At 40.6% G+C, this 72,089-nt stretch overlaps 1 protein-coding gene and 1 long non-coding RNA gene across 2 annotated transcripts; one reads left to right on the forward strand and one right to left on the reverse strand.

Moving 5' to 3' along the window:
* Window positions 1–14,951: 14,951 nt before the first annotated feature.
* On the forward strand, window positions 14,952–46,515 carry STMND1 (stathmin domain containing 1). The gene is made up of 6 exons (XM_077143326.1): window positions 14,952–15,114; window positions 30,059–30,239; window positions 33,942–33,944; window positions 34,730–34,881; window positions 42,318–42,449; window positions 43,040–46,515. Exons 1-6 carry the CDS (start codon window positions 15,034–15,036, stop codon window positions 43,319–43,321), a joined length of 831 nt encoding a protein of 276 aa, XP_076999441.1. The 5' UTR covers window positions 14,952–15,033; the 3' UTR covers window positions 43,322–46,515.
* On the reverse strand, window positions 15,117–43,532 carry LOC143668793 (uncharacterized). The gene is made up of 3 exons (XR_013168552.1): window positions 41,985–43,532; window positions 40,865–40,992; window positions 15,117–15,876 (listed from the first exon to the last, which is right to left on the reverse strand). It is a non-coding gene; the product is annotated as an uncharacterized LOC143668793 (long non-coding RNA).
* Window positions 46,516–72,089: the final 25,574 nt, after the last annotated feature.

Consider the following 72,089-nt stretch of genomic DNA (forward strand, 5'->3'; position numbering starts at 1 on the left):
TTTAAACAAGCAGTTATCTTGTAAAGATATTTAATACTAAAAAATACTTACATATTTACCCACGTAATTACCACTTCTAATACAGATCTCTACTTCCATCTGCTATCATTGCCCGTCTGCCTAAAGGACTTCCTTTAACAAAGTATGGGTCTGCTGGGGATAAATCCTCTCAGGTTTTGTATGTCTTCAAATGTCTTGACTTTGCTTTTGTTTCTTGAAAGATATTTTCACCGGGTATAAAATCCACATGGTCACTTTTTTCTTTCAATATTTTTCAGATGAGCGGTTCCGTATTTTAACATTCCTCTGCATATACCATGCTTTCTTTCTCCATCTGCTTCTACTATTTTCTCCTTATCACTGATTTTGAGCAATTTGATTCTGATGTTCCTTGGTTCTTTATGTTTCTTGGCCCTGGGGTTCTCTGAGCATCTTGGATCTATACATTTATAGTTTTTTATCAAATTTTGAAAATTTTCAGCCCTTATATCTTCAGATATTTTCCTTGTCCCCCTCTTCTTCCCCTCGTCTTTGGGGACTCCCATTATAGGTATATTAAGTTGTCCCTCAGTTCCCTGATACTCTGTTCGTTTTTTTCTTTAATGTTTTTTCTCTGTATGTTTCATTCTGGATAGCATCTATTGCTTTGTCTCCACACCTAATAATCTCTTCTTCTGCTGTGTATAATTGGTCACTAATCCCATATAGTGCTTTTTTTCATCTCAGATCTTGTACTTTTCACCCCAAAAGCTCAATTTGGATCTTTTAAATATCTTCCATGTTTCTAGTTAATATGTTCAATCTTTCCTCTATCGCTGTAAACACAGAATATAACAATGACAATAGTTATAATGCCCTTGTTTGCTAATTCTAACATCTGGGTCAGTTCTGATTGTTTTTTTTTTTCCTCATTGTTGATCATATTTTCCTGATTCTTTGCATGCCTGATAAATTTTTTATTGGATGCCCGGCATTGTCAATTTTACCTTGTTGGATGCTAGATTTTTTTTTTATTTCTAAAAATATTCTTGAGTTTTGTTTGGCGATGCAATTAAGTTACTGAACACAGTTTCAGGGATTGCTTTTAAGAATTGTTAGGAGGAACCAAAACACTGTTTAGTGTACAGCTAATTTTTCCCTACTACAAAGGCCAAGTCCTTCTGAGTGTTCAAACCTATGCCCCATTAATTACAGGGGTTTCTGGCTTAGTTGGTGGGAACAGGCACCATGGGTGCCCCGGGTATCATTCGCTTTCCTCCTTTTGTGTGATTCCTGTCCTCAGATAGCTTCCTCACATGCATGTGCTGATCACAACTCTGCTGAGTTCTCAAGGGGACCCTCGACAGAGCTCCAGGGTTTTCTGTTTCCTCTCTGGTACTCTGCCTTACAAACTCTAACCATCATGTTCTCCCTGGACTCTCAGCAACTTCTCTTCAATTCAGGGCATCCACCAAGCTCTACTGGACTTCCCCCACCCTATGCTGTGGCATGGAAACTTGCTTCAGGCGGTGACCCGAGGATTCGTAGGCCTCACACTAGAGATAACTGCCTTTCATTGCCTGAAAGCCAGTGTCTTGCAAACCATTGTTTCACTGGCTTTTCTTTGTGTTTTTTAATTGTTTCCAGGGAGAAGGTAATTCTGGTTCTTGTTACTCCATCTTGACCAGAAGCAGAAGTCTATATGGACCACATGGCTTCAGGGAAAAGAGCAGAAGGTAGGAGGCATTATGCTACTGAATTTTTTGAATGTGTCTAGATATCTGGCATCTGTCTATCTATCTCCCTGCCTGAATATACGGCAATCATACATTCAAGGTAGCTTTACTGCTTCTGTTCACTGTATGTTTCTTTTCATATAACTAAGGAGAGAGGACAGGCCAGAGGCTTCTCTTTTTTTCTGTCCCTCGTGGCAAATTGTAGGCATTTTAAACTTTTTTTTTCCCTGATGGGAGATACAAAGAATTTTTAAATTTTTGCTGACTTTAAGTCAACCCAAACTAAAAGTATAAGAGGATATAACAAGCTGAATATTTCCCTCTAGCAGTGTGTGGTGATACCACATCTGCTCTGCACAATTGAAAGAACATATTACTATATTTTATAGTATCCTTTGAAATTAAGATTCACCCTGCTAGGCGAATATCACTGCTAATATCTATTCCTAATATCTATTGCCCTTTTGGTGCTTAGGTGGGAAGCAGTCAGTCTAATAAATCGTCAGTTGAGATTAACTGTAGAGGGGAGCAAGAATAAACAGCAGGAAAGTTTTAGGCCTGCCCACTATGGATATTTCTTCAATTACTCCTTTTAAGTCTTCAGTCTCTGCTCTGAAAGGGACTGATGGTGCTGTGAGCTATAAAATCTGTCAAGGGAAAATAACGTGCTCCGCTGCAGTGCTTGCTGGAGTACATCACCGTCTGAGACATATCCCTCATTCCCCATCACTAATACCACCTGTTTGCAAAGCAAAGGAAAAAGATGGAGGAATTATGCCACAGATACAGTATTACCCTCTGCTGAGTGATAAAGAACCTTCTCTGTGAAGGGAATGAGAAAGAGCAGGATCAAGGAATGCCTGTGCCTTGATAAATTCTCCCCTTCTTGACCCTCAGGCATCTTGTACAATGAACATCTTAATGCTCGACCTCCTTTAAGAACAAGAATGGATAACACTATTTTCCCTGGGATCCCATCTAGTGCCAAGAGCAATGATGCTGACAGTGGCTGTCAGTCTTAGTTTGCCAGAACTGCTAGGACAGATACCACAACGTGGGGGGGCTTAAGCAACGAGTACTGATTAGCTCACAATTATGAGGCTAGAAGAAGTCCAGAATCAAGTGTTGACAAACCAAGCTTTCTCCCCCAAAACTAGTTTTCTGGTGCTGGCTCGCCTCACATCTGTGCCTCCCATGACAAGGCTCTCTCTCGCTCTTGCTCCCCTTCTCTCCCCTTCTTCCAGCGTCTGCTCTTCTGGTTTCTGCTGACTTCTGGATGCCCCCTCTGGCCTCCTCTACCTTCTGGCTTCTGGTTTCTTCTCTTTATAAGGCCTCAAGTGATATGGATTAAGACTCATCCTCATTCACTAGGACCACACCTTAACTAAAAAGAACATCTTGAAGAGGACCTATGGGCAATGGGTTCCCACCCACAGGAATGGGATTGAGTTTATGAACATGTCTAAATTGGGGTATATAATTCAGTCTGCCACATTGCCTCTCTGACCGCATCCCTACCCCTCTCCTTGCTCGCTCTTGTGCAGCCACACTGGCCTCCATGCTATCCTCCAATGTGCCAAGCGTGCTTCCACCACAGGGCATTTTCACTCACTGCTCCCCCAGCTCTGCCCACTTACATTATTAAGGGTCATTTTCTCACAGTTCTCCTGATTCCCCAATCTAAAACTACAGTCCCTCAGTCACTTTCTATCCCTTTACAAGCTTTATTTTTTTGCACAGCTGTTATCACCACGTTACACGGTATAGGTCTATGTATTTGTTTATTCTTTTCTCCTCTAGAATATAAACTCCATTAAGGCAGGGACTTTGTGCTGAGCTCTTCCATATCCCCAGCACCTAAGATATTGTCTGGTATACAATAAGGGCTCAAAAAAACATTTGTTGAATGAATATATAAGCAAGTATATAGAACACATAGAGGGAAGGATAAATGTGTGTGGATCATAAGAAGACTGGCTTGGTTTAGTGAGGTGAACAAGTGATGTTTGGCCATAAAAGTTACAACTTAATACACCAGGTTATTGTGGAACTATCAGGGTTTGTAGATACGGGGTCACCTGGGATGCTAGAAAGGCGATGAAGAGGACTCATGAGAAAAATGAAGCAGTGTGGGGCTGACACAATTCCCTATGTGAGAATTAGTAAAAAGGATCTACTTGGAAGGTCAGAAACTTCCATCATGGGTCCTATAGAACATTCCATAGTAGGCTGGTACAAGTCTGGTGAAGTAAGAAGAAAGCATGGCTTTTTCTCACCCACACAATTACTTAATATTAGCACCCAATCACATATAAAAACTAATAATCAGTGGCCACATAGCGCCATTTACAAAACTGAGCTGGAGTTTTGCATTAGCATGTTCCCCTCCCAAGCTGGCATTTCTAACACAGTCTTTGGTTTTGTTTTATTTCATTTTGTTTTCTTCAGAAGGAACAACAATCTTCTCATTCTAGATCCATCAGCATCCACCTGGCTCTTCCACCCCTTTTGTGGTTGGCACTGTGTGAATTTCACCCACAGACACTCAACTGAAGGGAGGATCCAAAGGAGCCATTACTGTGGACCAAATATGGGGTCCAGCAGGGCCACTGGTACCTAGCAGGTACCTGTTTTAGTTTGCTGATGCTGCCAGAATACAATATGGCAGAAATGGAATGGCTTTAATAAAGGGGATTTATTAAGTTATACATTTATAGTTCTAAGGCCACAAAAATGTCCAAACTAAGTGTACTGGTTTGAAAGGATTTATGCACCGTAGAATAGCAATGTTTTAGTCCTAATTCCATCTTGTAAAGATAGCCATTTCTTCTAATCCCTAGTCAGGACTGTATGTGGAAACTTGAATCAGAATATCTCCATGGAGATGTGACTCAATCAAGTGTGGGTATTAAACTTGATTAGACATGTCACCACCCATTCCAGGTGGGTCTTAATTAGTTTACTGGAATCCTATAAAAGAAGAAGTATTTTGGAGAAAGCTTTAGAATAATGCAGAACCAGGAAGTACAGAGTGCCTTTTGAAAATGACAAGAAAGGCAAAGCAGAGCTGAGCAGAGCCACAAGGCTGAGAGACCCATAGAGTCTGCCAGCCAGTGACCTTTGGAGATTCTGAGAGAGCAGAGAAGGACAACAGAACACTACAGAACCACAGAGAGTCCAACAGCCAGCAACTTTTGGAGATGAAGAAGGAAAATGCCTCCCTCAGAGATCCATGAAGCAGGAAGTCTGGAAAGAAAGCTAACAGACTGTCACCATGTTCACCACATGCTTTTCCAGCTGAGAGAGAAACCCTGAATCTCATTGGCCTTCTTAAACCAAGGTATCTTTCTCTGGATGCCTTAGATTGGGCATTTCTATAGACTTGTTTTAATTGGGATATTTCTACGGCCTAAAAACTGTAAACTTGCAACTTATTAAATCTCCCCTTTTAAAAGCCATTCCATTTCTGGTATATTGCATTCCAGCAGCTGGCAAACTAGAACACTAAGGCATACAGAGAAAGATATCTTGACTCGGAAGAAAGGTGGATGTCTGTCACATGGGAAGGCATGTGCCTGGTATGTGCATTTTCTTCCGGCTTCCGGTTTCAAGCTACTCTCTCAGCCCCTGTGGATCCTTGTGACTTCTGACTTGTTTATTATCTCATAGGAAGGCACCGGTGACATCTCCAAATGACCGTGTCTAGACATCTGCTTTCTCTGTCAGCCCTCCAAGCATCTCCTTTGGCACTCCAAGCATCTCCAAGTGTCTGTGTCTATGTCACATCTGAGCTTTCTCCAAATGTCTCCCCATTTAAAGAACACAGATAACCAAGACCCACTTTTAATGGGCAGAGTCACATCTCCATCTAATCAAAGGGCCAGACCCACAATTGATAGGATTACATCTCCATGGAAACTGTCTGATCAAAGGTCTCACCCACCATTGGGTGTCACATCTCCATGGAAATAATCCAATCAAACTTTCTGCCCTAAACAATAGGTCTGCCCCACCCCACACATACACAGAGGATTGGATTAGGAGAAAGAACAAGGCTTTTCTGGGGTATATAACAGTTTCAAACTAGCACATTACCCAATGTAATTCTGAGGAACTAAATGGAAATGAGCCATTTCTGTAAGCAATGATGCTGGTGCCACCTGCTGTGTGGATAAAGCCCATTCAGGCACAGGGAAAACTGAAGATCTAAATTCCTCTTTCCCAGTGGAGGTTGGCCCAGATATACTTATGCTGCTTATGCTCATGTCCCCCTTTCCCCATCAGAAACAATCTCTCTCTCCCTCTACCACCTCCAAAATAGTACCTATGTGCCTAAATTTCATACTCTTCAGAGACACAGAAATTGGTAGCAGCCTCCCTATGAAGATTCTTCTAGTAAAATCCAACAGAGTTCCTAAGGGAAGGGCTATAATTTCCCTCCAGAGTAATTTTAACTATCAGGCCCTCACTGCAGCTTGCTCTGAAAGAGAACAGAGAAGAGGCAGCTCGCTAGAGCTGCTATAATTGTAGGGCCTGATGAAAGAGAAGACAGAGAGAAGAGAAGGAGCAGGAAAAGCAATTGATGGACTTGTACAAACCCTGTCCTGGCTCAGGAGGGTGCTTCTCCAGAGAAAAAGAACATTGGCCACAAGCTCTGCGAAAGGAGCAATGCTTGCTTCCAGTCGGGGGTGTACGACACACACAGCTCACACCCTTTTGTAATTTTCCTGGAGCTGTTTGGCCTGATGCATCAGGTTAGAATGTCGTTCAACTATGTTGGTTTAAAAAAAATAATAAAGATGTAATCAACTTTATGGTTTAAAAAAACAAACACTTAAATCTTGTTCAAAAAATTGACCATTTGGCTGGAGGAAACTGCCTGAAAATGTAGAGCTGTGTTCCACGAGCCATGTTTCTTGATGATGATTGTATAATGACATAGCTTTCACAATGTGACTGTGTGACTGTGAAAACCTTGTGTCTGGTGCTCCTTTTATCTACCTTGTCAACAGATGAGTAGAATATATGGAATAAAAATAAATAATAGGGGGAACAAATGTTAAAATAGATTTAGTTTGAAATGCTAGTGATCAATGGAAGCGAGGGGTAAGGGGTATGGTATGTAAAAAATTTTTTTTCCTGTTTTTGTTTTATTTTTCTGTTGTCTTTTTATGTCTTTTTCTGATCATGATCTGATAATGATCATGATGATGAATATGCAACTATGTGATGATATTGTGAATTGCTGAGTGTATGTGTTGGGAATGTTTGTGTTTCTTGTAATTTTTTTTTTAATTAATAAAAATTTTTTTTTTAAATTGACCATTTGAAAAAATTATTTTCTTTCTCCACTTCCAGTCAGGTTAATTTGATAAATATGTGGATTTTAAGACAGAACTTAGAACTTCATCTACTTTACAATAAAGTAGATTGACCCCTAACCATCAAAACATCATCTAAATTATAGTAGCGGCCATGTCTTGAACAACTGCTGCAGGTGAAGCACTTTCCATGCCTTTCCACTCCCCACCATCTTCTATTTTAAGGATGAGACTTTCCGTGAAATAACTTCCCGAGATGAAACCAGGGAAAGGTGAAACCAGGTCAGCCTCACTCCAGAGCCCAAGCTCTTCCCTGCTCTCTGCGACATGTCAGTTATTCCCGAGCATAAGAATAACCTGAGATGCCTGTTTAAAAAAATGCAGATTCTGGAGCCCCAATCTCTGTGATTCTGATTGAGTTAGTTTCTGCGTGTTCCTGGGAATCTGCATTTGTGGCAAGCAACAGAGGTTAGTCTAAAACAGATGCTGCTGCGGAACCTTACTTTGAGAATCACAAGTGGGGGCTATTAAATATCCAGCACCTCTCAGCAACCTCCTCTTTTGACAAGTGAGAAACTAACACCCAGGGGTTAAATGATGATTCCCTCCAGGTCAGCCGAGGCTGGGATCAGAATCCCACCAGCTGGCCCAGCATTCTTTCCACCACATTCCAGTGGAGGAAAACAAAACTCAAGCCTCCTAAAGCGCTTTATTCTCCCTCTAATCTTTCCGTTTCTTAAGCAGCCAAACTCCCCTGGAGCGTCAGACAATATGTTCAAGGCCAGCATGGAAAAAAATCACAGCAACTAATTCAAAAAGTCTCAGTGCTTTGTGCCCACGTACTGCCAAAATTGGAAGCAGTGAAAATCGTTTAAATATTACTTTTCTTTAATTGTGAGACTATCAGTGTGTGAAAATTGCCATGTGTGACCTTAAGAGTTGTTTCGGCTTTCTAAAAAGCAAACTTGCCTTTCCATCTGCCATCCAGTAAGTATTGTTTACGTCCTCCTGAAGCCCTGGGAACAATATCAGATCTTATCGAGCATCTAGGCGCGGTTCTTAATGGTAGATGTAAATGGAAGCCTTATAATTCTACAGGATGATTATGGCTAAATTTACTGTAAAGCTGCCAGCTGCCGTTCTCTGAGTTATTACCCTGAGATTGGTGTTTTCTCTCAGTATTTACCCAGTTTGTGTTGAATGAGCAAACATCAAGACTGTTGGCATAATGCCAAGGTTCAGCAAACAATTGTTCCCCCGCTTGTGGGCTTATTTATTTATTTCTGGCTGTTCTCTGCACGGGTCTGTCACATACCAAGTCCTTCAAAGGGACATTATATACGTTCGCACCCTGCATTTGGATGCAACTCTATTAATTCACTGCCAGTGCTACAGCTAGTGTTAGCAAGGGGATTGCAAAAATCTTGATTATGTGCATTTTGTTGTTTTTCTTTTTGAAAATGACAACATCTGGTGCATTTTTCTACAGTCATAGTAGTTTTCTTTATCACACAACTGTTCAAAGGCAGATTGGTGAGCTTTCTGAAGGCACTTGGTGCTGTTACTGAGGCAACCTGCCCCAGTGGATTCCCGAGATAGAAACTTCAGAAGCGCGGCACATCAGAGTAACACAACGTGTGTGTGAAGGAGAGGGCTGTTTTTCCACATGCCCAATGTTTGGGTTGAAATGTCTGACAAAGGGGCATGAAAAACTGAAACGGTGTGGGATTTTTTTTTTTTAATTATGTCTTTAAATGCAAGATGAAACTCAAAATGCCAAGCCGTTCCTTACAATCTGGTGCTCTCTTTTCTCTTTCCCAAAGCTTCAGCACTCTCTGCTTTACATCTCAGGATGCAAAGTGGCAGAACAGCTCAGTGATGTTCCACCCTCTACAGCTGTCCTGTTAGGGTGCTCCAGCAAAGGGTTTTACCAGCCGAGTGAAGCCACTTAAAATGTTTTACAGGCCCCGGGAGTTCTGTTACTTAATGAGACAAATTTCCTTCTTTGTTTGGAAGTTATTCCCTTGGAATCTTTGGAACTTCTGGAAAAGGCACAAACTTCATTAGGGCTCCACATAGTTTTTAATGCCCTTATAGGAATTACTTTACCATTTTAAGTCAGGGATTAGCAAAATTTTTCACCTAAAAGGCCAGATAATATTTTTTTGTTATGGTCTTTTTTGCAACCCATTCAACTTTGCCCTTGCAGATTCAAAGGAGCCAGGAATAATATATAAACAAATGGGCATGGTAGTATTCCATTAACACTCTGTTTATGGACACTGAGATACGAATCGCATATAATTTTCAAAGGCTACCTTCTTCTTCTGTTGATTTTTCCCAAACTTTTAAAAATGTCATAAACATTGTCAGCTCGTGTGTGTAGTCACACAAAAACAGGCAGTAGCCTGTATTTGGCCCTTGGGCCACAGTTTTCCAACCTGTGCCTTAAACCAATGATTGATTAATAAAAATAGAAATACCAATCTAGCCATCAGCTTCCCTCACATACTCAATCCTTTACAGAGAGATGGTGCTGATATGCTCTACCAAATTATTTAAGAGAAATGGGGCTATTCTTCACACTGATGGCTTTCTGGCTTCGTAGTCTACATTTTGGCCCAAGATACCCTCTGACATAGGAATAACTCATGTAAGGAAACTGGGATCAGAGAAGCTCAGTCAGAAAGCTGGGGTAATGGTTAATTTCATTTGTTAGCTTGGCTAGTTTATGATGTCCAGTTGTTTGGTCAAGTGAGCACTGGCCTGAGTTACTATGAGGATATTTTGTAGATAGATTGCATCTATAATCAGTTGATTGCATCTACAGTCGACAAAAACCATAATCCTCAGCAACTGGATCCTCAAGCAATCAGTTGGGGGTCTTAAAAGTCAGAACTGAAGATTTTAGACATCAGAAAGAAGAATTTCAGCCTCAACTTCAGCCAGCCAGACTTCAGAATCACCTTTATTGGAGTTATCAGCCTGTGATCTTCTCTACAGAGCTCAGTAAATATATATAGTCAGTTCTATTTCTCTTGAGAACCCGAATGCAGCTGGTAAATAGCAACACATATCTGAACCCCAAATTCCATATCTTTCTCATTTTAAAGTACCTCTCTGAATTCCTGATTCCCATGGAAGCCTCTAGGTTCCTTATTACAAATTATGAAGATGCCGTGGTGTTTGGTGAGCCAGTTTTCCTCAAAGCCTGAGTAGCCCTGGGGGAGTTGGTCTTTGAGATCAAGTTATTGGAAGGACAATAGTAAGGTACAAAGTTGGGAGATCTAACTCTGGATTATAGAGAAGCAGGGGCAGAAGCTTCTCTTATTATAATTTGACCTAGAGCCCTACAAGGCTGAGCTGTACAGACGCCTAGTTTGAAAGCTGTGTGTCTTTGCAGTAGTTTTCTCAAAGCTCTCTCCATCGCAAACTGGTCCTAGGGTCAGTACCTGCTGCTCATAAACACACGTGCGTGTGTGTGTGTGTTTGTGTATGCGTGCATGCACACATGGGCAGGAATGGAGAAGCATATAATAAGGAGCTAATGTGTCCACCTGGCCATGCTGCAGGGCTAATAAGACAATCTCTTCTGATAATCGGGTAAAGACAATCATGAAATGTACATTGTAGAGGAAGGAAGAGAATGGAAGAGGTTCCATCCTTTCTTTCTGGGAGACAGTGGGCAAGACATCTGTTGAGACTGTAGGGTCAGCAGCAGCTCAGAGAGAGGAGAGAGGATTTGATACAAACCCATGGGGAGGGCTACAGAAAGCTGGCGGGACACATCCTTGGCCTAGAAAAGAACATGAACCTTGCAGACTGATGTATGCCCTGGTGCTTACCAGACCAACACTGCAAACTAGAACCCATCAAGAGCTAGTTGGTCTGGAGAAAATTTTTAAAAAACTAACAGTCATTTTCATGACCAGATTTGACCAATTGAGTCCTTGCAAAATGAACCTTGTAAGACAAGTCACAAGTTGGAATCAAGTAAGAGCAAGCTGATGCCTTAAAAATTCCAGTCCCCCGCTAGCAAAACAACTCAAGGTCCTGCCTCATAGACAGTGAAGACCATGGGCTCTGAAGCCAGGACACCAGGGCTCAATGCCCAGCACTGAGACAACCTTGGACATGATACTGAATCTCAGTTTACTCACCTGTAAACAGGGCTAATGATAATTGTACCTATCTCATGAAGTTGCTGGGAATATTAAACAAATAAAGGCAAGGCAATGAGAACACAATCTGGAACATGGCAAGCACTAGAATCTGTTAGCTATTCCTGTAATAATGAGTCAGTTGGGACATGTCTGTGAGTGAAGGTCAATACATAATTTTTCTATTCATAGACAAATTGCTATTCATGCCGCAGGCAGGCATGTGTGCTTTCTGCTTTACCCTCTGTCTTAGTTTTGCCTGAGCAGCTATGACAAATACTACACAATGCGCTGGCTTCAATTTTTTGGCTCATAGTTTCAGAGGCCACAAAGCTTGTGTTCCTCAGGGGCTGGTACAGTGCTGGCTGGCTGGGAATCCTCAGTTCCTTGGCTTTCCCATCGCAGGGTGATATATCTCCTTCTCTTCTAGGTTCCAATGACGTGTGGCTTCCAGCTCCTCCTTGTGGCTTTCTCTCACAATATTTAAATTTCTTCTGCTTATAAAGGACTCCAGTAATCCAAATTAAGGCCCAATCTCACTCCTTAACTACTAAGAGGTCCTATTTACAATGGTTTCACACCTAAGAAATGTGGCTCAAAACCAAGAACGTACCTAAATTGTGGAACATCATTCAACCCACCACACCGTCCATCCCAGGAAGGCGAACTTTCCAGCAGAGCAGAGAGAAGAGCCTGCATGAGGGCAAGGAAGGATTTTCTTTCCTCCTTCACCCTGACCCACCAACTTACAAAATCCCTTCTCTACCAGGGAAGAAGTGTAAGAAGTTGGTTTGGCACTGGGGCTCCCAGTTGTAATTTTATGCACAAAGGTACTTACTAACTTGGGAATATCATGATGAAAAGATGTCCTACTTTACTGTCTAGCCTACTTACCTTAATTCTTCCCTATCATCTTCAGCCTCATGTCTTTCTCCTTCCTCCCATTTTCCTTTGAACTTTCTGTCTTTTGAAGCAATGATTTAATGTCCACAGGTGTTCTATACCCTTGTTGGTCCTCAACCAACAGTGTTGGTATCACTGGGGAGCTTGAGGGAAATGTGGCATTTGGGGCCCCACCCCAAACCCACTGAATCAGAAGCTGCGTTCTAACCAGATCCCCAGCGGTCCGAACGCCCATTAACATTTGAGACATACTGTTCCCTACAATATCCTCGGCACTGCAGAGAGCAAAGGCCAAGACACACCTCAGGTTTAAATAAATATTGGAGGGAAGTGTAAAATAGATCTAGTGAGACCCAGCTTTCTTCACCCCTGACTTCCCACGAACTTCAAAACTGAAGAGACAACTCAAGGATAGTAGCCAAACTTTAAAATTGAACAAGCGAATGGCCTTGCTTTGTTGAGAATCAAGGGACTTTTCTTTCTACCAGACTTCAGAGTGGAAACAGGTGATCTAAGACCAAACAGAACCTTCAGATAGTCTCAGCTGCAGTATAGAGGGAGATATGAAAATTATACACATTCCATGACTATGGCGTGGGGTGGCTGAGGATGCTTTACTGCACGTGCACACACACACACAGAGAGAGAGAGAGAGAGAGAGAGAGAGAGAGAGGAGGGTGAAGAGAGAAGAGCCATTCTTTGGCATTCCTGAATATAAGAGGAAAGACTGGTAGATATTTCATAATCAACTCTCTGGAATAAAACGAAAAGCCCTGATTAGCAGCATTTGCCAATTTTCATGGTGAACATGTTCCTTTACTGGCTGATTTCAAACCATCCGATGTGACATCACTGAATGTGGAGTCGGGAAGAGAGGCACATGAACAGCGTTACATGGTATTTCCCCCATACAGATACGGCATACATCATTGTAAAATGCAATAAAGTAATTAGGAAGTGATAAGTTTTGAGTATTTATGACCTTTATTTCAAATATAATTACTTAACTTTAAGTTTGGAGAGTTTAATTTTTTAATAATGAATGTATTTAATAACTGGGTCCAAATATGTCTGAAAAATTAACAATCAGTTCACATGAGCCAGCATGTGCTGGTGTTAGTACATCCCAAGCAGAAAGAGCATTTGCACAACATTTAGACTGCAAATATGGGACATCCCAAAAGATACCTAATCACATGTAGGTAGCACCTCATTCATTCATATTGAAGTCCTAGCAAACACCTACTCACAGACTGCCTTAAAAGAAAAAAAAAGTTGTCTACAGTATTCTTATCCTAAAAGTTCATTCTACATACATTTCATTAAGCTTCCTAAAGAACATTTTATAGGTGTTCTTTCTGTTGAATTGGAGTTGAGAATTTTCCAGTTTCTAGTTAGAACATTTCATTCAAATTATTACACCCATGAATGAAGACTTTCCAAGATGTTCCCAAAACATCATTTTAGTCTCGTTTCAAGACTTCATTCATAAATCTTTAATGCATGTTGCTTGACAATTATAATGCTCTGACTTGCATTATATCCTCTCTTCTTTCCCCTTCCTCAATTTTAGTAAAGGAAAAATTGACAAGCAATATCATTCAGGCAGTAAAAGGAAAGGCAAGCAAAATGTGTTTAAATGATATAAAGTTAATAATCAGTGTCATAACAGAACTGAGCCTTAGTTTCCTTGGAAGGATCTAGAGTTTTTTCATTTCCAAGTATCCTTAGTTGTGTTTTCCTAGCATTGTGGATCCATGGAGGGACTGCAAGTCAGGCCAGTGCCAAATGGGCCACACAAATCATTTTTATAGAAGGTGCATTTTATGGGCTTTATGCAGTAAGGAAAGAGATGAATGTGTATCTTTTTCTTAGAGAATTAAACACAGTGTAATCCATAAAAGTAGGCAGACTGGACACATCCCTCAAACGAGCAACTGCAAGTCAGGCCACCTGGTTCCTGGGCCCAAAGCCTCACTAAGATGCTCCATGATCTTGGAAAAGTCACTCAGCCTCTCTTAAGTTTGCAGCTTGTAAAATGAAGGGTCGGTAGATGACCTCTAAGATCACTTTTAGCTTTAAAAAAAAAATTTCCCAAAATAAGAAGTAGTAATTAAACATAGAATAATAGCGGAAAATTCCAGGAAGACAAACTTGTTGCTCATTTGAGGGATATGTCCAGTCTGCCTACTTTTATGGATTACACTGTATTTAATTCTCTAAGAAAAAGATACACATTCATCTCTTTCCTTACCGCATAAAGCCCATGAAATGCACCTTTGATAAAAATGATTTGTATGGCCCATTTGGCACCGGGTGAGCTGTTGTGTATGATCCTAAACGGCTGGCTTTCCTGACTGTGGGGGTCTCTGTTTACGTGACTGTACTTTCCGAGGTCCCCCTGTCACACTGCCTTGTGGCAAGGTCCCGGCCACCTCCACCGCCCACCTGCCCTCAGGGGCGGTCTCTGCAGATGCGGGGTCCCCACACGATCACCTGCCGCACAGTCCCACAGAGCCTGAAGGACAAAAGCGTATACTAGAGTGCGAGCGAGGGGTCCAGGCGCCGGAGGTGGGGGCGTGCCCTCACAGTGCCTTAGCAAGGAAAAAATAAGAGGTCCCTGCAGGATGCATGCGAATACTGCACTTTGAAGACTAACTCTGCCAGGCAGGGGCTCTCTCCACTCACTTCTGGAGAGGGCTGGGATTTGCATCAGAGGTGTGATTTAGACGCCTCGGCTCTTTTGGTTCCAACGACAAAAGTCCCATCGCTTCCCAGGTCCCAGCTCCATGTGACGCGGTTTATTGTGGCAACAGTCGCCTGCAGCGGCGCAAACGCCCGAGCGCCTCCTGCCGAGCCTGTAAGGGCGCGAGGTGCCGGCGGCGGGGGTGCTGGGTCTCTGCGCACAGGGGCGCCCGAGAAGCCCGCCAGAGCATGGGCTGTGCACCTTCCCAGCCAACTGAAGAGCCGAGAGGCGTCCATGTGCCCAAAAAGGGCTGGGAAGAGGGATCCAAGGTAAAAAAAAAAAAATTAAGTAAAGAAAAAATTCAAACAGGCATAAAGTCTTTTACTAGCCATTTGCCTGGGAGGAACCTTGCAATTCTCACGTTTAGCGGCTGCTGGAAGCAGCTGCAGCAGGATCCGCGGGGCCTCCCAGCAAGTCTAGGGGTGGGTTGTTGGGAGGGCTTGGGAGGGGTGGGGCCAGTTTCACTCTGCCGGCCTTTAGTTGCTCTCTTCATCAGGACTTCGTGCAGCTGTCTGACTAGCTTTGACAGCCTGTTGTGTTTAAGGAGCCTGCGAAGGCGGTCGCTCCCCAGAGCAGAGGCAGGCACAGCGGGATGAGCGGCGTGTTCTGCGAAGGGTAGGTTGCCTGGGATTCTCAGGAGAAGGTGGGAGTTCCTGGAAACGTCCATGTAGCATTGGCTTCCGGTAAGTGTGTCCGTTGGGAGTTATTTAGAGCTGGGAGAGATTTTAGAAGCCATCTGGCTGAGTCCCCTCCCTTTACAGAGAGGTGGTGACTTGCCTGAAGCTGCACAGCTTGTTTGGAGGCAAAGCTAGAGATAAAATCTAGATTTCAATGGCCTCATTCCAATGCTCTTTCCATTCTACCTCAAGGTTGCATCCCCTGGTAATTGTTCTGCAGGCAGGTTGTGGGATCTTTTGGGGGATGGAGATTGGAAGGATGGGTTGGTCACGACAGAAATGAGGTCCACAATTTCTTCCCATCCTCCTCTCCATCAAGATTCCACAGTGAGAATTAAGAACTGACAGGGATCCCTTGGAGAGAGAGAGAGAGAGTTACCCAAAGATAGGGTTACCATTCAATTTGTCATCAAAATCGAGATACTTCTGAGAATGAAAGGAAACATTACAAATATATTTGCAAGGACAGCAAACCAGAATGCATGGCCACTTTACCTACAGAGCACTTACTTTCTCTGAGTCAACACTGGGCAAGACGCTGTTGAGTGCTAGTTAGAGCAGCTGCTGGGTGCAGGGCATATTCCCTGGGCTCCTGGAGTACTTGAAATACATTTCTCCTCTCTAATGTCATCTTCTCCTCTGCTACCTTCCCTCTACTCATGCACTCTCAGGCCTGCCGATTAAATGACCTTCAGAGCTTGTTCTCCCAGGTTGACTTCACACTTCCATGCCATTCCCCTCTCCCTGGAATGCCCTCTCTTGCCCCATCCGGTTTGCCTGGTGAATTCCTACCTAACTTTCAGTACTGAGCTCAGACACAATGCTGTGATGCTCCCTTACCAGGTGATACATATCTGGTTTAAGGGCTTCCTCCCACAGATTTATAGATTCCTTGAGAACAGTTTGGGCAGTCATTTTTGTAGTTATTCATTATTGCTTTGGAGAAATATGTAGGAATAAGGTTTTTCTCTCTTTTCCCAGAAGTCCATCAAGGTAACTTAAAAGTATTCATCCACTACTCTTTTCCCTTGTTTGTAAAAAAATCTTTATTTTTTATTTATGTTACTGGCATGATATTTATAAGATATTCAATAGAATCAGTTTTTCACTATTTGTGTTTCTTTTTCCGGCCATTACCATTGTTTGTTCCATTTTGTGATTACTAATGAAGATAATTTTGTTGGATAGAACAGGAGGGGGTCCTAAAAGCAATCCTTTTTGAGTGTTAAATATACAAGATCCCTCCGGGCCAAGCCTCCTAAGGCCTGGGAGGATTCCTATGTTCCCTCCTGAATTGCCTGATTAAGAGCCTCATCACCTCTTATTTGGGCTTTGACACATGTCTCCTGACTGGTTAGGACTGTATCTTTTCTCCTCTACCCACCCCCACCTGTCTTCAAGCTGCAATTCTCCATCCCACTTTTTAAAATCAAATTTGATGTCTTCTGCGAAAAGAAAATCCTGACCCATTGGTGAGGCACATAAGCCAGTGGTCAAGGGTAGAGTTCCTAGGTTTGATTCCTGAATTCACTACTTGTTAGTGCCGTGACCTTGGTCAAGTTATTTAACCTCTCTGTGCCTCAGTTTCCTTATCTGTAAAATGTGGATAATAATATTTATTTCATAGATGGATTGTGAAACTCGAATGAATTCAGTTCATAAAAAAAGTACTTATAATTCCTGGCACAAAATAAGGACTTATTATCAGTTGTTACTATTATTAGTTTAAGATAAAATCCTAAATCCTCAGCACACCATACTAGTAGCAACTTGAGCCGGCTCCTGTCAATTTCTCCGGTTTCCTCTCTCTCCAACCTCATATTCTAAACATACTTTATCGCTTGTTCTTCCCTAAACCCATTCTCTTTCTATTTCCATGCCACTGCATCTGCTGTTTTCTCTCCATTCAGACCTCCCACCCACGCCTTCCTGGTCCACACATGCCAAAGTTGTACCCATTTTTCAAGACTGCTCAAGGCCACTGCTCCCTAAGCTCCTGCCGACACCCCCTCCCTGTCCCTGCCACCATGCTGGAACAGCTGATCTTATAAATACATTCTCTTATATTTTTAAGACCTGTTACTGTATATATTTATTTACATGTTTGCCTCTCATTCTGAGCTGTTATCTCCTTGAGGACAGGAACTAGGTTGTTGTTTTTTTTTTTGGTTTTGGTTTTGGTTCTGTTTTCTAATCTTTGTATCTTCAGTGTTTCCTACAATGCCTGGTGCAGACCAAGCACTGATGAATATTTCTGGACTGACTGCAGGTCCCTTCCAGTTCTCCAGATTCCGTGGTGTCCTCTTGTCTTATGAGGCATAACTAGACCAATAGCAGTCAGCAGGAAAGAAGTTCAATGTTAAAATATCCTGAAAATAGACTCAGAGCCAATTGAGGCAGAGACTCTCTGTGTATCCCCACTCCTCCCCACGCACTTGACTTTGGAAACCTGATCTGGGCAAGGTTTGATTATTATTAATTAAACACTCCATAGCTATCAGAATAATGCTTTAGCTATTTGCATAAATGCATAGGGATTCCAAATAAGTGTACTTTTCAGAGTTCAGTAACTCAGCAGTGCCTTGAAAGTGAGATAGACATGTTTGCTTGCAGGAAATATTTTTCTTACCGGCATAGCATTAAAAATATTCTAAATGAAACTTCCTAAGACCTGTCTACAGACTTTCTCTTCACTTCTATTTTAGTCTAAAGAGATAAGAAGGCATTGTAATAAAAGAATACATAATATTAGGGTGCACGGGTGGTTCAGTGGTAGAATGCTCACCTTTCACGCAGGAGATCTGGGTTCGATTCCCAGGCCATACACCCCGAAAAAAAAAAAAATACATAATATTAAGCATGGAAAACTTCTCTTAGTTGGAAAACATGCTCTTTTTCTATATGAATAACTCAAAATTCCTGCCTGTTGTAAAAGGGGAAGGAGAGACTAGATTGGGATTGATGATCTTCAAAAATCCTCCATAGTTTTTCTTGTATTTTATAAGAAATTTCTTGTTTATTGTCAGTAGAAGGGACTAAATGACTTCTTAAAGTTCAAATTTTTAAAAGATTGTATTTCTGAGTGGTTTGGGAGGGTTGCTATTTATCAGAACTAAACTAGGAAATATCTAAGTTTGAGGAACAATTTCATTATATATATCTACAAATATATTTATACAATGCCTCTGCCAATAATTTGATTTAAGAAGTTTTTAACCCCAGGGAGCCTCAACAAATTACTTCCTCCAAGCTGTTTGGCAGATTTGTTTTCCCAAAAGCTTTAGAACACTTATATAATACCTCCAGACCTAAAAAAAAAAATCTGTCTATAGCTAAAAGCAAGACCTATTTTGGAATGTTGATGATTTCCATGCATAGCTGTTAGTTTGGAATTCACAACTTTTCATTTCTGTCGAAAAGTGATAAAATTTTATCCCCAAGATACTGAAGTATAAAATAAAACTGATACAAAATGTAGACACAGATTGAATCTGCACCTCTACTACAGTTTCATCTCAAGGAAAAAATAAAATCTTCCCCCTGCACCCTCCTCCTATCATTTCTTATGTAATGCAGATAGAGTTCTTATTGGTGTGAAAATATCAACTCTGGATGTACAGATAGAAAAAAGAAAACAGTTTTACCATATCTCCAAGAGGCATAGCTCTAATTAATTTATAAGTATTTCTGGTCTTTCTACGATGTCTCTTCTGGAGTCTAGATTACAAAATTCGATTAAAATATCTAGAATGTATTACACGTAGGTAAGATATTTGAAAGACATGCTTAGTTTTCAAAGGAGAAAAACCTTATATTTCTGCTCTGAAAACTGAAGGCTGGTGCACGTTATTTGACACTAGAAGGCTGTTTCATCTGGTAAAGTTTGGGTTGCTAATAGTGCTCAAAGGCAGACTGTATCTAAATAAGCACAAATCCTTGCCAAGGCCTGGGTTCCAAATCCGACTAGCTGTAGTAGCTTTGATAAAACAATTATGAAGTCATTCTGGGTTGCGGCACTTAAGTCTGTTCCAAGTTGTAGATCATAGACTATTATGAAGACAGCCTTTTAGACTGAAAGTATTCAAATTTGCCCTCAATTCCAAGGCGGGCCTTCCAAGACAGTACCCGGTAGAAGATGTTAATGTTCTTATCTCAGTGGTATGTGCGTCTTGGAGGATGGACTAGCTGGTGTCATCTACTGTACATCTTGGCTTCCACTGACATGAGAAGTGGAGAACTGTCAACCCAAGTGATGGAAAGAAAGGCCAGCACAGGTAGAGAGGAGACACAGTTGTTGTTAAACCGGTTAAATTTTTCAGTACCTCTATTTGGGAATGTTAACTGTCAAAATTAGTTCCTATTAGTGTAACTCAGTGCTCCACTAGGTTTTTAAAAGGATGGAGCAGCAAAACAAAATGAACTTCTGAAAACCTTTCTATCACTGCCAATCCTGGCTTTTAATAGTTTATTTGGGAAGAGGGGAAAGAATGCTCAACATGATTTGCATCTTTATTTTCAGCATGAACTTTGAGCCCTTGAAAAGAAAAAATCTCAGACAGGATCGCTCTTCAATTTGTTATCTGTGAAGACAAAAGAACTCTTTTTCTGGGTCTTCTTACTACACAGGGGCTGAATAGGCATCTCCTATGAGCACAGATGACGAGGGTGAAAGAGCAAAGCACTTAGTTACTCTCAGGCTTTCTCCTTGCACAAATTTCTTTTTAGACCCATTGAGTTTTTGTTTGCTTGCTTGTTTGGTTGGTTTTAATATTTTCCCCTGTAGTTCAGAGCCACAGAAACAATGACTTCAACACAGTCAACCAATGTTGGTTCCCTTGATGCCATCATTTTATATAAACAAAATGCAATAAGGCGTTATGTGTGTCTCTCTATGAACATGCAAGAATCCCTAATTGAATGATGAGAACCTAAATTTTGTGGTTTCTACTTAGCCTCTAGGAACTTCAAACTTTGTGTGCTTCCAGAAAATGGTCAAACATGTACTCGCATTTTAAAGATTTCTATGATTTTTATTGTAAAAGTACTAAGAAATTCATGCCAATGATTACTTTTTATCCAGTTTCCCTAAAGGAAATGTTTTTTGCATAAAGAAGGGACCTCCCTCCCTCCCTCCAACTGACTCCGAGAGGTCCATTTATCTACCTTTCTAGCATCTCTGAGAACCACCTTTCCCCCATCTTCACTGTCACTGCCCTGGTTCATGCTTTAATCAAATGTCCCCCGTACAGCTGTGATCATGGTAACTGGTCCACCTGTTCTTTCCTATCCTGACTTCAACTCCTGAGTGACTGTTTTAAAAAACACACCTGATCATTTTATTTTACTTCCATTTACAAAACTTCTACCGAGGTTTCCTGGTGCATTCAAGATAAAATCCAACTCCTTTATTTATCACAAAAGGCTTCCTGTTTCCACCCCTGGTCCTACCACTTTCTGCCTCACACAATCTGATCCTACTATGGTAGAATAATTCAAGTCTCAGGACACATTCTTCCATACCCCTGCTTTGCATAGCTCTGTTCTTTGCTCTTTGAAACTCATGTATCAAGACCCAAGCCAAGCATCCACTCCTCTTAAATACTTTTACAACCCCAATGAGATATGAGATTGTATCACTATATAGCAGGGCTGTGCTGCAGGTAGTGGGAGTTGGAGACTCCCTTGGAAGACACAAGGGAGAAGAAAGCTAACAAGGTAAAGTCAATAGACTCAAGAAGAATAATTTAGAAGACAGTACCCAGTAGAAGATGTTAATGTTCTTATCTCAGTGGTATGTGTGTCCTGGAGGGTGGACTAGCTGGTGTCATCTACTGTACATCTTGGCTTCCACTGACATGAGAAGTGGAGAACTGTCAACCCAAGTGATGGAAAGAAAGGCCAGCACGGGTAGAGAGGAGACACAGTAGTTACAAGAGATCTGAGAAAACACTTCTAGGACATAGTAACATTTTTAAAATACTCTCTAAATAAATGACAGTTCTTTAAATAAAATTAATTTAGCCTTTTAAAAATTGCATTACACTTTTCTTATTTTTCTTCTTTTGCTGTGAAACTGGAAAGTTTGACATAGACCAGCATTTTGGAGCCTGTGGTTTACTGTCACAGACAGGCCCCTTTTATGCTTTGTTTTTACCAATTTCCAAGCAATGGAACTTGGTATAAAGAAATAGACCCCTCGTAAAGAGAAGATGGGATTGTAAATTAGTGCAGCACTTTAGGAGGGCCATCTGGAAACACATGTTAACATAAGATGTGCAAATCATTTGAGCCTGTGATTCCACATCTAGGAATTTATCCTCATGGACTGCCTGTTCACCTTGAGGGAAATGCACAGATATTGCAACACTGTTTATCATAGTGAAAAGCTGGAAACTACCTAGGTGTCCTCCAGTCAACACAGCTTAAATAAATGGGGGTATAGTTATAAAATGGACCACAATGCAGTCATCACATAAAAACTACTTCAGACTTCCGGAGAAGATGGCAGCTTAGTAAGACGCGCGGGTCTTAGTTCCTCCTCCAGAACAGCTACTAGGAAAGTAGAAATGATACAGAACAGCTCCCGGAGCCATGACAGAGACCAAGAAGACAGCGTACCCCATTCTGGAATGGCTGACTGGCTGGGAGAACCCGCTCCGGTGAGATCGCAAAGGGGCGCGGGCTTCCCCGGGCCGAGGCGGCAGGCGGCCGGAGTCCCTCCCTCCCTCCTTCCTGGGCCGGCTGGGAGAATTGGACAGGCGGGCCCCTCAAGCCGCAACGGCTGGTGCCCCCCGCCCCCACGCAGCCCCCCGGACCAGCTGGGAGAATTGGATCGGAGATCCCCAAGCCGTGGAGAACGGCGACCGGGGTCCCTTCCAAATACGTGGCTTCCCAGTCCGGCTGGGAACAGTGGATAGGCACTCCCCAAAGCCGCGGAGGCTGGCGCCCCCCCCGCCATGCTTGGCGCCCCGGGCCGGCTGGGAAATTTGGACAGGCGCTCCCCCAAGCCGCGGAGGCCGGCGCCCCCACACCATGCTTGGTGCCCCGGGCCGGCTGGGAAATTTGGACAGGCGCTCCCCCAAGCCGCGGAGGACAGCGACCCTCCCCGCGCGCGGATCCCCGGGCTGGCTGGGAGATTCAGATTGGCACTCCCCCAAGCTGCTTCAGCTGGCAACCCCCCACTACAGCGAGAGTTTTCCAAAGTTAAAGGAGCCACAGCATCTTTTACTGGTGGGACCCGCAGACAGATGAGCGCCACGAGCGCCACCTACTGGCCAGGATAAGAAAAACAGAGCCCAGAGATTTCACAGAAAAATCTTTCAACCTGCTGGGTCTCAACATCCAGGGAAATCTGATTAAATGCCCAGACGCCAGCAGAAGATAACGGATCACGCTCAGAAAATCGAAGATATGGCCCAGTTAAAGGAACAAACCAACAGTTCAAATGAGATACAGGAGCTGAGACAACTAATGCTGAATATACGAACAGAAATGGAAAACCTCTTCAAAAACCAAATCGATAAATTGAGGGAGGACATGAAGAAGACATGGGCTGAACAAAAAGAAGAAATAGAAAAACTGAAAAAACAAATCACAGAACTTATGGAAGTGAAGGATAAAGCAGAAAAGATGGAAAAAAACAATGGATACCTACAATGATAGATTTAAAGAGACAGAAGATAGAATTAGTGAATTGGAGGATGGAACATCTGAATTCCAAAAAGAAATAGAAACTATAGGGAAAAGAATGGAAAAATTTGAATAGGGGATCAGGGAACTGAATGACAATATGAAGCACACAAACATACATGTTGCGGGTGTCCCAGAAGGAGAAGAGAAGGGAAAAGGAGGAGAAAAACTAATGGAAGACATTATCACTGAAAATTTCCCAACTCTTATGAAAGACCTAAAATTACAGCTCCAAGAAGTGCAGCATACCCCAAAGAGAATAGACCCAAATAGGCGTTCTCCAAGACACTTACTAGTTAGAATGTCAGAGGTCAAAGAGAAAGAGAGGATCTTGAAAGCAGCAAGAGGAAAACAACCCATCACATACAAGGGAAACCCAATAAGACCATGTGTAGATTTCTCAGCAGAAACCATGGAAGCTAGAAGAGAGTGGGATGATATATTTAAATTACTAAAAGAGAAAAACTGCCAACCAAGACTTCTATATCCAGTAAAATTGTCCTTCAAAAATGAGGGAGAAATTAAAACATTCTCAGACAAAAAGTCACTGAGAGAATTTGTGACCAAGAGACCAGTTCTACAAGAAATACTAAAGGGAGCACTAGAGTCAGATACGAAAAGACAGAAGAGAGAGGTATGGAGAAGAGTGTAGAAAGAAGGAAAATCAGATATGATATATATAATACAAAAGGCAAAATGGTAGAGGAAAATATTATCCAAACAGTAATAACACTAAATGTTAATGTACTGAATTCCCCAATCAAAAGACATAGACTGGCAGAATGGATTAAAAAACAGGATCCTTCTATGTGCTGTCTACAGGAAACACATCTTAGACCCAAAGATAAACATAGGTTGAAAGTGAATGGTTGGGAAAAGATATTTCATGCAAATAACAACCAGAAAAGAACAGGAGTGGCTACACTAATATCCAACAAATTAGACTTCAAATGTAAAACAGTTAAAAGAGACAAAGAAGGACACTATATACTAATAAAAGGAACAATTAAACAAGAAGACATAACAATCATAAATATTTACGCACCGAACCAGAATGCCCCAAAATACGTGAGGAATACACTGCAAACACTGAAAAGGGAAATAGACACATATACCATAATAGTTGGAGACTTCAATTCACCACTCTCATCAATGGACAGAACATCTAGACAGAGGATCAATAAAGAAATAGAGAATCTGAATAGTACTATAAATGAGCTAGACTTAACAGACATTTATAGGACATTACATCCCACAACAGCAGGATACACCTTTTTCTCAAGTGCCCATGGATCATTCTCAAAGATAGACCATATGCTGGGTCACAAAGCAAGTCTTAACAAATTTAAAAAGATTGAAATCATACACAACACTTTCTCGGATCATAAAGGAATGAAGTTGGAAATCAATAATAGGCGGAGTGCCAGAAAATTCACAAATACATGGAGGCTCAACAACACGCTCTTAAACGAGTGGGTCAAAGAAGAAATTGCAAGAGAAATTAGTAAATACCTCGAGGTGAATGAAAACGAAAACACAACATATCAAAACCTATGGGATGCAGCAAAGGCAGTGCTAAGAGGAAAATTTATTGCCCTAAATGCCTATATCAGAAAAGAAGAAAAGGCAAAAATTCAGGAATTAACTGTCCACTTGAAAGAACTGGAGAAAGAACAGCAAACTAACCCCAAAGCAAGCAAAAGGAAAGAAATAACAAAGATTAGAGCAGAAATAAATGAAATTGAAAACATGAAAACAATAGAGAAAATCAATAAGACCAGAAGTTGGTTCTATGAGAAAATCAATAAGATTGATGGGCCCTTAACAAGACTGACAAAAAGAAGAAGAGAGAGGATGCAAATAAATAAGATCAGAAATGGAAGAGGAGACATAACGACTGACCTCACAGAAATAAAGGAGGTAATAACAGGATACTATGAACAACTTTACGCTAATAAATACAACAATTTAGATAAAATGGGCGGGTTCCTGGAAAGACATGAACAACCAACTTTGACTCAAGAAGAAATAGATGACCTCAACAAACCAATCACAAGTAAAGAAACTGAATTAGTCATTCAAAAGCTTCCTAAAAAGAAAAGTCCAGGACCAGATGGCCTCACATGTGAATTCTATCGAACATTCCAGAAAGAATTAGTACCAACTCTCCTCAAACTCTTCAAAAAAATCGAAGTGGAGGGAAAGCTACCTAATTCATTCTATGAAGCCAACATCACCCTCATACCAAAACCAGGCAAAGATATTACAAAAAAAGAAAACTACAGACCAATCTCTCTAATGAATATAGATGCAAAAATCCTCAACAAAATTCTAGCAAATCGAATTCAGCAACACATTAAAAGAATTATACATCATGACCAAGTAGGATTCATCCCAGGTATGCAAGGATGGTTCAACATAAGAAAATCAATTAATGTAATACACCACATCAACAAATCAAAGCAGAAAAATCACATGATCATCTCAATTGATGCAGAGAAGGCATTTGACAAGATTCAACATCCTTTCCTGTTGAAAACACTTCAAAAGATAGGAATACAAGGGAACTTCCTTAAAATGATAGAGGGAATATATGAAAAATCCACAGCTAATATCATCCTCAATGGGGAAAAATTGAAAACTTTCCCCCTAAGATCAGGAACAAGACAAGGATGTCCATTATCACCACTATTATTCAACATCGTGTTGGAAGTTCTAGCCAGAGCAATTAGACAAGAAAAAGAAATAAAAGGCATCAAAATTGGAAAGGAAGAAGTAAAACTATCACTGTTTGCAGACGATATGATACTATACGTCGAAAACCCGGAAAAATCCACAACAAAACTACTAGAGCTAATAAATGAGTACAGCAAAGTAGCAGGCTACAAGATCAACATTCAAAAATCTGTAGCTTTTCTATACACTAGTAATGTGTATAGAAACGAATCCCATTTACAATTGCAACTAAAAGAATAAAATACCTAGGAATAAATTTAACTAAAGAGACAAAAAAACTACACAAAGAAAACTACAAAAAACTGTTAAAAGAAATCACAGAAGACCTAAATAGATGGAAGGGCATACCGTGTTCATGGATTGGAAGACAAAATACAGTTAAGATGTCAATCCTACCTAAATTGATTTACAGATTCAATGCAATATCAATCAAAATCCCAACAACTTATTTTTCAGAAATAGAGAAACCAATAAGCAAATTTATCTGGAAGGGCAGGGTGCCCTGAATTGCTAAAAGTATCTTGAGGAAAAAAAACGAAGCTGGAGGTCTCACACTGCCTGACTTTAAGGCATATTATGAAGCCACAGTGGTCAAAACAGCATGGTATTGGCATAAAGATAGATATATCGACCAATGGAATCGAATAGAGTGCTCAGATATAGACCCTCTCATCTATGGACATTTGATCTTTGATAAGGCAGTCAAGCCAACTCACCTGGGACAGAACAGTCTCTTCAATAAATGGTGCCTAGAGAACTGAATATCCACATGCAAAAGAATGAAAGAAGACCCATCTCTCACACCCTATACAAAAGTTAACTCAAAATGGATCAAAGATCTAAACCTTAGGTCTAAGACCATAAAACAGTTAGAGGAAAATGTAGGGAGATATCTTATGAAACTTACAATTGGAGGTGGTTTTATGGACCTTAAACCTAAAGCAAGAGCACTGAAGAAAGAAAGAAAGAAATGGGAGCTCCTCAAAATTAAACACTTTTGTTCATCAAAGAACTTCATCAAGAAAGTAGAAAGACAGCCTACACAATGGGAGACAATATTTGGAAACGACATATCAGATAAAGGTCTAGTATCCAGAATTTATAAAGAGATTGTCCAACTCAACAACAAAAAGACAGCCAATCCAGTTACAAAATGGGAAAAAGACTTTCAGAAGTCTTTCTCTTTCCTCAGAAGAGGAAATACAAATGGCCAAAAAGCACATGAAGAGATGCTCAATGTCCCTGGCCATTAGAGAAATGCAAATCAAAACCACAATGAGATATCATCTCACACCCACCAGAATGGCCATTATCAACAAAACAGAAAATGACAAGTGCTGGAGAGGATGCGGAGAAAGAGGCACACTTATCCACTGTTGGTGGGAATGTCAAATGGTGCAACCACTGTGGAAGGCAGTTTGGCGGTTCCTCAAAAAGCTGAATATGGAATTGCCATACGACCCAGCAATACCATTGCTAGGTATCTACTCAAAGGACTTAAGGGCAAAGACACAAATGGACATTTGCACACCAATGTTTATAGCAGCGTTATTTACAATTGCAAAGAGATGGAAACAGCCAAAATATCCATCAACAGACGAGTGGCTAAACAAACTGTGGTATATACATACGATAGAATATTATGCAGCTTTAAGACAGAATAAACTTATGAAGCATGTAATAACGTGGATGGACCTAGAGAACATTATGCTGAGTAAGTCTAGCCAAAAACTAAAGGACAAATACTGTATGGCCCCACTGATGTGAACCGATATTCGAGAATAAACTTGGAATATGTCATTGGTAACAGAGTCCAGCAGGAGTTAGAAACAGGGTAAGATAATAGGTAATTGGAGCTGAAGGGATACAGACTGTGCAACAGGACTAGACACAAAAACTCAAAAATGGACAGCACAATAATACCTAATTGTAAAGTAATCATGTTAAAACACTGAATGAAGCTGCATCTGAGCTATAGTTTTTTTTTGTTTGTCTGTTTGTTTGTTTGTGTCTTTTTTTTCTTTTTCCTTTCCTTTTTTTTTACTATTATTATTTTTATTTTTTTCTCTATATTAACATTCTATATCTTTTTCTGTTGTTTTGCTAGTTCTTTTCCTAAATCGATGCAAATGTACTAAGAAATGATGATCATGCATCTATGTGATGATGTTAAGAATTACTGATTGCATATGTAGAATGGAATGATTTCTAAATGTTGTGTTAATTTCTTTTTTTCTTTATTTAATAAAAAAAAAAAAAACTACTTCACACCATTGAGTAGAGTAAGGACGATCTATACAGACCGGCATAGGCAAATGTCTGATACATTGTTAATGGAAATAAAAACAGGTTACAGAAATATACTACTATATAATTTACTATATAACCCAATTTTTAAAATTTTTGAGATATAATTCACATACCACACAATTCACCCATTTAAAGAATACAATTCACCACCATCACTACAATCGAATTTAGAACATTTTTGTTTCCACTAAAAGAAACCACAAACACGTTAGCAGTCACTCTTTCTTCTCCCATCAACTCTAGCAACCCTAAGCTACCAATAAGTCTACTTTCTGTCTCTATAAATTTGCCTATTTTGGACATTTCATTAAAAGGCATGGACTTTCTTGAAAGACCATTTCTTTCATTTAGCATAATACTTTCAAGATCACCTATGTTGTGGCATGTATCACATTTTTATTGGTTAATAATATTCTGTTTTTTGGATCTACCACATTTTGTGAATCCATTTGTCTATTGATGGGCATTTGGGCTGTTTCCACTTTTTACAGAGTATGAATAATAACATGTGCAAGTTTCTGTGTGGCTATATTTTCATTTCATTTGGATTTTTTTTATATTTAGGATTGGAATTGCTGGGTCCTATGATAACACTATGTTTTATGTTTTAAGGAACTGACAAATTATTTTCCAAAGTAGCTGCGTCATTTTACTTTCCCACAGTAATTTCTCTACACCCTCACCAAAATTGTCTTTTTTATTACAGCCATCTTAGTGGGTGTGAAGTGTCAGCTCATCATTCTTTGATTTGTATTTCTCTAAGGGCTAATGATTTGAACACCTTTTTGGCCAATTCCAACTCATTTTTAAAGGTTATATGTCCTGAGCGGACACATCTGAGAAGTTACATACTAAGATGTTAACAGCGCGTCTGCCTAGGGGATGGTACTCCTTATTTTCTACTCCATTTCCTTTAGTATTTTTTTATGAGTCTTTATTACTTTTTTTTTTTTTTTTTTTTTTTTTTACATGGGCAGGCACCGGGAATCGAACCTGGGTCTCTGGCATGGCAGGCGAGAACTCTGCCACTGAGCCACCATCATACCGCCCGAGTCTTTATTACTTTTATAACCAACAAAAACAATAAAGATAGTTTCATTTTTTATAAAAACGCCTTTATATGCAGCAGTCCTTCTACTTTTCATTCTTGAGGATTTACGAATGTGTTCACCTTGGAACGTGTGCCTCGTAGATTCACACTGCACCCGGTATTGGTTTCCTGTCGCTGCTGTAACAAACTGCCACGAATTTAGTGGCTTAAAAAACACACGTTTATTCCCTTACGGTTCTGGAGATCAGAAGCCCAAAATCGGTTTCACTGGGCACAGTCAGGTGCTGGTTCTTTTGGAGCTTCTGAGGAGACAGCCCTTTTCCTTGTCTTTTCCAGCTTCCAGGTCCCTGTTCCTTACACTCCCTGGCTGCAGCCTGTTCCTCCACCTTCAAAGTGTGGCACCTTCAAACCTTTCTCTGCCTCTCTCCTCACACCACCTTCTCCTCTTGTGGCGTCACATCTTCCTGTACCTCCCTCTCATAATGACACCCATGATGACATTTGGGGTCCACCTGAATAATGATGATCTCCCGGATTCAAGAGATCCTTAATTTAGTCACATCTGCAAAGCGCTTTTTGCCATATAAAGTCACCTCCGCAGGTTCCAAGGGATCAGGGCATGGCAACCTCCTGGGCCGTGACTCTGCCTCCCACCGATACTTGTCCACAAAATATCACAGAGCAGGTGTCGGTCTCCAGGAACCGTTGTCTAGGAAATCTCACCTCTCACGCAGCCTTTCCCTTTCACAGGCTGATGTCGGTGGGAGTCATCCCGGGGAGCACTGCAGCCCCCAGACCGAAGCTGCGCTCCCCAGAGACGCGGGGGGCAGGGCCGAAGGGCTGGAGGGCCAGGCCCAGCTGGGAAGCTTACCCGGAAGCATTCCAGAAAGCTCCCCATCTCTGCGTGGACGAAATGGACGACTGAATCCAGGTAAAAACCCATCCTTGTTGATTTCCACCAGACACTGTTTCCCTAAATGTTTTGTGATTTTTTGTAAGCTGTACGTGGGGGTCACATTTCATTCTTTTTCCACGTGACTACCTCATTATTGCAGCACAATTTGTAGACTTTTTTCTTTCATTTTTTTTGCAGGGGGTGGGGTGGGTACAGGGAGTGCATGGACTGGGAATCAATGCGGGCAGGCGAGAATTCTACCACTGAACTACCCTTGCAGCTCTGCTAAATGTATCTTATAAAGTGTATTTGGTGGCCTTTCTTTGAATTCTTTGTGGGCATTGCAGCCCTTTCAATGTCCAAGTCCTGTGTCTAAGACATTAGAATTTAACCTTAGGGCCTCACTTTGTGAGTAAGTAATACTAACCACCAATGCTGTTGGTGAAGACGTAACTAAAATCTCTTTAAATAATAATAACTAAGAGCCGTTATTGGGGCATGGGAATGGGTTTTAGGAATAGGAGAAGCATAGAATTTAGCTAAATAAATCCCTTCAAACTCCAGCCATGTTAATCTCTTTCCAGGAAAAAGTTTTACCTTTGAAAAAATAAGTAAAACCACCATCTCTCCCCATCCAAAATATCAGCCACTGCACAATAAAGAAATCTTTCAAATTAAACATAATAGAAGTAATTGCAACCCGGTGTGCTATTTGTGGTTTTTCCTGTGGCATGCTTTCCTTTTCTGTGAGTTACCCCCCGGTGCTGATTTAAGAGACCATGTTTATATTTTATCAGCCTTTGAAAAAAAAATTGAACTTCGCAGACCCCAGGGAAAAGTACTCTGTTTTGTTCGGGGGGAGGAATTTCATTTCATTTCATGTGGCTCTAGTTTCTTCCCTGGGTACAAGTTGAGATTGGAAAGTAAACACGTTAATAAATGAGAATTTTTTTCCCCGTTGACTTTCCTGGCACACTCGGGTTTATCACGGATTTTAATATTTACCCTCGTCTGGCAGTTCTGATGTGGTGTTGCTGTGACCTCTGAGAAAGAAGGGGGAGTTAGGAGAACGCAGTGCAGGGACAGGCCCCTCCTCTCTGCTGTGGGCTGGGCCAGAATGTACATTTTCTTCTCTTTCTCCCTGATAGTTCTGTCACTGCACCTCTCTGCTACATTGCAGCACAAATGCTGAATAGCTGTGCCATTAACAGACTAAGATTGTTAGGACGATGGAGACCTTGGCCAGCCTGGAGAAAGAGAACTCCTGCCGGGTGTTTACTGTTAAAAGCTGTGTGGGGATGGGGTGTGAGGGTGGTTCAGTGGTAGAATTCTCGCCTGCCATGCAGGAGACCCGGGTTCGATTCCTGGCCCATGCACTTCCCAAACATGCAAGCAAACAGACTAAAAATTCAGCAAATGGTGCTGCAGTAAGGGAATGGCACCCACATGGAAGAAGAATGAAAGGTGACCCCCACCATACAGTATACAAAGAAAAAAATAGTGTGGGGTATGGGGAGTGCACTCTCAAGGCAGGTTTTTCTAACATACAGTGCCAATCCGTTTTCAGGAAGGATCTTACTACATGAATTAAAAACAAGTGCCCTGGACATTATATTTGTTTTTCACCCAGTTTTACCCCTGCTTCCCACAGCCACAGAGGATATTTATTAAAAGTCTGCTCAGCACTAACAATATTTCCTAAGTATTTCCTTTGTCTTTTTTAAAAAACTTTTTAGTTTGAATATTTCCAGATTTAGGAAAAAGCTGCAACAAAAAGAATATCTATATTCTTTTACCAATTTCCCCAAATATTAAACATTTTACCACTTTTGCATCATCTTGTCTCTCTCCCTTTCTCTCCCTCTCTTTCATAGACAAGTATATTTTTCTGAAAGTGACATACATAATGCTACTTTACTCTCTAAGCAAGAACATTCTCCCCATAACCATAGTATAATGATCAAAATCGGGAAATTAACTGATGCAATTCTGTTATCTAATCGGCAGACCATTTCCAAATTTTGTCAATGGTCTCACCCATGTCCTTTATAAATAAATGTCTGATTCAGGATCTAATCCAAAATCACGTTTAATTTATTTGTCAGTGGGTTTAATCTCCTTTCATCTGGAACACTGCATCAGTTTTCCTTGCGTTTTATGACCTGGATTTATTTGGAAAGTATAGGCCATCCATTTTGTAGAATGTTCCTCAATCTGGGTTTATCTGATATCTCTTCACGGTTGGTTGAGAATATGCATTTTTGGCAAGAATACCTAAGATGATACTGTCCTTAGCACTTCAAGTCAGGAGGTACATGTTATCTTTAACTTGTGTTATATATATGCATTTTTTTGCTATGCAAATTTTTTTTATAATGCAGTAAAATTGATCAGTCTTTTCTTTCATTGAATCTGGATTAGTCAGTTAGAAAGCCTTCCTTTATACAAAGGTTAAAAAGAAACTCACCCATATTTTCTTGTATGATTTCATTTTTTCACTTGTGAATAATTTTTAATGGCATGATAAAATGCTCATGTAAATGCTAACTACACAGGAAATAAGACCGTATGTTCAATATGATGCTACATTTATAAAAATAATAATTTACCTATTAACAATGGTAATCTCTGGGTAAGAGTATGGTCATTTTTCTTCTCCCATTCTTTTCTATATTTTTCTAGGTTTTCTACAGTGAGCATGTATTACTTTGACAGTCAGAAAGGACAGTTATTTTTCAACATTCCCCAATATCCAGTGTCCCAAGAAATCATGAAAATAAATTGAAATGACTGACATATCCCAGGGGGCTCTGCATAAATAGGCCAATGTAAATGTCAAGCCAGATACTTTCGTGGACTCAGAAAGAATGGAATCAAAATGGTAAACGTAATATCGCAGTGTTAGTGACAGATGTCAAGGTTGACATTCTTTGCAGAAGTGTCCTGAGAGAGAAGTGGAACACAACCAGTGGGAACCGTTTGCATGATACACTTGGGAGGGAGCAGAGGGAGGCAGTGAAGACCACAAGTGCAAAGTCAGACAGACTTGGATTCAAATCTGGTTAGTTCATTTCTTACCTATGTCACCCTGGGCAGGTGAATGAGCCTATCTCTCATCGGTTTGTTCATGTGTAAGATACAGATGACAATAGGTCTCTTATGGAGGTGATATTTGAATCAGATCTTTTATGTAATTAGATGTTAGTACAGTGCCCGGAATCTATACACTCATTAAATAATCACTACCATTACTGTGAACCTTCCAGATAAGTCCATGTTCTGACAAAATCATTCTAACTCCTCAAAGGGGTGTCACCTCTAACCTTTTCATTGAATTTTTCTCTGTTGATTTAAGTTTCTGTTTTGTCTGCCTGGAAGACAGATTTCTACCACGATAGACCAAAGCCTGCATAGAGTACTTTAAAACGAGCTCTTGGTCTCTCTCACACACACGCCTGGGTTAGAAGCATGGCCGGTAGTAAGGTGGTAGGGAATTTGTTGGAGGTGCTTGCATGGTTAGTGAAAGAATCTTTCTAATAGGTAGGCTAATATTTTGAAGTGAGAGACATCTGATTGGTGTGGGGTGGTTGCTGTTGTTTTCTATCTTTCCATCACAAATTCATGAAAGCTGTCTTTATCTACCAGTGAGATTAGAAATTTTCATAAGAGGGCTCTGTCCTCTAAGTGGAATGGACTTAGCTACTATTGGGACTTCCTGATGCTTCCAGAATAGAATAGAAGGTTGCCCATTTCTGAGAACTCTGTGTTATGTCATCTCTGACAAGAAAATTGTATTTGGCCCCACAAACCAGTCATATTTATTTCATAATGCAGCATGGCCAAAGTAGCTGCTTATTTATATAATTGATGATTTGTAATTGGGGGAGAAGGGGTCTCCCTCATTAAGGCAGATTATTTCAGTGCTAATTTTTAGAATCACTTATGAAAATCTAGTTGATAACACTCTACTCTAACTATGATTTGGCCCTAAGACTCCTTTCAAAAGGCTTCGTTTTACTTATATAGATCTAGCAGATGGCGTAATTGTAAACTCAGGATTGCACACAACTAGAAATCTCTTGGCAACATCATGCTGTTTATCCTTTGTATACAAAGCATAGAGACCAAACCATAACTCATAAGAGTTACCAAAAGAATGTCTCATTCTTCGCTGTGGTTTAGCTTTATAATTAGTGTAGAGAATTCATGTCTTCATGCCCAAGTGTATAAGTGTTGTTACAACAAAAAAAGTGGTACATAGCAGCACATGAAAGGCTATTGTTTGTTATGTTTGTATGTGATCTGCTAGGTAAACAGTGTATTATGTTGATGTGTGCTCTCTTTAAGAACATTAAGAAAATTTGAACTTCAAAGGATTACAGAGATTTATCTGAAACAGATATTTAGGTGAGATTAAGATTTAATTAAGTAGCATGATTAATAAGGCATCCATGAAGCATTTGCTTAATAAAACTCTTCATGCTTAAATTTAATCTTCCTTTTTTATTTTCCTTTTCCTTTGGAAGACCTAGTGACCAATGGATTAATCAGTAAACCCCAACACCTAGAGAATCGAGAGCGGCAGAAGTCATCGGACATCCTAGAGGAACTAATTGTTCAAGGAATAATACAAAGCCACAGTAAAGTATTTAGAAATGGAGAAGCATATGATGTCATGGCAAGTAATTTTATAATAAACATTAGGTTATAGTTAAATGTAGTTATAGGATATGATTATGAGTCATTTTTTTCCAGCCTGTGCATTTCAGAGTTACAGTTGCAGCATTTATCTAAGCCAGTCTTTTCTCACATAAATTCCTCCATGTCCTCACACATCTTCCTCAACAGAGTCCTTTTCTGAATTTATTGGATTAGTGAATCCAATAAAATATGTTATGTTTTACTAAATTTGAGGCATAAGCTCCTTTCATTCAATAACTTGCTTTCAATAACTGTCTTATTTCAGCTATTTTATTAAGAACAATTTTATTAAGTACTAGGTACCATACTGGAGCATTAGAAATATAAGACAGAAGTCTAACTTATTCGTAAGAAAGCACTTTTAATTGCCAAAGCTAAAGCAGATATGTCTATACATTTATACACACACACACGATAAAGTAAAAACTGAGGAAATAAACACATTTATAGAAATTATTATGCCATTATTTTTCTTTGTTGCTTCATCTCGACTAATCTGTCATTGTTTTTCCTTAGCTTGAGTAATATTTTTACTCCGAGTCCAGCTGGTTGCGTCCAAAGTTTAGAGCTCTAATTTTCTTTTTTTTAAGGATGTTCTATGTAAACCTGCTTGGAGGTTCATGGGTTCTGCTGTTGCTGTTGTTTTATTTGCTGTATTTTGTTTTGGGTTTTGGGTTCTTTTAAGCTTTGAAGATCATCAATGGGAAATCCCAGTGACACTGCTAGTATGCTTGAAAAATAGTCAGAAAAGAGATGAGAGGAAGAAATATCAAGGAAAAGAAGTCTGGGAAGAAATTAATGAAAAGAAAAGAACCAGAAATGGTGGGAATAGAGACCAAAATTACATCAAAGACCACTTACTCAGCAGTTGCCTGACCCTGGGTTATAGGGAGAACAGTGTAATGTGGAATAAAAAGATTCATTATTTAAATCAAATTTGTCACCTAGACCTCACTTAGTGTCTGCATAAAGGTACTATTCTTTGTGTGCTTAGGGAATGTTGAGAATTCATGGAAAAAAGCCAAAGAGGCATGTTTTTTTTTAATGAAGAAGGAAAATGAGTCCTGCTGAAGGGATCTGGGGAAAGGAGAAGAATTTGCCAAATATTATGAACGACTTCATCAGGCAACCAATAATAAAAGGATATAGAGGGAAAGGGGAAGGTAAAAAAATAATAGACGCTATAATGGAAAAGATAATGTCAATCTCATAACAACTGCTATTGCATGACACTATCATGATGCAGGGCATTTTGAAGTAACTTATCTTATTTGAAAATATTACAGGAAAGATGGCCTTCCAATATGGATGGGGAGGGGAGATTTTCTAGCTATCGGTGAGTCTCCGTGTCAAAAGGAAAAGACGAGGGCAGTGTGAATGGAGGGGGGACAGGAGGGCAGTCTGAGTTGAGTGGGGACAGGAGGACAGTCTGAGTGGAAGGGGACAGGAGGGCAGTCTGAGTGGAGGGGGACAGGAGAGCAGTCTGAGTGCAGAGGGGACAGGAGGGCAGTCTGAGTGGAGAGGGGACAGGAGGGCAGTCTGAGTGGAGGGGGGACAGGAGGGCAGTCTGAGTGGAAGGGGACAGGAGGGCAGTCTGAGTGGAAGGGGACAGGAGGGCAGTCTGAGTGGAGGTGGACAGGAGGGCAGTCTGAGTGGAGAGGGGACAGGAGGGCAGTCTGAGTGGAGGGGGACAGGAGGGCAGTCTGAGTAGAGGGGGGACAGGAGGGCAGTCTGAGTGGAGGGGGGACAGGAGGGCAGTCTGAGTGGAAGGGGACAGGAGGGCAGTCTGAGTGGAGGGGGACAGGAGGGCAGTCTGAGTGGAGAGGGGACAGGAGGGCAGTCTGAGTGGAGCGGGGACAGGAGGGCAGTCTGAGTGGAGCGGGGACAGGAGGGCAGTCTGAGTGGAGGGGACAGGAGGGCAGTCTGAGTGGAGCGGGGACAGGAGGGCAGTCTGAGTGGAGCGGGGACAGGAGGGCAGTCTGAGTGGAGGGGACAGGAAGGCAGTCTGAGTGGAGAGGGGACAGGAGGGCAGTCTGAGTGGAGGGGGGACAGGAGGGCAGTCTGAGTGGAAGGGGACAGGAGGGCAGTCTGAGTGGAAGGGGACAGGAGGGCAGTCTGAGTGGAGGGGGACAGGAGGGCAGTCTGAGTGGAGAGGGGACAGGAGGGCAGTCTGAGTGGAGGGGGACAGGAGGGCAGTCTGAGTAGAGGGGGGACAGGAGGGCAGTCTGAGTGGAGGGGGGACAGGAGGGCAGTCTGAGTGGAAGGGGACAGGAGGGCAGTCTGAGTGGAGGGGGACAGGAGGGCAGTCTGAGTGGAGAGGGGACAGGAGGGCAGTCTGAGTGGAGCGGGGACAGGAGGGCAGTCTGAGTGGAGCGGGGACAGGAGGGCAGTCTGAGTGGAGGGGACAGGAGGGCAGTCTGAGTGGAGCGGGGACAGGAGGGCAGTCTGAGTGGAGCGGGGACAGGAGGGCAGTCTGAGTGGAGGGGACAGGAAGGCAGTCTGAGTGGAGCGGGGACAGGAGGGCAGTCTGAGTGGAGCGGGGACAGGAGGGCAGTCTGAGTGGAGGGGGACAGGAGGACAGTCTGAGTGGAGCGGGACAGATCGGGGAGACGTTGCGCAGCTAAACGATGCTTCTTAAGGGAAATATTATCGACACCTTGATGGTGATGCCACTGGGAATAACGTTGAAACATTTTTCATTGAATGAAATGCCAGAGAAGTTCATTCATTCATACTGTGTGGGAGACAGGTTAATTAATGAGCTACATTGTGGGGGGAAAAATGTGTTTACTAAAAAATGAAAACTATGTGCTTGATTTTCAATAACATCAAATGAACCAAAGATAATAATGACTATTTTCATATTATATGAGAAACAGAATCTTGCTAGAAAGATCTTTGGCATGTTCTCAAAAGGGCTTAAATGTGTAAGGAATAAGGAATAAGGTAAGAATAACACAATTCTCCCTGTCATCCCCTTTTGGTACGGGGCCCAGATGTTCCAAGGCTTGCAGACCAGGACAGCCACACACAGCTCTGTGTTTTATACCCTGAAGCTCTGGTTCTTAACCTGGCTGCACATTCGAATCACCTGGGGAGCTTTCAAAGCTCCTGGTGCCCAGGCCCCACCTCAGCCCACTGCGGGAGTGGAACCTGGCATCAGAACTTCTGAAAGCTCCCCAGGAGCTCCCCTGGCTGTGTGCAGCCAGGCCGCGAACCAGCACCCCAGAGGTAAAAGCATGCACGCCAAGCCAGCTCCCCCATTTAGCAGAAAGCTCTGAAGGATGAAAGCTTCTGAAACTGTAGCCCCCATGCATTGTGAAAGAGAATTCTAACATATTCCTGAAAATGTAACATTTCAGAAATAATAAGCTTCCTTGGTAGACCAAGGAAGAGTACATAGATGAAGAAGAGGTATGATTGCTTGGTGATCAGAGCAGGTCAGCATCAGCTGTCTTTCATATTTTGGGAAACCTCATGAGGCCAATGTAAAAAGAAGAGAATGAATATTGAAGGGCTCAGCGGGGAGCCAGCAGTAAGAATGGAAATATTATTAGACAGTTAATGCTTTTAACTGTCTGATGCTTAACATTTCTTAAGAGGAAAAAACCCCAGATATAATTGGCTACAAAACAAATCAGAGAGTCAAGGGAAATAAAAAGGAGTTGGCCAAAAAAAAAAAAATATATATATATATATATATAATGTCAGCAGTTAATTGAAATGTGATGAATCCAATCAGATATGTAAACACTATTTCTTCATTGGTATAGAAAAAAATTTAATGTTATGGGAATCAATTGAGCAAATGAGAGAATACTTGAAAAAGAAGACATGTAGATCTACTATACTCTTAAATACAAGAGAATTTTATACATAGATCTTCTTAGTTTTATCATCTTTAATTCAGTTATCAGAGTGAAATGTAATAAAGAATGTTGAAAAATGAAAGTCCTCCATTCACCCACTGAATCAGGGGGATCCCCTGTGAGCCAGCCTCTAGAGGTCCATGGATCTGTGTCCATTGCAGGGGCTCCCTTTTGTCTTTTTTCTTAATTTTTATCTTTTCCTTGCTGGCAAGTACTAAAGCAATTTCATAGTGCCATGTAGAAGACCAGCTATCAAGCATATCATACTAATAGATTTTACGCTTACTCAAAAGGAATTAAAATGACAGAAATAAAATATTAAAAGGCAACTTGTCAGATTACATGAATCTTTCAGAGTATTTTTTAACATCCTGATGAGATTTAAACGGCTATGTTATTTGTGTGGTCTGGTTGTATGCACAATTATCAGTATCGTGTGGATTAGCATAGATCTCTCTAGAGGGATGTGATTGGTGCTCATTTATCCACATAGGTAGGATCCAGTTTAAGTGTGTTTTATCCCAAACTCGCTTCTCTCTGCCTCTTTGCACCCCGCGGGTCTCCCTACCAAGGGTCTGAGAAGCTGCTTTTGAACCCTCCTGTCTCTAGTAAAAGTTTATTCCCATCTCAGGGTGACTTCTAACTTGTTCACATCACATCAGAGCCTCTAACACTATTTGTTCAAACTCCTGGGGAGGTTTTAAAGGAGGAGGAAGTTGTCTGGGTTAAGACTAAACAATGCCAGCTAGGGCTCAGAGCGACCTTCCCGTGAGGTCTAGAAGTGATGGAACAAGGCTGAACAAACCTCATGCGGAAGGAAAGCTTTGGCCCAGGGCCATTCTATGCACAAGACTCAAAGAAGAAAGCAAAGCCAAGGTAGGTTCAACTCAAGGTCAACAGTTAATTAGGACAGCTCTCTGGAGTACACAGCAGATGCAAGAAGCAATGCATAGAAGTTCGCGTGGCTAGAAACGAGACCCACATCTCATCACAGCAACTTTAGGCTTGGCAGTCCGCTGACGGCATCTTAAAGGAAATCATTGATCTGGTAACTTCTATAGGTTTGAAAGTTGATTTGTAAAAACAAGTTCCACGGTTAGCACCTTTTTTTTTTTTTTTTAAGAATAATGGGATCATTCTTATGCTTTTAAGTGCTAATGCGTGACAAGTCCTGACTTCGTAGAACCCAGTGGTAAGAATACAGATTGCTTTCTGCAGGTCTCTGGAGTCTTTTAAATATAGTGTCAGACACCAGAGAGGAAGAAGGCTGCATGGGTAAGCCTAGCTTTCAGGAGGGTGGAGGAAGTACATGACTTCATAGGAATCATTTTGAAATAAAGCCTCCTGTTTCTGGTCCAGTATATGTCCACTTTTCATTCTTCTTTGTGACAAAGGTTATGTCCTCTTTCTGATTTTGTGGGCTGTCATTGACAAAATCATGACATGTCATGAATGAACACATGCTACCATTTATTGAGGTTAAATATACATATGTACGTATGCATATGGCTTCTATACACTGTATATAATATAGTAAGATAGATACAGTATATTCATAGTGCTTTTTTCCCCAATAATATTGTGAAGTCAGTATTATTAAACCTGCTTTACAAGTGAGGAAGAGTCTATCCAAAGGAAAATCCAATGTTCTCTCACAACTATCGACCTCATGATTTTAGTCAAGGTTGTAAAATCTTTTCTTTTCTGGACCTTGGATTACTATTTAATTTTCTTTTAGCTCCCTGTGAGTGAACATCCTAAAAGACCATTTTTATGCCGATTTCACAGTAGCTATAGTGGAGCTCTCCTAGCAAGTATGTCCCTCATTTGGGCTTTTGCCAGCAGGAAGCCTGAGAAGCCAATTGTCATAAACAGTGGAAGAATAAAACCTGCTCTGACATACATCCATGGTTTTCATGTGGTGAAAAAAATTTCTGACTGCAACTGAGCTGAAACATCCATAAATGCTTTTCCTTAAAAAGACTCTCCTGAATAGCGTAGATTTTTTTTTAAAGATGGAGGGAACCTTAGCAGCTCTGTCCTCATTGTTTTACAGCTGAGTAAACTAAGTCCAAAGAGGAGGGGACTTACCTCAGGACACTCGGCCACTGGGAGTAGAGGCTGGTTAAAGGTCAGCCTCCTGGTTCCTGGTCAGAACACATCCGATTCCCATTCCTCCTGCTGGTGACACATGTTGTGTCCTCTTTAGGATTTTAGTACTGTCATTGAAAAAGTCATGGCTTTCATTGAGTGAAAACGCGCTACCATTTATTGAGGCTAAATATAAACATGTCTGCATGCACATAGCAACTATACACTGTGTTTAATATAGTTAGGTTCAATATATTTATAGTACTTTTTTTTCCAAACAATATTGTGAAGTCAGTATTACTAGACCTATTTTACAAATGAGGAAGCCAAGGCTTAGAGTTTAAGGGCTCACACATAGTCACACCCTGGTGATATCAATGGTTCTTTTGTCTTTTAAAAAAAAGTCTTTAGAGAAATTATCTAGAACAATAATCAGTTCATTTTATAATGAAGTTCATTCAAACTTTCCCCAGGCATAATAAATCTCTTCATACTGACCTAGAAAGCTGTCTATATTAAATTAAGTGAAGAAAGCAAATTGCACAGCAGTGTATCTGGTTTATTCCCATTTGTGTTTTGTTTAACATTGCACATGTACTTGCACACTCACATATATGTATATAAATACATATGCATAGAGAATGCCTGGAAAAACAGCAAACTTAAAGGTTTATGCTGAGGAGTGAGGTTGGGGGGCTGGGTGGTTAAATGGAGGATTAGGAAATCACTTGTTTAGGTAGCATTTTAAGGTTTTTTTTTTTTTAAATATATATAATAAAAACTAATTTTGAAAAAGAAAAACATGTAGACAAGACTTTCTTTATAAATCTTCTCCAGCAATTTTACTTTTTGGTAACTACAAATTACAACCAGAAACTCTTTACTGCACTGAACTATTTAAAAGGTAGTCAAGCATATAAAAAGGGACTTTTTTTTTAAGGTATCGTGGAAACATTTGTAAAGTACCAAGCAGCAAGTCTATTCTGTGTACTGCTGTTGCTTGATGATTGTTGTCTCTCCTCCATGAGACCAAAAGTAGTAAAAATGATTCTCTCTCTCCCAAGTGAAATTCATAACTTGCCCCTTATAGATTATAAAAGCATCGAGTTTAACTTTTTACCTTGAACTACAAATGCATTGCTCATTCGCCATCTTTTTCCACCTTGTAGTCATTCTCAAGATGATTTTCTCCGAAGTGCTCTTCCGTCCAGTTTCAGAACATCTTTGCATTTTTGCTGTGTTTTCTGTAATAAACAGCCAGCATTTTTCTAGGCATCTGATAGATTTTATCTGTAGGCATTGTCGGCTGTTGCAGGCTCTCATGTTGTTGCTTTAGTCAGCTACTAGAAAGTTAACATTTTTAGGACGAACATTTTAAACTCTTCTACCTTTTTCTACCCTCTTCTCTCTGCCGATGAATGTTTCTCCATTTTAAAGAAGTGTTTTCCTCCAGGTGAATACGATTGAGAAGCCGCTGAGAAAGCCACCAGCCAGACTCAAAAAACTGAAGATCAAAAAGGCCGTCAGTGACCTCACCAGGAAGGACATAGAAGAGAAGATGCAGGCTGCGGAGGACCGTCGGAAGGTACTCGAGCTCTGGGGTGCTCCAGGTTGAGAAGCGCCCGCTGCGTGCTAAAATGCGCCCGCGCCAGAACTTTCCGAATCAGCAGTCTCAATTGCATGGATTTGTGTTCACGGTTTTAATGATCTCTATGCTTCTTAGGCTGTATCCTTAGATGTGTGATTTTTCTAAAATATTCTCCATGTTGTAAAAGAATAAAGCAGTATCTTGAAGTTGGCTGGATTACCAACAAGACCCAATTCTCAGAATTAAGTATGGAGTTTCCTTCATAAGAAAAAAGGAGAGCTTTAATTGGGGGTAGGGGATGGGTTGGGGCGGGGAGCTGAGAGGAGGCACTATAGATCATCTGACAGCAATTGCTGAAGCCTTTGCACCTGTGGCCCCTAAAGCCCCACCCCCTCGGCCCTTGTGCCCAGGTGCAGCCTGGCACAAGGGCTGGGGCTGTGCCATCTTCAGCAGCCAGTCCTCAACTAGTGTTTGCTAAACGACAACAATAAAAGAGAGACGCTGCAAATGTTAGTTACGTGCAACATTAATGAGAATTTGTAGAAAGTTATTCGGGCTGTTTTCCATTCTTTAATCTTCTTTTTCAGACCAAAGAAGAAGAAATAAGAAAAAGGCTACGGAGTGATCGGCTGTTGCCCCCAGCCAGTCTCTCAGATTCAGCTGGACTGGCCGGCACCGAGGTTCCCTTTGCCAAAGGACTTAAAACTGGGGGTTCTGTGCCCGAACCATTTCACCCGCAAGGAGGAAAGCCGCTGAAAAGAAAGAAGAGTAACAGCGACGCAGCCTCAAATGATATAAACTATAATTATGAAGGCATTGGGGTCGTGGAGTCAGATATGTCCTACAACCAAGCGGATGACATATTCTGATAAAGCCATTTTAGGCGAGTTTAGTAAAAATGTGTCTATTCTCCCCAGCTGTGACATTCTCGACATGTCTCATGTTTTTCTTTGACTCACTGGCCCTACCCCATTCAGACTTCTGTCTTTGGCTAGGCACAATTGCCTGAGTAGCATAGGCTGGAGGTTGAGCCAATTAAATAGCTAGATTAGCTAAAAAAGGAAAGTTTTGACCAGCTTAGATATTTTAAGATTGGCATTCTCCTTCAGTGTGGCTTCATATATTGTGAAAATGCCTTTAATTTTATAAGCACCTTCCAGCTTACCCTATGGTGTGTGCCAAATGCAGCCCGTTCCTTTTTGCATCTGCCCCTTGGCTGTGCTTACCCTTTGCCTGTCCTTGCACAGGTCCTAGGACAGTGCCCTTGCTTCTGTGAGCTGAGGAGCTCACTGGCCCTCATCCTATGGGAATTACACCTTCGCTCTTCCCACTTCCTCACCACCCACATCCAAGCAATTAGCAGGTCCTGTCAGTTTACCTTCTAAAGACCTCTTGCATCCACTTTCATGCTTTCCCCTGTCTACTTAGTTTAGGTCATTCCATCATCATTCATAGGAATTGAGATAACAGCCTTCCTGAACTTGACCCAACAATTCTCTGCTTAAAGTCCTTCTGTGCAGAGCCCCTTATGTGATCTGTAAGGATCTCACCCGTACTGAACATCTTTCAGTTCCTCAAACCGGCCATACTTTCCCCAGCCCCTGGACCATTGCACATGCTGTCCCCTCCTCCCCCTCTCCCTTTCTTGCAACTTTACTTGACCAGTGCCTTCTTGTTTTTCATGTTTGAGCTCAGACATCACTTCTCCTGGGAAGATTTCCTTAAATCTCTGTTCTGGGTCAGTCCCCTCTCTCCAGATTGCCCTTTTGGCGCACTGGACAGTTCATCTTTGCACTTTTCACCCTGCATGCCTGTTAGGATTCCATCTTTGTCACTAGAAATGTTCAGTTCCAACCAGTCGAAGGACTGTGTCTGCTTTGGTTGTGGTTGCATTTTTGTTCTTTGAAAGTGAATGGCACAGGAGTGTAGGATCAGTATTTGGTTACTGGATGACCCGCCCCAGGAGCAGGAGAACAGAAGATGGCTGGTTGGCCTGGAAACCAGGGGCTGGGGACAGTGCCAATCTGACTTGCGGACAGCTCAGCATCCCGTTTATACTCTCCCTTTGGGAGTTCAAAAATGGGCACTTTGACTTTCTATAGCCTGAAGGATTGAGGACTCCAGGGTGTGTGTGTGTGTATGTGTGTGTGTGTGTGTGTGTGGCAGAAACTCATTCCAGAACCAAAACTTTGAGAGTCAGTCACTTTTTACAGCGTGACATTGGAAGGCTCTCTGTGTCTCAATTTCCTTACATGTCAAACTGGATTAGCCACTTTACAGAGTTGTAGCAAATGAAATGTATTTAAAAGTACTCTGTAAATTAAAATATGCCATAATAGTTATAGCATATTTACATAAAATCCCATGTGAGCAACCTGATGTTATTCATACATCTCAAGGTTTTCTACAGACATGCTTCTGTGGTAGCATGTGCCAATCTTATAAAATATCAGAGCAGTGAAAAGGATTGTACAAGGACACTTAGAAAAAGATCTGTTATCATTCAGATCTCCGCAAATACAATTGAAATGACAAAAATATATTTAACACAAATTTATAGTGATTGTCATAAATTAAATTTCCAAATGTGAGAAATACAGAAATACCTTCTCCTGAAATCTTATGCAGTTGCCTTTGTTATTTACAGTTGCTTGGACATGTTTTGAGTTAAAATATGTACAGGGTAATAATGAACATTATCTCTGACACCCTGACCTGAAAACCTCTCTACATTACAGAGTTGAACACACAAAAGAGAAACACATCCCAAATGAGAGTCTGTGTGTTTTCTTTTGTGAAACTGTCCACTCTAAGAAGATGGGAAGGATGATGATTAAAATTGAGAACCCTTGGATTCCAGGAGCTGTTCTGAAGCTGTAAATTACTACTCACAAAAAAAAACTACTGAGGGTTTAGGGATGAGGAAATGAAGGCTCAGAGACTCTCAGCAACTTCCCCAAGGCCACACAGCACTTAGCATGAATGGGGATAGAGGCTGTATTTGAATCTTGCTCTGCCTGCCTCCAAAATGTTGTAGGATTGAAGCTGAAAACACTTCTTTTTGAACTTCAAGAAAATTGACTTTTTTTCCCGTGACCATTATTTATTTTTTTAAAGGATTTAAGCTCCACTGTTTATAAGAATTTAAGATCTATACCCGTTCACAATTTAACATACACATCTCTAGAACGCAGTATTTTCTGCATTTACTCCTCCAAATCCTAGATATTTACTGATAATGGAATTACAAACCCAGAAATAGACACAGTTATAAATTACTGATAATCACTCTAGCAATACTCTATGACATTTTTAAAAATGTGTAATATTTAAAAATATACTTTTAATATGTTCCATGATTTGTTATCCATAATTTTTTGTCCCAAATAGGTAAATAAAGAGCATTGTTTTAAAATAAACTACAGAGACCACTGTGTTCTCTGTCATTTTAAATTGCTTTTTAGAAGAAAACAGCTGACTTTTTTGTTTTATTTTTGTAATTACATAATCAATATGTAATAGGAAATCCAAACATAAAGGGGGAAAAACAGGAATTCAGCATTTCTCCTCTTCCTAAGATAACTGCTATTAACATTTTGCTGTGTGTACTTTAATACTTATTCCCTACAAAAACGCAATCATGATACATAAGGTGTTTTGCAATTTGCTTCTTTCACTCTGCAATCTCTCTCCTGATGATAAAACATTGTTAAGTTTCACCATTGTGTTTCTAGGAGTTTCTGCAGTGAAAAGCAGTCAAAACATATGTTTCCACTTCTGTTTTTAAAACGTTGATCTGAATATCTCAGAAAATAGCAGCTGCTACCATTGGTTTGGCCAGCGCACAGTTTTGCCTTGTTTTATTCTGTCACTGCAGCTCAGTGAAAGACTAGTGCAAATGACACTGAAGGTCAGGTGCAACCAGTTTTGCAAATTCACCTCCAGTCTCCTATTCAGGAAGATGCATTCACCTCACCCCAGCTCATATTCAGCACACAGAGATCCCTCAAAAGCCCATGCAAAAAAGAGACAAGAGTAACAATTATATGATTTGGCTATTAATTTCACTGGCCACCCACATTTGCAAAGTGTTATTGGCAGAAAAGTGTTTGCAGTTAAGAATCTGAAACTTTCTCGTCATTTAGAAGCAAGAAATTATGATTGTATCAATAAAGCAGTTGGCTCTTGCAAGCACAAACTGCAATCATTCTAAACAACAGGGTCATAAAAACAAGGTTTTATTTTTTAATCTCTAGTAATTAATACATAAATTTCCTCTCCAATTCAATCCATAGACCATACACAATATATCGCTTTTGGAATGTCTATGATAATTCATGCTTTTCCCTGCTTCATTTAAAATAAACAGCCTTGCCCACGTGTTAAGTGGGGAAAGATTGCACAGTGAGTTTTGGAAACCCACCTCATTGACCAACTTGCTGGGTTAGCCAATGCCAGTGGAACATCAGCAGGGAACGTGTTAGAAATGCAAATCCTCAGCCCCACCCCAGACCTAGGAATCATGAGCTGGGGGCGAGGCCAGGTAGTCTGTGTTTTACAAGCCCTTCAGGGGATTCTGATGCCTATTTGTCGTGAGTTTTCTATTTGCTTCAAAAAAAAAAAATACTGAGCAAAGCCCAGGTGGTAAACTTCAATGCAACGCTGGAAGGAGGCTGTCCAGCACATCCAACGCCCCCATGGGTCGAGTTGAACATTTACCAAGAGTCAGTAATATTTATTCAAAAACCTATTAATGCCAAGTGTACTGACTTTTATGTTTAATGTAAATAAGTACTAAATAAACAATTTTAATGAGTGTGTATGGAAGGTCATTTATCATATCTGCAACAAATAAGTTGGAAAGAACCCTTAAAGGTGAACAGCTTTAAAAAAAAAGGTGGGAGGGTCAAAATAGGAATAAAAAAGGTTGTAAAACCCTAGAAGAATGTTACTCACATCTTTTTGTAAATTTAAGGTAACTAAAATTGTAAATATGCTTTATGGCTCTGGTTTATGTAAGAATTCCAATCACGCCTTGCTTTTCATCAAAGTATTTTCAAATAAAAGTATATGCCAATATTTTAAGTAAAAATATTTAGAGAATATATGCATTGTTTTTTAAGACACCCTGTCTGGTTAGCTATTTTTTTAACTAATAATCTCCTACTCCTGTTTATTTCTATCGTATTTTAAAGGAATTTTATAATACAATCCTTAGTATATTGATCAAAATGTTTTAAAAATTTTAAATTTAAAATCAGTTCTTTCTCAGGTACCATTCAGAAATGCTGAAAACATTTTTTTAAATGTTTCAGTATTTTAAAAAATACTTCAGGGGATTTGTAATTCCAAAAAGTTGGAATATTCTGCTAGTTTTTTCAAACCAATCCCTGTTGTTGGAAATTTTGGTAATTTTCAATTTAACAATATTAGAAATTACTGTAAATAATTCTACAAGGATAAAAAGGTTGATTTGTTAAACTGTTCTTATATTTCATCTCATAAATTCAATAAAGTGGAAAAATTTGTTTTCGTTCTTGTGTCTACCATTGCAGAGAATTTGACAAAGCTGGAGAATTACAATTTCCACAGCAAAACTGTGACACTACATGATGGATTATTCCAGAGAACTTGGAATTATTTGTTTGAATTCTCAGAGGAGGGACTACTCAGTCCTTTGTCCTTCCAAATTTGCTGAAATCTGTGCAGCTTGAATGCCAGAAATGCACAAGAGAAACAATCACCAGCCCCACCAAGGTAGTTCTTGCCCAAAGTGAACAATTGCTGGCTTGCAAACCAGAGCTACAAGGACTAACGTCTCCTGTGTGACATACCGTACAGTAATGGGAGAAAACAGTGCCCTCAGCAGGTGGCCCTGGAATATTGGCTTGATTAAGATATTGCAACCCATTATCATCAATATTAAATATTGTAGATTAAGTATCATCCAATTGTTGGCAAGTTCAATGAACGTCTGCAATTTCATGCAATTAAAAAGCATTTTAGGCCTTATGCAGATAGCACCCTCCCAAGTAAGTGTTAAGAGAGGAGGAGAAGCTTGGGTTCTCAGTGGAGGGAAACCAGGAGCCTGGCAGAGCTCCCTGGAAACTCAACCAGTTTGGGCATTCCCAGAGATGGCTGCTAATTAACTCTGTTTCACTTTTATTTCCCCACATCACCTCAATAAGTTTAATGAGTATTTTTCAGTATGCTTTTTCCTCCCTTATTCCCTGATCTCTGAACTTCCCCCTGAAGTTGAAAGTTTTCCCTGTATTTCTGGGAAAATTTAGTACTTGTGGTTTTATATTGTTAACTTAACCATACAATGTATTTTTTTGTTTCAAGATTTGGCAAACTTATAGTACAGATTCCCTGACAGCCTACCCTTATTCATTTAGATAAACAGACACCCAGATAGTGAGAAAGATATGGACATTTTATAAATATAAATATCTCAAGTTTTATTGCTCATCACTGTTTTCCTCAACCACTGTTTTATGGTTTGCTTTGAATGTGTCCTGGGTATTGTCCTCATTTGAGGGCACTTAGTTGATATAATCTCTAAATTATATTATATGGCATATTCTCAAATTCCTTTCTTTCATCATATGAAATAGGATATCTTGGCTGGGTATGGAATTGTGGGTTGCAGTTTTTTTTCTCTCAAGGTCTGTGGATTTTATTCCATTGTCTTCTAGCTTCTAGTGTTACAGAAGAAAAGTTCAATTTCCATCTGATTACTTTTCAGGTGATTTGTTCTTTTTGCCTAAAGGTTTTATGATTTTTCTCTTTCTCTTTTGAAATCAGGAACTTTACTGCAACTTGACTAGAGATGATCAATCCATTCTTGAAATCAGTGCGCCTTTTCAATCTGCAAGACAAAGGCCACTAATAGCTATTCAACTTACAGAAATTTTCTTTTATTGTTTTTTAAAGCATTTTCTGTCTTTCTTCAGGGGCGCTATTATAAAATTAGGCTTCTTACAATAAATAAAATTGAGAGTGATGATGATTCTACAAGTAAGTGAGGATAATGTGAGATATGGATTATTTATTTTGGACATTATCCATGATGTCCAATGGATGGAGATGGACAAAGGATACACTGACTGAGAAGTTGAAAGGCAAACTATAGTATTTACAAATGATGGAATATTGTGCGGCTACAGAAAGGAATGAAGTCGTAAGTCATGAAATGAGGTGAATGAAACTTGAGGACATTATGTGGTGCAAATAAGCCAGAAACAAAAGGACAAATATTGTATGGTCTCTCTTAGGGAATACTTATAAGAAAATTGGGGCCTAGATTGTAAATTCTTGTAGCAGTCACATTTACTCTTAAGCATTGAGTGTTATTTCTAGATTCTGAGATGCTGCACTATATTTGTTGAGCCTGTTATTTCCCTTGAACTTTAGGTGCCTGTATGACACCCAAGACTCAGAGTTGGAGTTCTGCAGCTCTGAAAGTCAGCATTACTACATATAACAACTGGTAAAGGAACCACAAAAAAAAAAAAAAAAAACAGAGATCAGTCTTCAATTAGAGATGAGAATGAAGCTAATCTGGTTGGGACGAACATAAATCAGAATACAGGGTAAATTATAACAGTATCTATATTTTAGAACTTCACCTACTATATGAAACCAAAGGAAGAGATCTTTATTTTGTCCAAAACCCCAATTTTTGGTAGCACATGATCTAATTCCCTGTTTCGATACTTCATTTAAACAACCCAAATACATAGAGCCCAGAATAGGAACAAGGGCTTGTGATTCTGTAAAGTTTTATGTAATACCCAGATACATCCCAGAATATACTGGGCAGATAATTAAAAAGTATTGGCGGGCGGGCCGCGGTGGCTCAGCGGGCAAAGTGCTTGCCTGCTATGCCGGAGGACCTCGGTTCGATTCCCGGCCCCAGCCCATGTAACGAAAACGGAGAAACAAAATACAATAAAAAACAAGAAAATGTTTAAAAGATGTTTCCCTTTCTTCCTCTCTTCCTTCCTTCTATCCTTCCTTCCTTCTCTCTGTCTTTCCTTTAAAAAAAAAAAAAAAAAAAAAAAAAGTATTGGCAATGTCCCTTCAGGGACTGGAGAAAAAATATGGAACTATTAAACTTTCCCAGCTGGGAAACCTCAAATACTCTCTCAAACACTAGGGACTACAAGTTAATAGGCCAAGCCTTTGATCTTGAGGCTTGCTCATATGAAACATTTCTGTAGCAGAGAAGCTAAGCCTAACTATAATTATGCCCAACAGTGACTTCCAGACAACCTCTTTTGTTGCTCAGATGTGGTCTCTCTCTCTCTAAGCCCAACTCTACAAGTAAAATCATTAACCTCCCCTCTACATGAGACATGACATCCAGGGATGTGAGTCTCCCTGCAACGTGGGACATGACTCCCAGGGATGAGCCTGGCCCTGGCACCATAAGATTGACAATGCCTTCCTGACCAAAGGGAGAAAAGAAATGCAACAAAATAAGGTATAAGTGGCTAAGAGTTCAAATAGAGTCAAGAGCCTTCTCTGGAGGCTACTCCTATGCAAGCTTCAGCTAGATATTTCTAATTACCACAGTTTTCCCAATCAACATCAGTCCTGCTAACCTTAAAGAATACCCAGGGTTCATTTGAGATTCTACAAAAGTTGCACACACTAGTTTATTGTTCAGAAACCTAAGACCTTCAGATGGTTCCTAGGTCAGATAAGTCTTGAGACCCAGAGGTGCCAGTCTCTCCAAGACCATCAACCAGTTCTATCCTCCTATCCCATATTGTCAATGCCCCTTTTCAACATGAAGAATGTTAGAATGGGCATAACCCAAATATCCTGAAAGACTGAGAGAAGAATCAAAGGAGAAGGAGGAGTTATAACACAGAATTTAGGATTTAACAAACGAATATTACTACTGAATCATTATATTGATATTTCTTTTTAGTCTTAGTGTCTTAAAGCAGCTAGAAGGAAAAACCTGAAATTGTGGAACTATAACCCAACCTAAACTTTGAAATCTTTTCTATAACTACTGGCTAAAATGTACTTTGAAATTTACTGCTTTTGTGTATATATATTTCACAATTAAAAATGTTAGGGGAAAAATAAAAGATTATAAGCCCATAAGCCCCTGTTCACTTAACTGATTATATAAGTTCAATTAAAAAAAAAACAACAACAAATAATCCATATCAAAGGGCTAATGGTGGTTATTATGCATAAGGTTATGCATTCTATTTTTGTTTTATGTGTAAGTTCCAATTTTTCTACAACAAACCTGCATTGTTTACATAATAAAATATGAATTTTGGGGAAAAAAAAAGCTTCCTAGACATACTCTATGTCTTTTATCTTGTCTCTTGAAGATATTTTTCTTTGTTTATTGAAATATTTCTTGAACTTGTACTTCCAGGCTAAACTTTTCTTCTTCCATTTCTGTTTAGAACTATTTCATTAGCATATTATGTTTTTTTAGCTCCAGGAATTATTTTCTGTTGCCTATAATGTCCCTTATTTGAGATTATTATTTTCACTAAATTATCTGTCTTCTCCAGTAGCTTCACTTTCTCAGACATGCATTCTAGTTGTTAGAACTTATCACCTTGTGTGTTGGTTAGAAAAGCCATGTTTGAACCCTAATCAATCTTATGGGAGCAATAGTTTCTTCTAATTCCTACTCAGTACTATAGGTTGGAAGCTTGATTAGGTTCTCTCCATGGAGAGGTGGCTCAATCAATTGTGGATATTAAGCTTGATTAGATGGAGATGTGTCTCTACCCATTCTACATGGGTCTTGCTTAGTTTACTGGAATCCTAAAAAAGAGGAGATATTTTGGAGAGAGCCCTTTTTGAGAATGAGGAGAGAGCAGCACAACCACAACAGACGGACAAGAGAACCAGAGTCCACCAGCCAGCAACCTTTGGAGATGAAGAAGGAAAACACCTCCCGGGGAGCTTCATGAAGTAAGAGGCCTGGAGAGAAAGCTAGCAGACGTTTGCCATGTACCCTTCCAGCAAAGCGAGAAACCCTGAACGTCATCAGTCTACTTGAACCAAGGTATCCTTTCCTGGATGCCTTAGATTGGACATTTCTATAGACTTGTTTTAATTTGGACAATTCCACGGCCTTAGAACTGTAAACTAACAACTTATTCAATGTCCCCTTTTTAAAAGCCATTCTGTTTCTGGTATATTGCATTCTGGCAGCTAGCAAACTAGAACCCTTCTCTTTGCTAAATTTCCTTAGGTGTTTTGTTCTGTTTTGTTTTTGTTTTGGGGAGAAGTTTTTAGTTGTCTGTTGGGAGTACCCTAGGTTAGATTGTTTAAATACCCTGCAGGGCAGCAGTCACAGGTAGAGAGAGGTAAATCAGTCTCTATCCCCAGGGGGTTAACATTTAGAAGTGAGGCTGACAACCCCTGATGTACATATGGACCTGGAGAAGGTTGCCGGATACTGGTCTCTATGTCCTTCATCAACTTCAGGGGCAAGGAGGACTTAACTGGCCTAATTAGCTGCTTCTGAACTCCCATAAGCTGGATAACTAGGAACATTTTCTCAGGGCTCATGGTGATTTTCTTCAAAGGATCCTTTTATCTCTGAAAGCTGTGTTCTTCCCCGTGTCCCCTATTTGGGTTTCGAGCTTCCTGAAACTGGTCAATCATCCTGCCTCTCCTGGGGGAGAGAGAAAGTTCCATCTTGGTTCTCCACTGGACTCCCACTTAACCAGTAACCTGGCTTTCACTGGCTTTCTGTAGACATCAGCAGGTGTCTGACCCAAGAGACCCCATAGACTGGAGTTGGGAGTGAAGGGGAAAAGAGTGTCACATTCAGATGAAAAAGCCCCCAAATCTGTCTGCACCCTCTGAGATAACTTAGAAATATTTTTCTATTTGTTGCTTAATGAGACCCTCTCACCCATAAATGCATTTTTGATTTTCCCAAATGCTTCTTCCATATATATCAAAATGATCATATTGATTTTTCTCCTCTGACCTATTGATGGAAGGAGTTATATCAGCATCTTTGCCAATACTGAATGACTAAATCTCTGGAGTAACTCCCCCAAGCAAGTAATTTTATCACTTAGGATGCTCTCACCTAAAAATAATTACAGACTTAACTCACACCAGTTTAAAGGATGGGAATCCCTTACAGAAGAAATGTATTGCTATGCATACCTTCTGTAAAAAATAAGGCAAGTTTATGGTGAGTTGATCCAGGGCTCAGCAGTTGTCCAGAACCCAGGTTTTTATGCCTTTCAGCTTCATTCCAAGGCGGGTATCCCTTGTGGTCAGAGGGTGGGTTTCAATAGTAATCAGAGCATACCTCCTCATTTACATTCAGCAGAGGAGACGCTCACCCTTAAGAGAAAGGAGGAAATTTCCTAAAGACCGCTGAAAGTGTCTCTTTGCATCATTTGCCGGAATTGCTTAAATGTCCATTCCTGAACCAGTCATTGGCAAGGGAACAGGAGTTACCTTTAGACCATTCAAATCTACTCCTGGAGTGGGGACAGGGCCTGTTTCCCTGAGGACAGCTGGGGAGTGGTAGATATCCACAAAACTGGTTTCCCTTAAGATGGGAGAAGGGGAAATGGATGCTGGGTAGGCAAGTAATAATGCTTATCCAATCTGCCACCATCTTCCTTTGAATTCTGCAACATTGGATATAGTTTTCTTTATTATGGTTATTTCTCATAAGAAAGATAGTATAGGAATTTTGTACTGGAAACTAAAGGTATGTAGCCTATCTTTCTCCTGAGCTGCTAGATTTGAGTTTGTCTGAGACTCTCCTGATATTACTCTGTCAATTTATCATGAAGGGGTTCAAATAATTTGTTTTCCATTTTGCTAAATATGAGCAGACTACACTGCTGAGCTGTAAACCATCCTTTCAGTTCCACCAGTTTCTTGTTCAGTCATGCCTTGGCTTTGCTCAGTTTCTTTTTAGTGACAAATCATATTTTATTATGTTTTATGTTTTTGCTTTAATTGCTTCTTTTTACTCAAATCTAAATATTAAACAACTACTCTATGCCTGTCCCTATACTACATAAGGTGGGGGTGGGTATCACAAGTAATATTTAAAACGGTAGTTGATTACAGAAAAGTTTAAACTATTTGGGGGAAAAGACACTTACACATTAAAAAATAACAAAATGGACAGAATATTCCCAGTGAGGCAGATTAAAGAATAATCGAACAATTTGGTTGTTTCGTTCCTGCTTCCTTTTCTTTATCCCTCTCTGTGGCCATTTTCTCCCCAACTCTGCTTCCCTCTTTATCTACTTCCTTTATCTTCTATCTCTTTCCTAGATATTTCAGAATGCAAACACTTTGAAATTGTCTAATTAATCATTGTACACGAAGAACTCTTCTATATTTTTCCCACACCAAAGAAGTTATTAAAACCCCAAGCAATTGAGAGATTTCAAACAGTCGAGAGGTTATCCTGGAGGTTATTCTTACGCATTATATAGATATCCCTTTTCAGTTTACGGTGTATTGGAGTGGCTGGAGGGAAGTACCTGAACCTGTCGAATTGTATTCCAGTAGCCTTGATTCTTGAAGACGATTGTATAATGATACAGCTTTTACGATGGTGTGGTTGTGACAACCTTGTGTCTGTTGCTGCTTTTATCCACGGTATGGACAGCTGAGTGAAAAAGAAATCAGGATAAAAATAAATAAATAATAGGGGGGATAAAGGGTAAAAAATTGGGTAGACTGAAATAGTGGTGGTCAACGAGAGGGAGGGGTAAGGAGTATGGGATGTATGAGTTTTTCTTTTTTCTCTTTGTTTCTTTTTCTGGAGTGATGCAGATGTTCTAACAACGACTTGAGGATATTGTGAGCCACTGATTGTACACCATGTATGGACTGTATGTGTATGAAGATTTCTCAATAAAAATATATTTAAAAAAAAATCTTAGATGCTTCATCCTAGAGTCATGGGCTTGTGTGCCGTCTCCAGCAGGTGGCACTGAAGGACAGTGAAAGAAGTCAAGCTGTCTCGCTGTGGGAAAACTGAAAACCTGTTGGGTCTTATGGCATTAGCTCCAGGATTAATTATGCCCTCCCTACTCCTATTCTAATTCTTGGTGGTTTCAATATCCCTGAGGATTACCCTTGCTGTGCCATTAACATCTCTCACCTCTCAGTCATCTCCCTGCTTCTGCCCTTACCTTCTTTCAGAAGCCAGAGCGCTTCTGTTAAAGCATGGATCAGAGCCCATCTTTCCTCTAATCAGCATTACAGGTCTTTCCCATCTCACCTCAAATAAAAGCCAACATCACTCCAACGGTCTTCAGGATCACCTATGATCACCACCCCCTGTTTCGTCTCGGGCCTCATCTCACGCTTCTCTCCCCCTCACTCTGCTCAGCCACACTAGACCTTGCAGTTCTCCAACACGTCCGGTATGGTCCCCCTCAGAGCCTTGTCCCCTTCTTCCCTGAGCCTGGGGAGGCTCTCCCCCAGACAGAAACCTGGGTCATGCTTTCACCCCCAAGCCAGTGACATCCCCCCGACCACCTAGTTTAAAACCCAAACCCCAGCACCCCCATCTTTCTCTAGCCCGCTTCCAGTTTTATTCTTCGCTGTGGTGATTTATACATATGCAAATACACATATTTGATTAATTGTCTGTTTCTCCCCAACTAGGGTATTATAAGATACACGAGGACAGAGATTTAGGGTCACGGATGCGTTGCCAGGGCCAAGAAGAGTTCCTGGCACGTGACTGGCTCTCAGTACAAGCTTCTTGAATGAATGAGTAAATGAACGATTACTCTGCACAGGATGAGCAGCTGAATTCCAGACTATTTCTTGGCACCCAAGTATTGCCCGTCACTCCTTACTCTGCCCTCCTGGAACACAAGACAGGCAGAGCTCCAAGTTCTTGGTCAATGTTTCATTGAAAGGGAGGATTAAAACCCAGACAAAACTAACTCGTATGCTTTTGTAAATCATTTACCAACACAAGTCTGCCAACAATTCCCCTTCCTTGAGCCAGATTTTATCTGAATGTATAACTCTTGATGACATAAATTCTACAAAGCCGAAACAATGGTGTGTTTTATAAAATATCAGTCAATGACAGAAAAACACCTTTCCCCTCACAATCATCTATAAATTTAGGGTTTTCCCCCAACCTAGTCAATATATTAGAAACCTGATAATGGACGACCATTATTTTTTTGAACTGCACTAAATAATCTTAACAAAAAGGAAGGTCTTCAGGTCTCCCTCCTAAAAAATCAGGGTGAGGCCTATATTTCAAATGTGAAGGATGTTATAAAATCATTTCTCTGGCTTTGTGTCAGTTAGAATAATTGCGGTTCATTTGCTCAGAAGAGCAGGCCATCCCCAAACTCTTCTTTGTACCAACTGAATGCTAAGGCCTTTGGGGAGTAGGGAGGGGATGAAAAGAAAGGCATTAATCCCTGCACAGAGTACGCTGGTTTAAGGAAAAAGCCTTTTTAAAAAACCATATCTTGGGTGGTGTGATGGTGGCTCAGTGGCAGAATTCTCCCCTGCCATGCAGGAGACCTGGGTTCGATTCCTGGTACCTGTCCATGCAAAAAAATAAATAAAAGTCTGTATCTTTTCCATATTAAAACAGTTTCTAGGCCCAGCTGACTGATATTCCCAACCCCGCCTAAAAAATGATTCTGCCTTTTTCACTTTAGTGCTTCTTCTTTCAAGGAAAAAGTCATTTTTTTAACTTCTATAGCTTGCCCTCAACTATCTAGTCTTCCATACACACAAAAAAATTATTTTGCATGCATTTTAGAGCTCAGGAGTATAAAGAATACAGTAATACAAATAATAAAACAGCTTTATATATGGAAACACACACTCTATTAGGGGAGGGATAAAGAGATGCAAACAGATCACTGAAATACAAGATGTGTTCTAAATGACAGCACAGAGAGAGAAACTCTGTATCTTCCCGTAAAGGCATCAGGGAGAAAGTGACATTTAAGCAGAACTTGACTGATGAGCGGGAGTCTACCCAGTAAAGAGATCGGAGAGAAAGACTAGAGAGAGCCATTGATGGTGAGTGGAGAGAGATGTTGCCGGGAAAAGCTAGCATGCTTGTGCATCCTGCTGTCTGCTTTTATTTTATCACGTAAGCACTAAAGGGTTTTAAGCAATGGGCTAATGCACCAGCCTGTTCTAGGAAGATGGCTCTAGTTCAGGGCTCCGTACAGGGTGGTTCTGCACCAGCGGCACCTGGAAACTTGATGGAAATGCAAATTCTTGGTCCCCCACACCCAGACTCCAGAATCAGAAAGTCTAGTTGTAGAATTAGGACTCTGTGTCAGTAACAAGGCATCCAGCTGAACTGATGCTTGTTCAAGTTTGAGCACCACTGCTCTATTATTATTTATTATTAGATAGAATCTATGAGCACATTTATAGTTAAGGAAAATGAGTACTCAAAAAATAAGAGAGTTTTTAAGGTCCAAATTGCTACCTTGTTTAAGATGATTTCCATTCTCTCTGATGGAAAGGAATCCCATTGGATCCAGGCTTGGCTTTTAATATGTCCTTCAGGCCACAGTGCAGAAAATAACTTATACTAAATCCTCTTTCAGTAATAGGTTAATAGGTTTTAATAATAGGTTAACAATAGATTATAAGTCCTCTGCCACAAATGAATCTGCATTTATCTCAATAAATGTTAATTAATTGTTTGTGGGTTGACTGTGGCATATTTTGCTGTACAATCCAGAAGCACTGGCTAGGTTCCTTAGCAGTAAAATGAACCATGGCCTCTGTGTTGAGCTACAGCTTTGCCTTCTGATACATAACAGTTTCAATTCTACCCCCAGATCCAATATCCATATAAACTGTGGCATTCTCACAAATGGATTTGCAATACGATTCTTGTTCCCTTTGTAGCAATTTCCCTCCTATACATACACTTTCCTGTCTAGCTATTTTTAGCTTTATTCAAATTGGAGATTCTGGTCTACCTGTAATGAGCCATATCCCCAAACTTTTAAAAATGTGATCTCCAAGGTTCTTTAATTCAAGAACATCTAGACACCCCAATTTGCAGGAAAGAGATTCCAGGAACAGATCACCCAAAATTTGAACTGAATGTGCATCTCACTTCTTCTATGAGCAAGGCAAAAGAACTTTCAGTGGATTTAATTACCTCTCCCTTTTATTGATCTCTTGCTTTTATAAAAGGGTGTAAGATAGATTTGTTCAGAGGAATGCCATATAAAATATAATATAACATAAAATAAATCTGTACTCATAGAAACCTCTGGTGGAAACAGCCCATAGCTACTTCCAAGAAGAAACAGTTTAGAGTAAAGACAGGGGTAGTTATGGTAGTCCTACAAATAGAGAAAACACATTTTTGGTATGTCAGAATAGCTTTTTGGAGCTAAAGAAAATCCCGTTTGTACACCTTCATGAAGGTAAGAGACAGAGAGAAAAGGGCAAGAACAACTAACTTGCTTTGGGATTATCAAAATGTTAATAACAGTTCTCAGTTGTTTTCTGTATTTTGTATTCTGTTTTTTCCACAGCATATTTTATTTTTCTATGAAAGAAAAAAACTGTTTAAAAAAATAAAAAGTTACCCAGGTGACTTTTTAAATAACCCAATTGAAATCACAGTTTGCAAAAACATAGCATCATTTTTATTTAGCAAGAGAACATAACCATTTCTACATGTAGTATGATTTGCATTTCTATCAGTTTTCATAATGTCTTTCCACCCATTGGATATAACATTTTTTAAAATTCTTTCTTTGTTATTTACTACATTGGCTGCTTCTGATAGTGCACTGTTAGAGATAGCCACAGTGAATATCTTTGTCGATGCACATTTTCCTGTATCATGAATTGTTCCTTATAAGAGAGTCTCAAAAATGGAATTTTGGAGTCATGGGTAAGAATATTTTTATAATTCTTGATACATGCTGCCAAGTGTATTTGAAAAATCGAATTGATCAACTGAAGATTGATTTCACTCTATCCCTACTAGTACTGAGCATCATTAAACTAACTTGTAACTACAAGGAAGGAAATGTTAATTTGCACTCATATGCTTATTACTGAAATAAAGCATTTCCCATGTATCTGTTATTGATTTATTCCCCTTTTTGTGAATTGTTTATGTGATTACCTAGAAACCAATGGCAGAGGTAAAGTTTAGTTCTGGAACCTTCTAATAACCTTCCAACTCTTCCATTGCCATTTCTGCCCTTGGAAAATTTCTGCCTGAAATCAGTGGTTCTGAATATTGACTGCACATTGGAATCCTCCGGGAGCTTTTAAAATTCCCAATACCCAGAAGATGCTGTGCACCAATTAAATCAAAGTCTCCGGAGGTGGGACCCAGGCATCAGGGTTTTTAAAGTTCCCCAGATGACTCCAATGTGCAGTCAAGATTGAGAACCAATGCTTCAAATCCCCAAAATCATATTAAATACTCAGAGTACAAAATTCCATACCCGGTGGCTCCTGCTCTCACAGAGCTCACAGCACAACAGCATTCAAAGGTTCAGAGAGCAAAGCACATGCTGAATGTTTAAAAAAAGAAAGGCCCATATATACATACACACACATGTTTGCATATATGTTATTATCTTTATTAATTACAACTATGTCAATAGTTAATTATAACATGATCAACCAGAGGCATCAACTTAATGGAGTTTTTCTGTGCGTAAGAGGTAAATTACACAAAGACGAATAGACTTTTGTTAACGCACGTGGAACAAGGGCTAAGAGAGTTTGTGAAGCTCTGTTAACTTTCAGCCACTACTAACCTACAATGCAGATTTTTCACCCTGGACAACCGATTTTTCCAAAGATGGACTTTAAAGCACTATCAGATTCTGACTTGTGTAAGAAATGGTCCATTGTGTTCACTATGCTTTATTTACTAAGAAAAAAAATGCAGGTAACAAAAATCACTAATAACTGAAGTTAAAAAGAGTTCATTCTACTTAAGAAATTTAAATTCATTACACGATCTGAGGGTACTTTGAAGGTTTTCATCTATTCGCTAGGTGGTGCTATGGGCTAATTCATATGCCATCGGCTTTGCCGCAATAAATGTCCTTACAATGTCTCATTAGACAAAACTCAAGTCTCATCCTGTGGCAGAAATGGCTATTGATGATCCCGATCACAAGCAATCAGAAGTGATTCTCTTTTCTTTTTTCTAATTGAGAAATGAAGTTAAAACCACTCGGACAGTAGTTATAATGATCAATCCAAATACTGCCTTTAGAATTTTTAAAATAAAATCACCAATTATTGTATCTTGAATTCTAACTGCATTTCCCCCCAATTCCCAAGACAGTTAATAGGCTTGAAGATGGCTTCATAGGCTTCATCTGACAGATATTTAGTCCCTTCTTTTCCTATTCAAGCCAATAATGAAATACAGCTGCTATTGTCTATAAAGATCCAAATACACACCAGACCTCAGAGAACTGGATCTGTTTTTATGGATTGAAGCATCTAAATGTTATCTGAGGCTGGGATGAATGGAAAGCATTACTGACTCTTTGCAATAGAAACAGGACCCTCCCTGGACGTGGGCCAGGTGGTTGAGACCTCTGCTACACTAATAAACAGTAGTAAACAAAAGGCAGTCTGGGCGAACGGGTGTCCCTCAGGGTGGAAGTGCCACTCATAACAAATGTGCAAAGTCTCCGGAAGCTAGATCAGAATTTCCCGAGGCAGTCAGAAAATGCCAGTCCTTCAGCCACCCTGGAAAGGGCAAAGTTCTTGACTCCAAGAGGCCAAATGCCAAGTTCTACTCAGCATTCATCCTAATCTTATGATGGCTGCCACCTCATGGGCTCTTCTTCCTGGCATCTTTGTTGATGTAGACAGACCATTAGGATGAGTTTGGCCTCTTCTGTTGGAAAACTAAAAACCAGAAAAGGTCAACAACATGTTTGTTTCCTTCTAGTGCTAGAAGAAAAGCCATCTTAGAAAAACTGGCTATCAATGAACGGGGCAGACAACAGTAGTATTTCATCCTTTCCTTGGCATGGCCCAGAGTTTGGCTTGTCTCTGACTCCTGCCTCAGCAAATACGATGAATCTGACAGTCGCAGTAGTTTCTTGGATGAGGTTATTGGTGCCTGAGTGTGTCCACAGGACTGTTTCTGATTGCCAGTTGATTGTTTTTCATGACACCCTGTGGGTACGAAACCCAGTGTGAACAGGATTAGCCAGTTCCTCTGCTCCAATCTGTGCTACTGCTTTTTTTTTAAAATTTATTTATTAATTAAAAAAAAATTTACAAATGAAATAAAACATTAACATATATAATCAGTAACTCACAATATCATCACTTAGTTGCATATTCATCATTTCTTAGAACATTTGCATCCATTCAGAAAAAGAAATAAAACGAAAACAGAAAAAAATAAAATTATACCTACCATACCACTTACCCTTCGCCCCCATTGCTCACTAACATTTCAAACTAAATTTATTTAAACATTTGTTACCTCTATTATTTATTTTTATTCCATATGTTCTACTCGTTTGTTGACAAGGTAGATAGAAAGAGCATCAGACACAAGGTTTTCATAATCACACATTCACATTGTGAAAGCTATATCATTATTCAATCATCCCCAAGAAACATGGCTACTGGAACACAGCTCTACATTTTCAGGCACTTCCCTCCAGCCTCTCCATTACATCTTGAATAACAAGGTGATATCTACTCAATGCGTAAGAATAACCTCCAGGATAACCTCTCAGCTTTGTTTGGAATCTCTCAGCCATTGACACTTTGTCTCATTTCACTCTTCCCCCTTTTGGTTGAAAAGGTTTTCTCGGTCCTTTGATGCTGAGTTTCAGCTCATTCTAGGGTTTTTCTCAATCCCTTGATGCTGGGTCTCAGCTCATTTTAGGATTTCTGTCCCACGTTGCCAGGAAGGTCCACACCCCTGGGAGTCATGTCCCACATAGACAGGGGGAGGGTGGTGAGATTGCTTGTTGTGTTGGCTGGAGAGAGAGGCCACATCTGAGCAACAAAAGAGGCTCTCTTGGGGGTAACTCTTAGGTCTAAACCTTAAGTAGACTTGACCTATCCTTTGTGGGGTTAAGTTTCATATGAACAAACCCCAAGACTGGGGGCTCAGTCTATAGCTTTGGTTGTCCACACTGCTTGTGAGAATATCAAGAATTCAACTTGGGGAAGTTGAATTTCTCCCCATTCTCACCATTCCCCAAAGGGGGCTTTGCAAATACTTTTCCACTCACTGATCAAATCACTCTGGGATTCATCAGGGTATCACTCCAGACAAACTGACAAAATCTCATGTCCTACCTGAGATTCCAAGTACTTATGGTGTTCAATCAAACTATCTACATAAGTTATATTAAGAAATACACTAGTCAAAACATAAATTTTATACCAAATAAACATTTTTTGCTTTAGTCTCACACATAAGGTGACATTTTAAAATATTAATTACCATCTATTTTCAGCACCCTGCAGTAATGACATTCCTTTCCTCTTCCTCATGCAAAAACACTTTTAAAATTTGTACATTTAGTCACTATTATTATACACTCCAGGCATTCCTAGATTATACCATCTCAATCTTTAACATCTATCTTTTTTTTCTGATTTCATTTGTGCCCCCAGCCCTCCTCCCTCTATCATTCTCACATGCAGCTTCATTAAGTGTTTTAACATAATTGTATCACAGTTAGGTAGTATTGTGCTGTCCATTTCTGAGTTTTTATATTCAGTCCTGTTGCACAGTCTGTATCCCTTCAGCTCCAATTATCCAATATCTTACCCTATTTCTATCTCCTGATGGTCTCTGTTACTAACGAAATATTCCAAATTTATTCACTAATGTCAGTTCATATCAGTGAGACCATACAGTATTTGTCCTTTTGTTTTGGGCTAGTCTCACTCAGCATAATGTTCTCAAGGTTCATCCGTGTTGTTACATACTTCATAACTTTATCCTGTCTTAAAGCTGCATAATATTCCATCGTATGTATATATCACAGTTTGTTTAGCTACTCATCTGCTGATGGACATTTTGGCTGTTTCCATCTCTTTGCAATTGTAAATAATGCTGTTATAAACATTGGTGTGCAAATATCCGTTTGTGTCTTTGCCCTTATGTCCTTTGAGTAGATACCTAGCAATGGTGTTGCTGGGTCATATGGCAGTTCTATATTCAGCTTTTTGAGGAACCGCCAAACTTGTACTAGTGCTTTTACATGACCACTACTTCTTTCTTCTAAGAAACATTCTCCAGAAAAAAATGCGGTGTTTGAATAGGCTGAGCCCCCATTCCTGGGGTTTGTTCATATGAAACCAAACCCCACAAAGGATAGGCTAAGTCTACTTAAAATGAAACCTAAGAGGCACCCTCAAGAGAACCTCTTTTGTGGCTCATACGTGGCCTCTCTCTCTCAGCCAACACAACAAGCAAATTCACCACCCTCCCCCTCTCTACATGGGACATGACTCCCAGGGGTGTGGACCTTCCTGGCAATGTGGAACAGAAATCCTAGAATGAGCTGGGGCCCAGCATCAAGGGATGGAGAAAACCTTCTTGACCAAAAGGGGAAAGATAGAAATGAGACAAAATAAATTGTCAATGCCTGAGAGATTCCAGAGTTAAGAGGTTATCCTGAAAGTTATTCTTACACATTAAATAGATATCACCTTTTTAGTTAAGGCATAACAGAGAGGCTGGAGGGAAGTGCCTGAAAATGTAGAGCTGTGTTCCAGTAACCATGTTTCTTGAAGATGACTGTATAATAACACAGCTTTTGCAATGTGACTGTGTAATTGTGAAAAACATGTGTCTAACAGTTCTTTTATCTACCTTATCAACAGATGAGTAAAAGATACAGAATAAAAATAAATAATAGGGGGAACAAATGTTAAAATAAATTTAGTAGATTGAAATGCTAGTGATCAATGAAAGGGAGGGGTAAGGGGTATGTGGTATGTATGAATTTTTTTGTTTTCTTTTTATTTTTTTTCTGAATTGATGCAAATGTTCTAAGAAATAATTATGATGATCAATATACAACTATGTGATGATGTGAACTACTGATTATATAAGTAGAATGGAATGATCATATGTTAAGAATGCTTGTGTTTGTTGTTATTTTTTTTAAAAAATTTAAAAATTAAAAAAGAAAAATATGGGGTACTTGGAATGAAAACATGAGCAAATATGTAAGAATTGGCCACCAAGTCATAGCTTTCAAAGGAGACAAAAATAAAGAACATTATTCTGCTCAAGACAAACTTCTCACCTCAATGGGTAACTGGACACAAGGGCAAGTAGACACCCACATCAGAGAAGTGTTTCCCCCTGCATGAGGCCAGCCAACCTAAATAACCCAGGTTCATGTAAAAACCATAGAGAGGTAAACTGCAGACTAAGGATGTCACTAGAAATAAAGCTAATGCGGGTGCGGTATGACTCTTTCTAAATGCCACATCTGCTCTTCTTGTGGGGAAGTGGAGGGGATCCAGAAGAGAGGCCTGGGCAACTCAGAAAAGAAAATGAGGGTTAGACCGTGGTTGCACCCAAATAGAACGCTTGCCAAGTAATCCTGTGCAAGTGCTTCACCTAAATTATCTCCTTTAATCCTGAAAACAATCCCGTGTGCTATTATTATCCCAATATTACAAATGAGAAAACCGAAACTTTAAAATGTAGAGTAATGCATTCAGCATCACACAGTTACTGAGCAGCCAATTGCCTCCAGAGTCTAGTACTTTATACTATATCCTTGCAAAAAGTCTAAGTCCTTGCTTAGACTTCCTTCCTTTGTCCTCATCCTTCAAAAGGGACAAATAAATATTCCTGAACAGAGTGCTGGCTACCCTTAAGGGACCAGGAATTAGGAATAAGAAGGAGGAGGGAAGAATTTTGCTTTATTAAATGGCAATTAAGTGCAACAAAGCTGAGCCTAATGGTAGAGGCTGATCTGTTTTTCTGTTGCAACCAACATTTGTTTGTGTGAAGGATGATGACATACATTATCAGCACTTGCTCATTTAAAAGAGATGGAGCCATAGCCCAGACGTGCTTTTATCAACTTTTTATCCTAAAACCTCAGCTTTAGTTCACCAATCAAAGAAAGGTACACTTAAAATCAAGCAGAGTTTTCTTGCTAAAGATACTATTATAGTGCTAATTAAGTCTGCAGATTATCCATAACACTAAATAATATTTATACCATGGCATTTAACACAGAATTTTAAATATCCAACATATTAAAAAAATGACAACAACATTGAACAGAAGACTTTATCCAGAAAGGTCCTCTCAAAAGAAGCAAACAGTTTATCCAAGTCATCAATTTCCTCAAAAAGAGAGTTACACAGCAAAATCATCAAGATTTGCATTGCATAAAAGAGGAGATGGCCCATGCTTAGTCTCAAAGATCTCAACATAATTCAATGAACTTTCCAAAGGAAACCACTGTTCCTGATATGCAAGGGCTCTCGGATCCAGGAGATGGTTTTCTTGTCCATGTTGAACCAACTGGACCCTTCTCTAGCATATCTGGGAACAGCAATATGTGAAATCTGGGTCTATAGTGAGAGTGGAGTCATCAGGCAGAGAAAAGTAGCGCTGCACATAGGTCCTTGGTGTATCAGGTCTTTCAAAGTTTTTCCTGCAGTCCTCATCCTTCTTGCTATTTGGCTGTTCAACCCTATCTTTGTATAAGAAACCCCAGTTGCCTGTTAAATCCCTCATGGGCTTAAGCTAGCTTGAGTTGATCTTTTCTCACATTTGCCTCGTGCACTCACGACTAATGCACCAGCCAACTAAAAATACATCAACTATTTGTCTCAAGGAATTTCAGGTCTATGTCAGAATTGTAACTTCTGGATATAAGGAGGCCAAGTTCTTTTGATAGAGCTGCCAAATGGTCCCTACCTTAAAAGGGCTCTGTGAGATCTGAGGAGTTTGAAAGCTCGTCACAGGAGAGCCCTGTTGTGGATCAGACATTTACATAAAAGGAAAGCAGTCGGGACATCTGCCTAGGAGCTAGCAGCCTGGCTGGTGGAAAATGCTAATAAGATTCCCACACTCCACCCCTGGGCTTGCAGTGCTGCCCTAAGGAAGCTGTGTTGATGGACCTGTGAGACCCAGTGGAGACCAAATTTTCAAAGTAGCTCTGGTAGATAAATTGAAGGGATCCAATCACCATTGCATTAATAATTAGCAATAATCCTTAAGCAATTAGAGAATGTTATTTATACAAGTGAATGTCACTGGTAATTTCTCTCCTGGACAGAAACCTCACTCACATTCAAAACGTGTTATACCCAATCCTCGTGAAGCCTTCCCAGGGTCCTCAAAATCAGTGGTCTCTGTTGGGAAAAGCAAGGAGGAGGGAAAGGACAGGGCAGGGCAGGGGAGAAGGCCAGCTGAGGAGAGAGTGTTCTCCAGTTACACAGCAGGTCTAAGGACTGGAAGAGAGCATGACCTTCTCAGTCAGTATCTGCAGAGTGGCAGGTGGCATCTCCTGGACCTTGCGCTCGATTTTCTGAAAGAAGTCACATCCCACCTGGAAAGGTAAGAGAAGGGCTGGTACTAGATGGAACATTTAGCTTTGTATCTTCTTTCATTTCCTATTCAGCACCATCCATGCAGTCTCCCCTCCCCTCTCTCCCACTCTTTCAATGTCTGTGCAGTGAGTTGAATACTGTACCACCCCCCCAAATAGTTCATATCCAACCAGACCCTCAGAATGCATGGAACTGAGGATCCCATGGTAAACTCATCTTGGATTAAGGCAGGCTCTAAATCCACTGACTGGTGACCTCATAAAGAGGAGGAGAGGATACAAAGAGACCCAGATATAGAGAGAAGACGGCCCTATAAAGATGGAAGCAGAGATTGGAGTGATTGCTGCCACAGGCCAAGGAGCCACCAGGAGCTGGAAGAGGCAAGGAAGGATTCTTCCCTGGAGCCTTCAGAGGGAACATGGCCCTGTGGACATCTTGATTTAGGACTTCTAGGCATCCAAATGTGAGACACCTCCAGGACTGTGAAGGAATAAATTTCTGTTGTTTTAAGCCACCATATTTGTGGCAATTTGTTATGGAAGCCCCAGGAAACTAGGACAGCCTGGAAGCCCTTCCGGTATCCCTTCCCACCCCCAGTGCCTACAAGCCAAAGTGTTCACAGACCTACTTTTTCCTATACGCCTTCTTCCATCACAGAATTGGATCACATCTCTGCCCTCCACTTTCCCAATCTACTATAAAAACCCTCCTTTCCTAAATGTGGCTTGGGTTAGTTCAGGTTCAGGTTCAAAGATTACACCAATTCTCATTAGAATAGATAAGATCACATTGTCCCCAAATATTTGCATTTTTAAAGAGGATTCTTAAAACAAATTTTTGAATGGTAGCTGTTCCTATAAGGAGCAAGTATTTGAGGACTGGACACACCTTCCCTTCTGAACAAGAAGAGATGCTCACCCCTGGATTCTTTCAGGCTCAGGATTTGGGTGCCTTTAGAGGGACCTCTGAGCAAGAACTCAGCCCCTTCTCCCCCCACCCAACTAATTCCCATCAGCCAAGATCATATCAAATCCTAATCTTGGCAATATGTATTTGTCATGGTCAGGTTCATGTGTCAACCTGGCCAAGTGGTGGTACCTGTTTGTCTGGTTGGGCAAGTGCTGGCCTATCTGTTACAATGAGGACATTTCATAGAATTAAATCATGATCATGTCAGCTGCATCCACAGCTGATTCCATTTGTAATCAGCCAAAGGGGAGTATCTTCTGCAATGAGTAATGCTTAATCTGATCACTGGAAGCCTTTTAAGGAGGATTCAGAAGAGACAGGCCCTTCCTGCTTCGGCTGGTGAGCCTCTCCTGTGGAATTCATCCAGACCCTCCATCGGAATCGTCGGCTTCAAAAAGCCTGCCCTGCGGATTTTGGACTCTGCATTCCCGCGGTCATGTGAGACACTTTTATAAATTTTATATCTGCGAGTGTTCCCTGTTGATTCTGTTTCTCTAGAGAACCCAAACGAATACAGTATTCTATCCCCAGCTTTCTAGCTCTTCAGCCCACACAAAGACGTTAGAGCTAAAACATACATTAGCATCTTTAGTTCTAACTAAAGATGTTAGAACTAAAACATACATTAGCATCTTGCTCAAGATCCTCATTTTATGGGTGAGAAAACAAAAGCCTAGATCAGTGTTCACATCACACAACTCACTAGTGGTGAGACTGAGACAAGAATCACCTCTTGACTCATAATCCAAGGTCCTGTCCACTCCAAGTACAATAAATGACATTCATTGGCTGCTTGCCATGTGCTAAGCACTGTGTTTGGTGCTTCTGATACTTTAGAGCATTTAATTCCCCCTGAGATATGCAAACTCTGTTAAAGTCACAACATGGGAAGAAGGTACAGGAATGGTCCATTTCCCAAAAAAAATGAAATGGCTAGAAAATGATACAAAATATTCCCTTCCCCAGTGAGAACCTTTCAGTTCATGGGCTCAGATGGCACCTGAGTGATCCGTCTCACTTTGATGTCTGTTCCTCTGGTCTCCCTCACTCAGCATTCCTGTGGTCGTTCTTATCCTTTATCCTCCCCCTGGGGGAGCAAGGTGAGGTCCTTGATGCTCTGAGTCTCCATCCTATTTGTCCTGGGAAAGCCATGCAGGACCTCTAGCGGGTCCAGAGAGGAGGACTGAATTCCCTCACACCTTCACTGCACAGCATCTGCAGAAGCCCCTCTCTCGCCAACGTGATCACCATTCTAGCCAAACCTCTGTACTCCGCAGTCATCCAAACAAAGCCTTGGTCTTTTAACGCATCTTACTATGGACTCCTAAAGGACAAGGGGAGGGGAGGAAAGAAGAGGTGAGAGCAAAAGAAAATCCTTTCCTGACACAGATCGAGGCGATCATTGCACCCTGTTTCACAGGTGGGGAATGTGAAGTGTCATGAGGGTCTGTAACTTGACCAAGAACTAAGAAGTCAAGGCGCCAGCTTTAAACCCAGGTCTGCCTCATGTGTGTCCTGGAGTGTTCAACTCTAACCACCAGAGAGCTCTGCCCCAGGCCTCCGCTCCCGGAACTGTCTCCTAACAATCAGGGAAGCGACCCCAGCATCAGTCACCCACTAGTCAGGACCCACCAAAGGGTGGGGGTAATTTTGGAAGCTGCAGTGAGCTCTGAGAAGTCTCCCACCAGCTCTCTGTGCTACTGATGATGTAGCTTCAGCCTTTCTAAATCATACTGTGCAATTGTGTAACCTCCATTTCCCCAGTTCATACTGGCCTGGAGGGGAAACGAGGCCATGTTAATGATGATAACAACATCTCTCTGGCTCACAGTCCTTTCTCCCACAGCCTCCTGCTCCCCTCTCCCATCTCCAGCCTCCAACCCCAGGTCTTTCACTGGCCTTCTTAAATAGCCCCTGATTGCATCAGGGGAGGGCAGCTTCGTGCTGCTGTTGCTACCTCCGGAAGCTGGCGTCAGCTCTGTCAGCCCAGGCACTGCCTCTGGTCATTACCTCCAAAGGCACCATCCTATCCATGCCTCTGAAGTGGAGAGAATTCTCCAATGCATTACATAAATATCTTTACATAATCAGTTATTTGGAGTTGCTATCGTTAGTTGGTTTACCTAAAAGGCCTTTATTTCTTGAGGACTCGGACCTAAGTTATACGCCTGTGGCCCCTTCTTCCCCCTTTATTCCCTCCTGCTGATTGAAAGTGGACATGAGCTGGACTGGAGCAACCAATGTAGACCATAAGGTGACCTTGGACAAGGAGGCCATTGCCAACTGGCAAGCTAGACGGACCCTAGGTCTTGGATGCCATAGGACACTAGACCAACTGAACTGCTTGCTTTCACACTCTTACATGAGAGAGAAATCATTTAGGGGGTTTCTATCCCTCACAGCTAAACCTAATCTGCTAATATAATCATTCAGCTTTGCACTTAATGCTATGAGTTAAGTGTTTAGCTGCCAAATAATAGAACACCAGGCGAAAAGGGATTTGAGAAGTAAGATATATTTAACTGTCGCCCATTACAAGAAGTCTGGAGATAGGGAGTTTCAGAGGAGCCAGGACCCTGGGGCAGCATTGCTGTGACTCCCCAGCCTGCCACTCTTGGTCACACTCCGGCTACAGCAGCACAGTCTCACACCACAGCTTTCAGAGCCGACACTCCTATCAGCCCCCAGGCAGACTTGCCCTCACATCTCACTGGCCAGAGCTGGGCTAAAGCTCCTAGACCAGTCACTGCCAATGGGAGAGGGACTGCCAGAACTGGTTCAGCCTATTGTTATTTATTCCCTGAGGTGGGCCCATTGTCATTTGAACGAAACCTTGTTCCATTCGCAAAGAAGGGGACATGACTGTTTAGGCGTGCAACCCACTAACTAAAAGGCTCGCAGTACGGGGGGGGAGACATTTTTGGCCCTCGATTTGATTTCATTCTGCAATTGTGTTGATAAAGTTCTAAAACCCCAAGACTAATTTCATCCATTTGGGGGGTTGGGGCGGGGGTGGCTTTTTCATTCAGCATAGACTACCTGGTGATTTAAGGCTAAAGAAGTTAAGTATGAACAATATTTAAATAACAAATGATTATGATTTACTCTGATGCTTTCAGCCCATATCAACCTCAGAGATGTAGATAATAACTATTATTTTAAGAAATACCAATCTCAGGGCTCCTGAGCGGTTTCCCCTCCTTTGGCTTCCCTGGAGTATCTGCTCCGTCCCTGAGACTCCAGTCTTCTCTCCCCAGATGGAGCGTTAGCTCTCCTTCTTCAGGCACTTAGCTTTCTGTCTTCAGGGCTAAGGGCTAAGTGCCTGTCCCTTCTTTTTTTCTCTTTATTCCTTTTGTCTTCTTTGCCCCGCCCTCCTTCCTCTTTCAATTGCTCGCTCCTGATATGGAAGTATTACAGATAGAATCTGTTGTTTCCATGAGATTTGCTTCCTCCTCCATTATCCTTCTAAAAGCAGGTGAGTTAAAGGTTTGTGCGCAACTCTTGTAGAAAAGGCTTTCACAAAATTAAACTAAACGACAAAAAAGCAAAAACAAAACAAAGAAAACCTTCCCTATTTCTGCCATGTGACTGACTAATTACATTCAATATGTGGTCTGCAAGGGGAAAGAATTAGAAAGGAAAAAAAAGGCAATATCCTATCCAACTCTCTTCTTTGTTTCAATCTAATTAATTCAGCCAAGCTCTGGCAGAGAGTGCTACAGCTATATGGGTTGTCATGAACTGCCCAGCAAATATCCAGGTACTTGGCCAGAAATGTAGTTTGGGTCCAACATGGAGTTGGAGAGCCTTGCAGGGGGCTTAGAGCTGGAACAAGATTAAAACAATATGGAACAATTTCCTCACGCTGGCTTCCCTTGCCTCCTCCTCCCCACGCCTGTAGCTGAAGTTCCACCTGCCAAAGAGCCGCTGCTTCTTCGCAATGAATCAATACAGCAAATTCTGGCTTCTCAGGAAGAGAAACGAAACTTTCCTGAAATGAATATCTGATTCACATCTGTAGTGATTTCTTTCTTTCTTTCTTTTTCAATTTCATCCATAAACGTTTAAGTATGTATCTCTAACAGATAAGGACTCTTA

Source organism: Tamandua tetradactyla, chromosome 25, assembly GCF_023851605.1.
Source record: "Tamandua tetradactyla isolate mTamTet1 chromosome 25, mTamTet1.pri, whole genome shotgun sequence".
NCBI lineage: Eukaryota > Metazoa > Chordata > Mammalia > Pilosa > Myrmecophagidae > Tamandua > Tamandua tetradactyla.

Excerpts from the sequence above, each read along its gene's own strand:
- STMND1 (XM_077143326.1), top strand. The coding sequence starts at position 15,034 with ATGGGCTGTGCACCTTCCCAGCCAACTGAAGAGCCGAGAGGCGTCCAT. Across the intron at positions 15,115-30,058 it reads GCTGGGAAGAGGGATCCAAG|GCTGATGTCGGTGGGAGTCA; the intron begins GTAAAAAAAAAA and ends TCCCTTTCACAG. Across the intron at positions 34,882-42,317 it reads GAGAAGCATATGATGTCATG|GTGAATACGATTGAGAAGCC; the intron begins GCAAGTAATTTT and ends GTTTTCCTCCAG.